The 72,089-nt window shown below is 44.8% G+C and overlaps 2 protein-coding genes across 2 annotated transcripts; both read left to right on the top strand.

Moving 5' to 3' along the window:
- The first annotated feature begins 17,274 nt into the window (after positions 1 to 17,274).
- LOC123448461 (ubiquitin carboxyl-terminal hydrolase 5) lies at positions 17,275 to 37,865 on the top strand. Its single transcript, XM_045125363.1, has 13 exons — positions 17,275 to 17,528; positions 18,301 to 18,543; positions 19,323 to 19,467; positions 22,744 to 22,803; positions 22,888 to 22,983; positions 23,156 to 23,581; positions 26,380 to 26,520; positions 26,593 to 26,763; positions 34,912 to 35,169; positions 35,255 to 35,403; positions 35,592 to 36,077; positions 36,392 to 36,662; positions 37,375 to 37,865. The coding sequence occupies exons 1-13, from the start codon at positions 17,398 to 17,400 to the stop codon at positions 37,555 to 37,557; spliced, it is 2,760 nt and encodes a 919-aa protein (XP_044981298.1). The 5' UTR covers positions 17,275 to 17,397; the 3' UTR covers positions 37,558 to 37,865.
- A 27,254-nt stretch (positions 37,866 to 65,119) lies between these two features.
- LOC123446352 lies at positions 65,120 to 66,172 on the top strand. Its single transcript, XM_045122997.1, has 2 exons — positions 65,120 to 65,647; positions 65,772 to 66,172. The coding sequence occupies exons 1-2, from the start codon at positions 65,377 to 65,379 to the stop codon at positions 65,873 to 65,875; spliced, it is 375 nt and encodes a 124-aa protein (XP_044978932.1). The 5' UTR covers positions 65,120 to 65,376; the 3' UTR covers positions 65,876 to 66,172.
- The last annotated feature ends 5,917 nt before the right edge of the window (positions 66,173 to 72,089 follow it).

Below are 72,089 nucleotides of genomic sequence, written 5' to 3'. Positions count from 1 at the left end.
AGGGCACCGCGTAATTCCGTTGAGATGACACAGTATAGACTAAGGTTTAGAGAAATCTAAGTTGTCGTTTCTTGAAAGTTTGGGGCTGCGACACTTATGTGAAAAAGTTTCAGTCTGATAAGCCCGAACCCAAAGCGGATAACTGCATCTTCATAGGATATCCAAAATAGTTGGGCGCATCCGCTATCTCAGATCCGGAAGCAAAGTGTTTGTTTCTAGAAACGAGTCCTTTCTCGAGGAAAGGTTTCTCTCGAAAGAATTGAGTGGGAGGGTGATAGAACTTGATGAGGTTATTGAACCATCACTTCAACTAGTGTGTAGTAGGGCGCAGGAAGTTGTTCCTGTGGCGCCTACACCAATTGAAGTGGAAGCTGATGATAGTGATCATTGAGCATCAGATCAAGTTACTATAGACCTGTAGGTCGACAAGGTCGCGTACTACTACAGAGTGGTACGGTAACCGTGTCTTGGAGGTCATGTTGTTGAACAACAATGAACCTACGAGTTATGGAGAAGCAATGGTGGGCCCTGATTCCAACAAATGGTTGGAGGCCATGAAATCTGAGAGAGAATCCATGTGTGAGAACGAAGTGTAGACTTTGGAAGAACTACTTGATGGTCGTAGGACTATTAAGTAAAGATGGATCTTTATAAGGAAGACAAACGATGATGGTGAAACGTCACCATTAAGAAAAGCTCGACTTGTCGCAAGGATGTTTTCCGACAAGTTCAAAGAGTTGAGTATGATGAGACTTTCTCACTCATAGCGATGCTAAAGGTCTGTTGGAATTATGTTAGCAGTTGCTACATTATTTATGAAATATTGCACATAGGATATCAAAACATTGTTTTCCTCGACGAAAAGGTTGTATGTGATACAACCGGAAAGTAGTCAATCCTAAGGATGCTAACAAGTGTGCAAGCTCTAGCGATCCTTCTATGGACTGGTGCAAGCATCTCGGAGTTGGAATATATGCTTTGATGAGTTGATCAAAGCTTTTGGGTTTATACAAGGTTTATGAGAAACTTGTATTTCCAAAGAAGTGAGTGGGAGCACTATAGATTTTCTGATAAGTATATGTGGTTGACATATTGTTGATCAGAAGTAATGTAGAATTTCTGTGAAGCATAAAAGGTTGTTTGAAAGGAGTTTTTCAAAGGAGTACCTGGATTGAGCTACTTGAATGTTGAGCATCAAGATCTATGGAGATAGATCGAAACGCTTAATAGAAGTTTCAACAAGATGCATGCCTTGACAAGTTTTGAAGGAGTTCAAAATAGATCAGCAAAGAAGGAGTTCTTGACTGTGTTGTAAGGTATGAATTTGAGTAAGACTCAAAACCCGACCACGGCAGAATAAAGAGAATAGACGAAGGTCGTCTTCTATGCCTTAGCCGTAGACTCTAAAGTATGTCATGCTGAGTACCGCACCTGATGTGTGCCTTGCAGCAAGTATGTTAAGAGGTACAGAGAGTGATCCAGGATTGAATCATTGATCAGCGGTCAAAGTTATCCTTAGTAACTAAATGGACTAAGGAATTTTTCTCGATTATGGAGGTGGTTAAAGAGTTCGTCGTAAAGGGTTACGTCGATGCAAGCTTTGACACTAATCCGAATAACTATGAGTAGTGAAACGGATTCGTACGGTAGAGTAGATATTTGGAATATTTCCGAATAGCACATAGTAGCAGCATCTATAAGATGACATAAAGATTTGTAAAGCTCACTCGGATCTGAAAGGGTTCAGACTGTCGACTAAAACCTCTCTCACAAGCAAGACGTGATCAAACCCCAGAACTGTAAGGGTGTTCGATTCGTTAGAATCACATAGTGATGTGGACTAGATTATTGACACTAGTGCAAGTGGGAGACTGTTGGAAATATGACCTAGAGGCAATAATAAATTAGTTATTATTATATTTCTTTGTTCAAGATAATCGTTTATTATCCGTGCTATAATTGTATTGATTGGAAATGCAATACTTGTGTGGATACAAAGACAAAACACTGTCCCTAGTAAGCCTCTAGTTGACTAGCTCGTTGATCAAAATTAGTCAAGGTTTCCTGACCATAGGCAAGTGTTGTCACTTGATAACGGGATCACATCATTAGGAGAATCATGTGATGGACTAGACCCAAACTAATGAATGTAGCATGTTGATCGTGTCATCTTGTTGCTACTGTTTTTCTGCGTGTCAAGTATTTATTCCTATGACCATGAGATCATATAACTCACTGGCACCGGAGGAATACCTTGTGTGTATCAAACGTCACAACGTAACTGGGTAACTATAAAGATGCTCTACAGGTATCTTCGAAGGTGTCCGTTGAGTTAGTATGGATCAAGACTGGGATTTGTCACTCCGTGTGACGGAGACGTATCTCGGGGCCCACTCGGTAATACAACATCACACACAAGCCTTGCAAGCAATGTGACTTAGTGTAAGTCACGGGATCTTGTATTACGGAATGAGTAAAGAGACTTAGCAGTAAACAAGATCGAAATAGGTATGCGGATACCGACGATCGAATCTGGGGCAAGTAACATACCGAAGGACAAAGGGAATGACACACGGGATTATGTGAATCCTTGGCACTGAGGTTCAACCAATAAGATCTTCGGAGAATATGTAGGATCCAATATGGGCATCTAGGTCCCGCTATTGGATATTGACCGAGGAGTCACTCGGGTCATGTCTACATAGTTCTCGAACCCGCAGGGTCTGCACACCTAAGGTTCGGCGATGTTTTATGTGTATTTGAGTTATATGGTTGGTTACCAAATGTTGTTCGGAGTCCCGTATAGGATCACTGACGTCACGAGGGTTTCCGAAATGGTCCGGAAACGAAGATTGATATATAGGTTTGTCTCATTTGGCTACCGGAAGGTTTTCGGGCATTACCGGCATCATACCGGGAATGACGAATGGGTTCTGGAGTTCTACCGGGAGGGGCCCACCCACCCGGGAAGAATCCCAAAGGCTTTGTGGGGGCACACCAGCCCTTAGTGGGCTGGTGGGCAAGCCCAAGAGGGCCCTTGCGCAGGAAGAAGGGAAAAAACCAACAAGAGAGAAAAGGAAAAAAGGAGAGGAGGTGGGACAAAAGAGGAGGACTCCTCCCCCCAAACCGAATTGGAGGGCGACTCCTCCTCCCCCCTTTGGCCGAACCCTTGAGGCTCCCTTGAGCCTCAAGGCAAGGTCCCTCCCCTCCTCATTTATATACTAAAGGTCTCGGGTGTTTTCGACACAAGTTTTGCCACGTGCATCCCGACACCTCTACTTCGTAGATTTCCCTCTAGATCGTATTTCTGCGGAGCTCGGGCGGAGCCCTGGTGGAATAGATCACCACCAACCTTCGGAGTGCCGTCACGCTGCCGGAGAAGTCATCTACCTCTCCATCTCTCTTGCTGGATTAAGAACGCCGAGATCATCGTCGCGTTGTACGTGTGCTGAACGCGGAGGTGTCGTCCGTTCGGCACTAGATCGGGAAGGATCATGATGAGATCGCGGGACGGATCGCGATGAAGTTCGCGGGACGGATCGTGATGAGATCGTGGGACGGAGTGTACGACTACGGTGATTTGAATCACGCAAGTTGTTCCATTATATTGTCCGTGTTTCTTAACGCTTACCGCTGTGCGATCTACAAGGGTGCGTAGATCGGAAATCTCCTCCCGTAGATGAACATCACCATGATAGGTATTGCGTGTGCGTAGGAAATTTTTTGTTTCCCATGCGACGTTCCCCAACACTCAACTCTGGTGCATTGTATCGACTCACCATGAAATGTCCACACCGTATAATTAGGCTGAAACCCCTCATGTGCACGTGTTTAATTAATAATTAGAGCCTCTGTCCTCTTTTTATAGTTGTTACACTATGGACAGGGGCACATGTTTGTTTCCTGGCCATTTGGAGGTGCAGCTTTCACAAAGTCCTTGGTTTTTAGAAACCATTCTTTCGTCATCTCTTTCTGACTAGGGTGACCGATGTACATCCATGCACAATCACTCATCTTGCCTAGCTACTAAATACACAAGAAATATATATATATACAATTCAGCATATATGTTCATGAGTTAATCAAGTTCACCAGTTTAATTACGTCCATGCAACCTACACGCTAATAGGTAAAGATAGGTCCTAATCCCACCCAAGTATGTGTAGATTGGGTTCGTTTTCCCATGCTCTGCTCTGGATCCAATGCAAAATTTCGGCAGCACCTCCCCACTATTCTCCTGATACACGTCTCGGCAATAAACAAAGAGGGTGTGTATTCGGAGAACAACACAGAGGCACTCACGAAATTATGCATCCGATCCGGAACAAAGCATATGGGAAAACTGATGAGGACATGACTACCTTGGATATTATCACAATCATTGCATATGTATATTTATTTGAGCTGATTTCTGGTAAAAGTCATGCAATAATTTATTTATGTTATTCGAAACAAAAATACTTCACATGTTTTTATTTGATGCCTAAATGCAGAATGGCCGAACACTTGTATAAACCACATGTGATGACAAGGGAAGAGGAAATGGTTGGATGTTATTCAAGAGGTCCTCTCATGTCAACGGAAATAATTAGTTGTTGTTCAAGAAGTTCTCTCATGTCACTTTTACCCCAAGAGAAGATAGAGTCCAAGTCTCCCACGTTATGGACTCAGATTCAGACTACACACACATGCCTGTACCAAAACGCCAAGAACTTTTAAATTCGGACTCCGAATTGGGTGATTATTTTTGGGCTGCAAAATATATTTTATGTGCTTTCTAGCCCAATTGGAATCACCTCAAATTCGTCTGGAGCATGGAGATATCGACCAAACAATGTGACATTGCACCAGAATCCGAGTCAAACAACAAGTCCAAAGGTGTTGCATCACCTCCACTTGGGCCCATAGGCCTTGTACCACCTAGGGTTAGTTTTAGGCTGCCTTGGGACGTCATCCCACCTCCTTGGCCGCCACCCCTTGCTCCTATATAAGTAGATCAACCTAGTAGATTTTTGCTTGGGATTTGTTTAGTTAAAAGTTAGCCATTGCAACTTCGTGTACTTCGTTTGTGTCCAACAACCAGACTAAGACCGCTTTCGGATCCCCACCCTTATCAATACTTCATCTATATTCACAATATTTAGATTGCAATATCATATTCTTGCTTGTTATTTGATTGCTTGCAGGAATAGACCTTCGTGGTGAGGTTGATCGTGTTCCGACGTGGTCAATAACCTCTTGGAGATTGGTTTAGCGATTGCTAAGGCGCAACGTCATGCACGTTTGTAGTCGGATCGTCAAAGTCATCGCCACCAAATCGATAGCCACCATCTAATCGAAAGATCGGGACCCTCACCTATATCAAGTGGTATCAGTTTTCAGGTTGTTGGGTGAGAATTTCCAGTTATCCCTAAATTAGATTTACTTTTGTTACCTATTACCCCAGAAAAACCCACAAAAAAGAGTTAGATCTAGTCATCCTTTGTCCAAGCTAGTCTGATCCTTTGCAAATTTCTTTTTAGTGCTTGCATAGTTGAATTATCGGTTGTATCATCGTGTCAAGTTGTTACTCTTAGCGTCTAGTCTTTTAGAATTTTGAGTTTTGTTCACAAGTTGTCACGCCGCTGCCGCACCATCTTCATCACTGCTACCATATACCACCACCACGCCGCCATCATCCCTTCCGTTGTCGCCCACCACCATCCATCAATATTCACCACGTGTTCCAATTGTTCATTGTCATTATCATACTTGAGGTCATTCACATGTGTGCTTGATCCAATTTGCATCTTATTTGGTTGTTCGAGCGAAGAGCAAAAAAAGAGGAAATAATGAGAGAAAATAGAGAGAGAAAAAGTAAAAAAGTGAGAGAGAAAAAGAGAGAAGAGAAAAAAAATACAAATCTCGGATTTATCTAGAGTCAACCCCGTATGTGAATTCGGATTGGAAACTCTTTTGTGCACTGTTCAATAAAACAGGTATATCTTCCTCATACGAAGTCTGTTTTGGCTCCACGAGTACTAAAATTTGAGCTATCGACGAGATGCATCTGAACAGTTCATCAAGATAGTTCATTATTGTCACCTCCAAATCGGCTTCTGAATAGAACTTTTTGCCCTCCCAAGGTCACGAACACAGTTTGTCAATTTTTTCCAGGTCCATTTTCGAATTGTTTGACTCCTCATATGAAATCAGAATTAAGTGTTTGTTTTTGCATTGTCAAGCTTTGTTAGCGGCAATCTTCAGGAAAAATATTAGAAATTTGACATCATATTTTAAGAGGGAAGTTGTAGAGATAGTTTTGGTTTATCTTGTTTGGGGGTCATTTAGATCACTATCTTTACTGCCATTGTGATCTTCCCTTATATCTTCCTATCCAGAGCTACTTCATATCATCCGTTGCTTCTATTTGTGCTTTGACGTGACTCTATTAGTGTTCTAGGCTCGAGTCTCTAGTACGGTCTAGCCTAGGGACAACACAATACTGTCGTTGAGCGTATATTCAATATTGCATCTCTGAATTGATTATTGCTAATATTTTGTTACCATATATTAAGCCTTCCTAACTCCACATATTTCTACACCGTGTATACATACGTTTACCTGGTAATCGCTTTACTCAATCTTCGGAGATATTGACACCATCGGTTGCCGGTCACCGCCTGCTGCATGGTAACAATTTGTAATACATTGATATTTGCTTTACCGTGAGCGTTTTACCACCACATCCTCGTGGTTCATAGGAACAATATTCTTGGATTTTTGTTTCTTATTTCTACTAGTCATGACAGGATCCAGAGTTGTCAGTTCATGGGCTTCTTCGATCGTGGGAGATGTGCCACCACAACAACTGTTACGAGAGGTGCAGAGAGATACAAATGCACATCATGAGGTTAACGTTTCTATACCACCATTTAATGGCCGTTTTAGACCTGTTTTATGTGTTGAATGGGAATTTGAAATAAATGATATATTTGCTTCCCATAATTTTGCTGAACATAAGAAAGCTAAGGTCGTGGTTGGTTCTTTCACCGATTATGCTTTAGTTTGGTGGAGCGAATATTGTCGGTTACACCCTGATTATATACCTACTACTTGGGATGATTTGAAACTTGCCATCATACACACATTCGTTCCTGCTTATTATACTCGTGGCATGATTAAAAGGCTACAACATTTAAAACAAGGTAGCGACACTGTAATGAAATATTATGATGATTTACAAACGACCTTGTTGCATTCCTCGTTAGAAGAAAGTGAGGAAGATTTTATGGATAGATTTTGGGGAGGATTAAACCGCGATATTCAGGAGCCACTAATTCATGAAAAATGTTATCCTATGGATTGTTTGTTTTGTCTTGCTTGCAAAGCTGAACAAGAAATAAAACAATGTGTTACCCACAAGGAGAACGAGCTCAAGGTGCACATTCCAAGAGTTGATGCGATTGTTCCTTCCACTACTAGGCTTACTATGACATCCACATAAATTGTTGTGACGACTACATCACCTTCACCATGTGGCACATCACCATGTGGCACATCACTAGGCCTACATCGCGTGAGTTGATCATAACAGGTAATGACAAAGGTACTGATCTTCCACCTTCACATGAGTATGATGAATGTCTTGTCAATTTGAATGCACCCTGTGATGAGCCACCTATTACTTTGATCACACAACCTATTTTAGAGAACTATGTTGATAATTTGACTTTGTCGTGTGATCAAAAACCACAATATCAACAATTTTGAGTGCACCCATTGAATTAACTATTGTTGATAAAGAACCATGTGAACAAGTGAATAAATCAAATTTGGATCAAATATGTTTGAAAATAATTGTGCCAATGTTTAATCATTTTGATATGACCTCCAATCTTGGTGATGATTCCATGTCAAATGACATGTTGCATGTTTGCTTATTTCAGCCTGTTGTAGCATGTAAATTTGAAGCAATGCAAGTTTCTTCACCAATGTTGGGATGGTTTATGATGAGCATTGTCAACCTTTTGATATAAATAAGAGCTTCAGTTATATGTGCAAACTGAGTTGTAATATTTTCATGCATTCTACTTCTTGTGATAATATTTTGGCATTATTTTTCATAACCTATGAAAGATACTCATGTATACATGTGTCACATGTGCAAAAACAAATAAAAGTAAAAATGGATGACATATACATATACAACATGTACACCTTGTCTCTTTTGTTAGCCACATTTCAGATTAAGCAGCGCGGATGACGGCTTTATTTTCAAAAAGGGGAGGATGATGAGGACATGACTACCTTGGATATTATCACAATCATTGCATATATGTATTTATTTGAGGTGATTTATGATAAAAGTCATGCAATAATTTATTTATGTTATCCGGAACAAAAATACTTCACCTGTTTTTATTTTATGCCTAAATGCAGAATGGCCGAACACTTGTATGAATCACATGTGATGACAAGGGAATAGGAAATGGTTGGATGCTATTGAAGAGGTCCTCTCATGTCAAAGGAAATAATTAGTTGCTATTCAAGAAGTTCTCTCACGTCACTTTTAGCCCAAGAGAATATAGAGTCCAAGTCTCTCACGTTATGGACTCAGATTCGGACTACACAAACATGCGTGTACCAAAACGCCAAGAACTTTTACACCCGGACTCAAAATTGGGTGATTCTTTTTGGGCTGCAAAATATATTTTATGTGCTTTCCAACCCAATTGGAATCACCTTCGAATTCGTCCGGAGCATGGAGATATCGACCAACCAATATTACGTTGCACCAGAATCCGAGTCAAACAACAAGTCCAAAGGTGTTGCATCACTTCCACTTGGACCCATAGGCCTTGTATGACCTAGGGTTAGTTTTAGGCTGCGTGGGACGTCCTCCAACCTCCTTGGCCGCCATCCCTTGCTCCTACATAAGTAGATCAACCTAGTAGTTTTTTTGCTTGGGATTTGTTTAGTTAAAAGTTAGCCATTGCAACTTCGTGTACTTCGTTTGTGTCCAATGACCAGACTAAGACCACCTTCAAATCCCCACCCTTATCAATACTTCATATATATTCATAATATTTAGATTGCAATATCATATTATTGCTTGTTCTTCGATTGCTTGCAGGAATAGACCTTCGTGCTCAGGTTTAACGTGCTCCGGTGTGGTCAATAACCTCTTCGAGATTGGTTTAGCGATTGCTAAGGCGCAACGTCGTGCACGTTTGCAGTCAGATCATCAAAGCCGTCTCCACCAAATCGATAGCCATCATCTCATCGAAAGATCGGTACCCTCACCTATATAAAAAACGAACCCAATCTACACATACTCGGGCTATCCATGGATAACACTGGACAATTCAGAAGAATCATGGTTATAAATATATGCAAATACATGCATATTTATAAATGTAACCCTTTCGAACAGGAGACACATACTGGTTACGCACACTGATAATTTAATGTACCTATATCTAGGAAGTTTCATCCGAAGACCGACCCAGAGCAAATTAAGGGGCGAGGAGGAGATGTCATTTGTACTCACCCACGAATGCAGGGGCGGAGCTCCTCGAACGCACATGGAGGTCTTCGAACAGTAGACCTCGCAGCGACGAGACAACGGCACATGTAAATACACCCAATCAACAATTTTTTTGTGTTCATTAATAAAATCGAAAAATATATGACCTAACACAAATATATGACCTATATAGATGTCATTTAGGGCTCCATCGACGTCGAGGAACCCCCTAACTCACTCGTCCCCGGCGCACTTAGGTATGGCGACACACGGTCGAAGGATCAACACGCCAACTCTTCCGGTTCCGGACACCTCTATTCTCTGCCTCTCCTCTCCTCTCTGAGCATTCTCCTGGTGAGGTCTGCGGACGGCGGCCTCTGGAAGGCCGAACATCACTTTTTCGGTCAACAAGAGGCCGGAGAGGTGTAGGGGGGTGGTGGCGTTGGGGGCGGCGTATTAACAGTTGCACGGAGTTTTGTGTCGGGGTGTCGTATCGGGGCGTCGCGTCGGGGTGTCGGGCGTCGTGCCGAGGTGTCGGGGTGTCGGGGCATTGTGCCGGGGTGTCGGGGTATCGTGCCAGGGTGTCGGGGTGTAATGCCCCAAGTGTAACATTGCCATATTTGGAACCTTCCATGTTTGGATCCATGATGTCATCTATATGGTGTTATCATTTCATGTGGCTTATTTCATGTCTTCCCCTTTGCATCATGCCATCCATAGCATTCATGCCATTCTTGTGTTGTTGTTGTGTTGATCCATATGTGTGGTGTGATGAGTGCATGTGGTGTGTGAAGTGGTGTGCAAAGCTTGGGTTTCAACTTTGTTTGTTCTTCCAAAAACTAGGTTTCAACAAACCCCTTCTTCTTTATTTTCTTGATCTCAAGATTTACTTGCTCTAAACCTGATTCTAAAATGTAGATCATTTAGAGCCTTTTCTTGTGGATGTGGAGATGTGTCTAGGGCATTTTAAAACTTTGCTTAAGTGGGGTTTTATTCACAAAACAAATTAGATTAATTCTGTTTTGTAAATATTTAATTGCTCCAAAAATCATCTTTGTATTTTATTTAAATAGGTCATAATTCCCTTATGACCAAGGGATTTTGTTTTTATTTTTGGGTTTGCAGAGTTGCCTAGATGATATTATTTGTCTCTGTTTTGTTTTAAAATAGTTAAACTCTGTGTGGTTAACTCTCTGTTATCTCGCGCCAAAGGTTGGGCCTCCTCCCTCCTGCATGCCCAGTGCCTCTCTCGTCGTAGCGCAACCCATCTCCCGCGTCCGTCTTCTTCCTCCTTTCCAGCGAGGCACATGTCCCACTCATCAGCATCTCTCTTCCTTCCCCTTTCCACCCGTTGCTCCTCCCCCCCTGCTCGTGCAGGCACATGGGTGACGTGGCGTGTCCCTCTCCTCCTCCTCCTCCTCCTATAAAGCCCCTTGGCGTGCGTGCCCTTGCCTAGGGTTCCTCCTCGCCGCCGCCACCTCTTCTTCTTCCCCTGTGAGCAGATCTGAGAGAGAGAGAGAGAGCAGGTAAGTCAGGGAGAGGTAGTGGAGGTTCAGGTTCATTTCGTGAGCGCAGCTCGTCGTCGGCCTCCCTCCTCGTCGTCGACAGCGTCTCCATTGAGACCAAGGTGTTCTCGGGCATGGAGCTCCTTCCTCCTTCCCGTTCCTGGCATTAGAAGAGAGGATCTTCATCTCTGGCGCACCCTCCGCGGCGGCTCCGTCAAGCCGGAGCAGGTTGCCGTGTTGCCCCGCCTCTTCTTCCTGCTTAATCGTCGTCGAGCGCTTCCCCGACATCCCCTAGGTGAGCGATGACCTCTCCTTCCCGATTCCCTGCGCGTAGAATCCCTCCTGGAGCCGTAGCATCGCTGTCGTCGCCTCCTGTGTTGTCGACGCCGTCGTGTCGTCGAGCCGTCATTGTGATGCTCCTCCCGGTGAGCTTGGGCCAGGAATGGGACCCTGGTGATCCCCTCTTCCTCCCAGCAAGAGCCCGCTGCCCAATTTGATCTTTAGCGTCGCCGGCAACCTTCCCCTGTTCCGGCCGCCGTCGATTGGTAGGAATAGCAGAGGGGGATACCTAAGAGGGTTACGCCCCCCTCTCTGTTAAGCAACGTTCGACTAGCAGAGTGGTAGTAGTGTGTTTTGGCACAGAGGCAGTCGTGCGTTCGATACCCCAAAGCGCCACCCTTTTTGTTTTTGTTTTTTCTGGTACAGTGGCTCGACATGGAGAGATAACCCTGTTTGCTTCCTCTGTTGTGTCGAGCGCGTGCACTGGCAGAGTGGTAGATGTGTGTGTGGGCTACCAGGGAGACCTGGGTTCGATCCCAGGGTCCTCCCCTTTGTATTTTTGTTCCCTTTTCCTTTTTATTTGTTTTCTTCTTCTTTCCTTTTCCTTACTTTTGCTGCAAGCTTGCTTACTGTGTGGATCCAAGACCATGTAGTTGTTCCTTGTGCCTTATATTGTGGATATGTGTGGTGTTTTCCTACCATTAGAATAGCGTGTGTATGCATATTTGGTGTGTGTGGTTGATCTAGCATGTGTAGGTGTTTGGTGTGTGTGTGTGTGTGTTTATACATATAGTTCTGTGTGTAAATGTGTGCTCATACCCATGTGTAGTTGTGGGTGTTGTGGTTATATGTGAGTGTTGTAGTGATATATGTGTGTGTGTGGTGTGCTAAGGCACAAGTGCATGAGGGCTACCCCTCATGTTCACCATTGGTGTTGTGAGTGTGAGCATGTGCAAGTGTAGGTGAGGGTAGTGCACATCACATGTGATAATGCACTATTGGAGCTCATATGATTCTAGGTAGATTTTCAAGCAAGCTTTGTGCCTAGATGGTACATGCAAGTACCTATATTTTATATATGTTTTTGGGGTAGAATAATCCTAGGAATCCATTGGTGGAATCAGATTTCACTTTGGAGCAACTTCATAAAGTGTCAATTTTCTGTCTCGATGCTATGTTTAGAGCTTGGTGCCATGTGGTGTGTTGGGCCTATGAGGATGAATCCTTGATGTGGCACTAGTGGGTGAACCCCTCTACAACATGGAGTCTTTGTTTTATACATAGGGTATGAACTTGTTGTGCCTTGTCAAAGTTGACACATGGCTGAAATTGTTAGCTTTGTGAAAATCTGTGATTTTCACTAAGTCTGAGAAACTGTTGTTATTTTCTTCCCTTGTTGATGTGGTTGCACAAGCTTATGTGTTGGGAATCAGCCCATGCAACAAACTAAGGTTTGTGAGCTTTAGGGTTTGTCTAGCTCTCTGTTAAATTTTATGCACTTTCACTTCTTGTAGATATCATTTTGGAGGCTGTCAAAATGCTTCAGAGCACAAGCAGCTGGTGAAAATCTGAGATTTTCACTAAGTCCCAGAAATCTGTTATTTTTGTCCAAGTTTGCGTCCATAGATCTTCTTATTTGTGATGCCTTTGCAGTAGCTTCTTGCTCAGGCTTGTGGAGCTTTTGAATGGCTTTTGCCACATATCTTGTTTGGCTCATTTGGGTGGCTGTAGGTACTTTGAATGTCGTAGACAAACTGTTATGATGTTGTTTAGGACAGATTGCACGTTTTAGTTGTTTTGAAGCTTGTGTGAGCATTGTTGATGGTGTGGGGTGTTTCTTTGCACCACTCCACCTATATTTGTTTGTTTGATCATGTGGCAACCTGGGAACACCAGAAGAGTGCCATTGGAGTGTGCTTGTGGTGGATTTGAACCGTAGGACTCCATATCTTGTGTTGTAATTTCCGGTTGATCCGTAGCTCCGTTCTCAACGTTCTTTATATGATTTGCATCGTTTTCTCATGATGCACCTGTTCATGCCATCTTCATGCTTGTCAAGATAGCTTAGTGTGAAGTTCTGTCCAGAAGTTTATATTCTTATCTCATGCATATGCAAGTGACTAGAATAGTGATGCATGCTTCATTCTCATCTCATGCATCATGTTGGTTGTTGCATCATGTTGAGTTGGTGTTCATTGGCTTTTATTGTTATCTTGGGTAGCATCAGGATCGGAGAGCGAGTACGTGGATTCTGGAGAGTACGTGCAGGACGAACAAGAGCAGTTCCAAGCTGAAGACATCACAGGAAGATGACCGTGACCTTGATACCGTATCTAGCTTTGTTATGCTTAGAATCACATTTCCTTCGATAAATGCTCGCTGCCTACCACTTGATATAATTGCCTCCTGATATTGCCATGAACCCAAACACCTTCCCCTCCTAGCTAATGTTGTTTGGCTAAGTAGGCTTGCTCAGCTTCTAATGATTAGCTTTGCTAGTTGCAGGTGCCAACTGTCTCATGTGATAGCATGAGTATTTTGATACCATTATGATTAAACTGCTATTTAATTAATGCACCTATATACTTGGTAAATGACGGAAGGCCTAGCCTTTTGCCGGGTGATTTGTTCCGTTATTGCCGCCTTAGTTTCGGTTACCGGTGTTTGATTCCATAACTGATCGCTCCTAACACGTTCGGGGTTGTTATGGGGACCCCTTGATAAATCGTGTTGTGTTAAGGCTTGTCCGGCAGGACCCAACATTGGTTTTAATTTGCTAATCACCTAATAATAATTTGCATAGGGAATAGCTACCCCGAGGATTTAATCAACAACCCGGGCCAGTGCTCCTCATGAGTGTTGGTCCAAACTGGTCTGCGTGCGGGGCCACCACAAGGAAACTTGAGATTTGTTTCTCGTAGCTAATTCCATCCGCCGTGTCTTGAGACTGAGATACACGGCTCTTATCGGGGTCGTCGACACGACGGGACGTCGTGCTAGATTTGTCTTGCCTTAGCGATATATCTTGCGTATAGGAATCCTAGTGAAACTTTGGGTCTCCTCAAAGTCGAGGTTTTCCTCTAAGGAATCCGACGAGATCACGAGATTCGTGATAGAGGATTACTTTGCGGCCCGTGACCGTTTGTGATGGACTACTTGGAGCACCCCTGCAGGGTTTAATCTTTCGGAAAGTCGTGTCCGCGGTTATGTGGCAACATGGATAATTTGTTAACATCCGGTTCTAGATAACTTGAGCTAACTCTATTAAAACTGCCAACTATGTGCGTAACCGTGACTGTCTCCTTCGAAGACCTCTCCTCGATCGGGAACACGATGGGGTTATGTTTGACGTAAGTAGGTGTTCGGGATCACTTAGTGATCACCTAGTCTTCGACCGTTCGCGTACACCACCATATCAATAACTCTGATCTTCGTAAGTTAGCCACCATATAAGCTTAGGATGCTGCAACCTATGCACTAAACCTTCCTCACCCAATAACTTGACTAGATTCGTACCAAGGTCATCCGATTGCTGAGTCCCCGTGGCTCACAGTTTACTACAACACCCCAACAGGTATAGGTACGTCTGACGCAGGAGATCCAGATGGCACGCAGCTGGCGTGGCACTAGGATGAGGAGAACGACCGTCTGTACGTGAACTATCCAGAGGATTGAGGCCGTGGTCGTGATCGTGGGCCAACATGCGGGATATCATAGTCTTTTCCTTATTTCATGTAGCCCGTAGCGGGACTATCTTGTCTGAATAATTGTGTGGATGTAACCCTGATATTATACTATGTGAGATGGCAAATGTATGCCCTATTTGTAAATCTTTGTTGATGTATTTGCTATGATTATCTCGCTTGCGAAATGCTTAGATGCGCCTCTTTCCCTTTTGGGGCATCGCCCCAAAATAGGAAAGGGACGCATCTTAGTCGTTACACGGGGCGTCGTGTCGGGGTGTCGGGATGTCACCTTCTTCTTCTTCTTCTTCTTCTTCTTCTTCTTCTTCCTTCTTTCCCTTTTTCCTCTTCCTCTTCTTCTTCTTCTTCCTTCTTTTCCTTTTTCCTCTTCTTTCTTCTTCTCCTCTCTCCTCTTTTTCTTCTTCTTCTTTTTTCTCCTCCTCTTCTTCTTATTCTTCTTCTTCTCCTTCTTATTCTTCTAATTATTTTCTTCTTTTCCTTTTTTCTTTTTCATTTTTCTCCTTCTTCTTTTCTTCTTCTTTTTTCTTCTAACATAACTAACTAACCTAATTGACCTAATAAAGTAACTTAATAAACTAATAATACTAACTTAATTAGCCTAATAAACTGATAAAACTAACCTAATTATAAACTAACTAAATTAACCGAAATGAAAAACAAGAAAAATGGAAAAAGGGGGCGGTCGGCGGTGGTACTCACCGGCGGGGGGCGGCATGGGCGGCGGTGGACGGGGGCGGCTGTGGCGGCCGGGGCACCGCGATGGCGGTGGTGGCTTGGCGACGGGTGGAAGGGGCGTCGGCGGTGTCGGGGGCTTCACGACGGCGGGGGGCAGGGTCGCCGGGGGCGTCCGACCGGGAAGGGGGGCAGGGGGGCAGTGGCAGCCGGGCAGTGGGGGCAGGGGCATAGGGGCGCGGGGGCGACGACGGTGGGTAGGGGCATAGGGTCGTCGGGGCGGCGAGGGGCAGAGGCGACGGGGGCAGCCAGGCGGCGGGGCAGCGGTGGGGCGGGGGCGACGCAATAGTGGGTGTGAGGGAAAGAGAGAATGAAATAGAGAGGGTGGGGTGACCGTTGACGACGTTAGGTATAGGGCTCCTTTTCCGTGTGCTGGCGGACAACAAAGAGCCCCAGGCAGACAACAAAGAGCCTGCATACGACCCGCCACCCCCCACAGGACATGTGGGGCCTAGTTGGGTCTTTGCCATCTGTCTTCGGGCTCTTTGCCGTCAGCTGGCTGACGATAAATCCTTGTGGGACCCAGGTGGGTTCTTTGTTGTGTGCCTTCGGGCTCTTTGCCGCCAGCTGGCTGACGGCAAAACCCTGGCAGATGGCAAAGAGTGTCTTTGTCGTGAGCGTGCTCTTTGTCGTCCGGTCTTGCACAGCTGATGGTAAAGAGCTGGCGGGCAGCAAATTGCTGAATTCCAGTAGTGATCGGCGTCTCCCCGAAGCTCGCGAGCGCAACCACCACCCCTCGGCGCCGACGACGAGCGAAAAACGAAACATGGGGTGGGATTAGGAGGGGAGGGAGAGCGGCGACTACGTCGACAGTTTGGACGAACGAGAAACGGCTCGAGAATGGGTTTGGGGGCGAGAGCGACACGCAGGGTGGGATTGGGAGGGGAGAGCGACGACTGCGTCGACAGTTTCGAAAACCAGGTAGTGCTTATGGTGTTAGAGTTGGCGATACGTCGCGAGGCAATCAAATGGCTCTCATGGTGAGTGCTAACAACGAGCGATTTTTTGTCCAAAAAGACCACCTACTCAATAAAATTGCTAAAAAACCACTTCTGATAAAAATTAACATAAAAGACCCCCGGATCGTGGCGGCAAGTGCGCCAGCCAACACGTGGCACTTGCCGCCATGACTGGAGGTGGCCGCACGACACTTTTCATGCGAGGAAAGGTTTGCTATGGGTGAATAGTAGTCTAAAAAAATACCAGAAAAATTCAGAAGAAACTAATTTTTTTTGCGACAAAGATGATCGAGTGTTCTAGGTGGGTGTAAAATTTCAGTTTTTTCTGTCCTTTTGCTATTTTCTGATTTTTTTTTCTTAAAAATCTATTTATTTTGGGTGAACAGACGTCGTCGCATCCGTGTGAACAGTGCCGTCGCCTCCAGACGCAGCGGCAGATGCCACGTGACGGTTGGCACCTCTTGCGCCACGATTCAGGAAATCTTTTATGTAAATTTTATTTAAAAAAGGTCTTTTCTAGCAATTTGATTGTGCAAATGGTCTTTTGGATAAAATCTCACAACGAGCATCCAAGCCCTTTTTAGCATTTGGGTAAAACAAAAGCGTCCCCGGAAGCCAAACCTTTCGTTTACCCCGTGGCGCCCTCGAAGCTAAAGGAAAAGCCGAACCCAACCCTAACCCTAGCCCAGAGCTCCTCGCCGGCGTCGGCGATGGAGACTATTGAGTCGGAGCCGGCACCGGAGCTTCCCGCGGAGGAGGAGATGGCGCTCATCCGAGATATCACCGCCGCGGCGGAGGCCCACGCCAAGGAGGGTGACATTTTCTTCCTCATCACAAACAGGTCCCCTGCCCGCCTCCTTCTCGTGCTTCTGTCTCGGGTTCAGCCGTCTGTCTCGCGCTTTGTTTTGAGGGACGCAGTGCGCAAGGCTGGATGCTGTTTCTTTTAGATTCTCTTGCTGCTATTGTTTGGGTGGACGGAAGGTCCTTACGGAGAACGATTTGAGGTATATTGGATGAGGACAGGAGCTGAATTTGGTGATTCTTGCCGGCGCTAGTTGCTTCTCCTAAGTTGCTGCTGGGTTTATCCGTCTAGGGTGCATAGCTGTGCAGATTCGAGGGAGGCGCTCCTTGCTATTAGTGCTACTACTGGCAGTTTTTTTTGTTTGGTTCTAGTGTCCATAGTGTGCAAAATTGCTAGTTTGAACATTTTATGACCTGGCAATCCGTTGTGAGTTAGTTCATTTTATTACCCTTTCAATCTTAGCTAGCATCCAATTTTTTGCCTAGCTATCTTCTGACCTGTTGTCATGTTATTCGGACATTTGTTCAGTATAGTCTAGGCTGCTTGTAAGATGCCTATATAACATATGAGATTATACCCTTGTTGAATGACAGGTAGCTTCTGACAACTTTCATTCTGACATACAATTGCTTTAGCTGGTCCTTTGATTTGCGTGTTATGTACTTAGCTGTACAATGTAGATAGGTGTCATCGAAACTATGTTTCTGTAGGCATGATCTGAAATACAGATTTACATAGCATTCAGATCTTATGTTTAACTGATCCCGACCTGCTGCGTCATTTTTGTATTCTTCATTTGGATCTTAAATAGGTGGTGGCAGAGTTGGATTGATTATGTTATTCAGGATTCGGCTGGTGTACCAAGTAATGGTTCTCATCATCATGAATTCGGTTCAAATACTCCTAGAAGGCCAGGAGCTATTGACAATACAAATTTGTTGGATGACATGGCATCTGAAGTCTCCGACATGCAGATTGAGCTACATGATACCTTGGCTGAAGGCCGTGATTATATATTGCTCCCTCAGCAAGTCTGGGAAAAGCTGCATAGTTGGTATGTCACGTTCGCTAGAATGTGGAATCTGATTCCGAAAATCTAATGCGACTGTGCATTTAACTACGTGATATTGTTTTTTTTATGGTTGCTACAAAGCAATGTGTCGCTGTCTGACAATATGGATCTATTGTCACTCTTGTGCCACCTTATTTGATTCTATGGACTAATTGTTCATTGGGCTGTTTACAGTGACAGTCCATCGGGTTCAAGTCCTGGAAACAACCTCTTACAGAAATGTAGGGAAAGGCTGCGTACAATAGACCCAAAGTGGTCGGACCCTTCCCCGGACCCTGCGCAAGCGGGAGCTACATGCACCGGGCTGCCCCCTACTGTAAACTAAATTCATTCACTTTATTTGTCATGCTAAGTGAAGCATCACATTTTTTGTTTCATTATGTTAGAAAGTTATGTTCAACTATTTGTTACATAACCAAATATATTTCTCTCTAAAATGATTGTATGAAGATATTGTTGAATGAATGGTTTTTGGTCACGATATCCCTGTCACGCAAATTCTTGAGAACTGAAGGCATTGTTATCTGTAGAACGATGGTTTTGGCAGCGACATATTTCATAGCCTGCGGTGGATAACTATCCGGATGTTGTTGGTTACTGGATAACAAATATGCTTAACATAATACACAAAAAGAAGTTGAAATCTTCTCTGGCAAGCGGAGCCTCCATTTTTCGTTTGCTTGTTTGACATAGTAAACTTTGAAATCTTGTTCACATCAACTTAGCTTAACTTTTTCATTATTATCAAAACCCATTAACAGGTATGGCGGAGGGCCAACACTACCAAGAAAGGCAATCAATACTGGTTTGTCTCAAACTGATCTAGCCATAGAAGTTTATCCTTTACGTCTGCAGTTACTTCTGATGCCGAAAGGAGAGCAAGCTGTAGTAAGGATAAGCAAGAAGGTATGCCCTTGTATCTTTGTCCAGTGCAAAGTATATCAATAATTTCATTTCCATTTATTCATAGTAATGAATTATGTAAATTCACATTTGACTCGATGAGTGAGAAGGGTAAGGAAGCTAGCCGAGCCTAGGAGGATTCACTTAGGTAGCTGGAACGTAGGGTCTCTGACAGGTAAGCTTCGGGAGGTAGTTGATACAACGGTAAGGAGAGGCGTTGATATCCTTTGCGTCCAAGAGACCAAATGGAGGGGACAAAAGGCGAAGAAGGTGGAGGGTACCGGCTTAAAGCTGTGATACACGAGGACGGTTGCAAACAGAAATGGAGTAGGCATCTTGATCAGCAAGAGCCTCAAGTATGGAGTGGTAGACGTCAAGAGACATGGGGACCAGATTATCCTGGTCAAGCTAGTAGTTGGGGACTTAGTTCTCAATGTTATCAGTGCGTATGCCCCGCAAGTAGGCCACAATGAGAACACCAAGACGGAGTTATGGGAAGGCTTGGAGGACATGGTTAGGAGTGTACCGATTGGCGAGAGGCTCTTCATAGGAGGAGACCTCAATGGCCACGTGGGTACATCTAACACAAGTTTTGAATGGGTGCATGGGGGATTTGGCTATGGCATCAGGAATCAAGAAGGAGAAGACGTCTTAAGCTTTGCGCTAGCCTACAACATGATCATAGCTAACACCCTCTTTAGGGCTTGTTCGGTTAATCCCTTCCACGAGGGGATTGGAGAGGATTGGGGTGGAATTTGACTTGTAGGGGATTTAATCCCTCCCAAGCCCCTCCAAACCCCTTCGATTATGAAGTAACCGAACATGGCCTTAAGAAGAGAGAATCACACAGTAGTGGGCAACACTCGAGCCAGATTAATTTCATCCTCTCGAGAAGAGAAGACATGCGTGCATGCCTAGACTGTAAGGTGATACCTGGAGAGACTGTTGTCCCTCAGCATAAGCTTGTGGTTGCTGACTTCAGCTTTCGGATTCGTGTCCAGCGGGACAAGCATGCCAAAGTCGCTAGAACAAAGTGGTGGAAGCTCAAGGGGGAGGTAGCTCAGGCGTTTGGCCCTTGGGAGGAAGGAGGTGATGCGGACAACATGTGGATGAAGATGGTGACCTGCATTCGTAAGGTGGCCTCAGAGGAGTTTGGAATGTCCAGGGAAAGTAGAAGAGAAGCTAAAGATACCTGGTGGTGGAACGATGATGTCCAGAAGGCAATTAAGAGGAAGAAAGATTGTTTCAGACTCCTATATCTGGATAAGAGTGTAGACAACATAGATAAGTACAAGATGGCAAAGACAAAGCGAGCTGTGAGTGAAGGAAGGGGTCGGGCGTATGAGGACCTCTACCAACGGTTAGGCACGAAGGAAGGCGAAAGGGACATCTATAAGATGGCCAAGATTCGAGAGAGGAAGACAGGGATGTTGACCAAATCAAGTGCATCAAGGACAGAGCAGAGCAACTCCTGGTGAAGAATGAGGAGATTAAGCATAGATGGCAGGAGTACTTTGACAAGCTGTTCAATGGGGAGAGTGAGAGCTCTACCATTGAATTGGATGACTCCTTTGATGATACTAGCAGGTGTTTTGTGCGGTGAATCCAGGAGTCGGAGGTCAAGGAGGCTTTAAAGAGGATGAGAGGAGCCAAGGCGATGGGCCCTGATTGTATCCCCATTGAGGTGTGGAGAGGCCTCGGGGACATAGCGATAGTATGGCTAACCAAACTTTTCAACCTCATTTTTCGGGCAAACAAGATGCCAGAAGAATGGAGACGGAGTATATTAGTACCAAAGAACAAAGGGGGATGTTCAGATTTGTACTAATTACCGTGAAATTAAACTAATGAGCCATACAGTGAAGCTTTGGGAGAGATTCATTGAGCACCGCTTAAGAAGAATGACAAGCGTGGCCAAAAATCAGTTTGGTTTCATGCCTGGGAGGTCGACCATGGAAGCCATTTTCTTGGTACGACAACTTATGGAGAGATATAGGGAGCAAAAGAAGGACCTGCATATGGTGTTCATTGACTTGGAGAAGACCTATGATAAGATACCGCAGAATGTTATGTGGTGGGCCTTGGAGAAACACAAAGTCCCAACAAAGTACATTATCCTCATCAAGGACATGTACGATAATGTTGTGACAAGTGTTCGAACAAGTGATAGCGACATTGACGACTTCCCAATTAAGATAAGACCGCATCAGCGGTCAGCATTGAGCCCTTATCTTTTTGCCTTGGTGACGGATGAGGTCACAAGGGATATAGAAGGAGATATCCCATGGTGTATGCTCTTTGCGGACGATGTGGTGCTAGTCGATGATAGTTGGACGGGGTCAACAGGAAGTTGGAGTTATGGAGCCAAACCTTGGAATTGGAAGGTTTTAGACTTAGTAGGACTAAGACCGAGTACATGAGGTGCACTTTTAGTACTACTAAGCACAGGAGGAGGGGGATGTTAGCCTTGTTGGGCAGGTGGTACCTTAGAAGGACACCTTTCGTTATTTGGGGTCAATGTTGCAGAAGGATGGGGATATCGATGAAGATGTGAACCATCGAATTAAAGCCGGATGGATGAAGTGGCACCAAGCTTCTGGTATTTTCTGTGACAAGAGGGTGCTACAAAAGCTAAAAGGCAAGTTCTATAGGACGGCGGTTCGACCAGCAATGTTGTATGGCGATGAGTGTTGGCCGACTAAAAGGCGACATGTGCAACAGCTAGGTGTGGCGGAGATGCGCATGTTGAGATGGATGTGTGGCCACACAAGGAAGGACCAAATCCGGAATGATGATATACGAGATAGAGTTGGGGTAGCGCCAGTTGAAGAGAAGCTTGTCTAACATCATCTGAGATGGTTTGGGCATATTCAGCGCAGGCCTCCAGAAGCCCCAGTGCATAGCGGATGGCTAAAGCATGCTGATAATGTCAAGAGAGGTCGGGGGAGACCGAACTTGATATGTAAAGAGAGATCTAAAGGATTGGAGCATCACCAAAGAACTAGCCATGGACAGGGGTGCGTGGAAGCTTGCTATCCATGTGCCAGAACCATGAGTTGGCTGCGAGATCTTATGGGTTTCGCCTCTAGACTACCCCAACTTGTTTGGGACTGAAGGCTTTGTTGTTGTTGTAATGAATTATGTAAATCATGAGATGATAGATCCTTTATACAGAAACATTTCTGTAGAATTCATGTAATGACACTACTCGTTTTAAAACTAGACTATATGAACCCTTGTGAATTAATGTAAAAACCTATAATTTGTAAACTAATGCAGGTTACAGTTGATGAACTCCGTAAGAAGGCGTGTGAGGTTTTTGATTTGGTACCAGATGAGGTAGCTGTTGTATTCGAATGCCTATTCCTATGGATTTTACTGCATGGATAGGTTTTGCTTACTCATTATGGTTGTTATTGGTAGGTGTGCATTTGGGACTACTATGGTCGAACAAAGCATGCTTTGATGGATAGCTTGGAGAAAACTCTTGATGATGCCAATATTCAAATGGATCAAGATGTGAGAACTGGACTTTACATCATTGTTGGTAGTCGTGAGCTGTTTTCAAAATATTTTTTGACTTCTACTTGTCACCTTCTGCTGGGTGGTAATGGCACTAATTTGTAATGCAATTATGTCTGTCCGTTTCCAGAGTAAATGATCCTATGAATTGTTTATATTATTATGGCAGATTCTTGTTGAAGTCACCACTGATGCAAATGGTAGTTTGGATGGTGCGTGCATGAGTTCGATCCAAGAAGATTATTTTGGAAGCGCATCAACTTCTTTGATGACAGACGCTTCAAAATCAGGATTCTCAAATGAGAATTTAGCATCACTCTGTTATGGTTCCAGAAGCCACAGCTCAAGTCTCATGCAAAGCCACAGCTCAAGTCAGTACCCGCGTTCTTCTAGTGGTGACTTGGATAATGTTCCTGGTACTGTTGGTGTGACCACCAGGGGATCTCCGTCAGGTCTTACTGGGCTACTTAACTTGGGAAACACATGTTTCATGAACAGTGCTGTACAATGTCTTGTGCACACACCAGAGTTCGCTAGATATTTTCGTGAAGATTACCACTGCGAAATTAATTGGCACAATCCTCTGGGTATGGTGGTAAGTACTCTTTCTAGCGCAACCTTGCCTTATCTGGTGAAGCAATGGGGCATACTGTTCTGCATTCAGTATAACTTGTGAGCATGATTGTATTTGTAAGAAGTACTTCTTAGTGTTGATGTAATATCCATAAAAATGTTAGATACTGAATGTGCTAAAGAAGTGAATCACGTCCTATTTAGATTTTTTAGATTCACTGAAGTTTACCTTGAATCTCTATGGGCATCGCGTACCTTCACCACTGTAGTTTTACTGCTATCGTTTATTGTGGTCCTGTACCTTCATCTTTATTGTTGTTCAAATTCATAATTTTTTCACTAAAACAAAACTCCGCCTATGCTGTCTCAACATAGCCGGTCCCAAGCCCGGGTAAAGGAGGAGGGTTGTGATAGGCTTGGCGAGCCAACGTCAAAACCCAACCACTCTTATGGAGATGAAACCCATATTTCTTTATTTTATAAGATGGTGACTTACATTCGTAAGGTGGCCTCAGAGATGTTTGGAGTGTCCAGGGGAAGTAGAAGAGAAGCTAAAGATACCTGGTGGTGGAACGATGATGTCCAGAAGGCAATTAAGGAGAAGAAAAATTGTTTCAGATGCCTATATCTGGATAGGAGTGCACACAACATAGAGAAGTACAAGATGGAAAGAAGCATGCAAAGCGAGCTGTGAGTGAAGCAAGGGGTCGGGCGTATGAGGACCTCTACCAACCGTTAGACACGACACGAAGGAAAGCGAAAGGGACATCTATAAGATGGCCAAGATCCGAGAGAGGAAGACAAGGGATGTTAACCAAATCAAGTGCATCAAGGACGGAGCAGATCAACTCCTGGTGAAGAGTGAGGAGATTAAGCATAGATGGCGGGAGTACTTTGACAAGCTGTTCAATGAGGAGAGTGAGAGCTCTACAATTGAATTGGACGACTCCTTTGATGATACTAGCCATTGAGGTGTGGAGAGGCTTCGGGGACATAGCGATAGTATGGCTAACCGAATTTTTCAACCTCATTTTTTGGGCAAACAAGATTCCAGAAGAATGGAGACGGAGTATATTAGTACCAAAGAACAAGGGGGATGTTCAAAGTTGTACTAATTACCGTGAAATTAAACTAATGAGCCATACAGTGAAGCTTTGGGAGAGATTCATTGAGCACCGCTTAAGAAGAATGACAAGCGTGGCCAAAAATCAGTTTGGTTTCATGCCTGGGAGGTCGACCATGGAAGCCATTTTCTTGGTACGACAACTTATGGAGAGATATAGGGAGCAAAAGAAGGACCTGCATATGGTGTTCATTGACTTGGAGAAGACCTATGATAAGATACCGCAGAATGTTATGTGGTGGGCCTTGGAGAAACACAAAGTCCCAACAAAGTACATTACCCTCATCAAGGACATGTACGATAATGTTGTGACAAGTGTTCGAACAAGTGATGGCGACATTGACGACTTCCCAATTAAGATAAGACCGCATCAGCGGTCAGCATTGAGCCCTTATCTTTTTGACTTGGTGATGGATGAGCTCACAAGGGATATACAAGGAGATATCCCATGGTGTATGCTCTTTGCAGATGACGTGGTGCTAGTCGATGATAGTCGGACGGGGTCAACAAGAAGTTGGAGTTATGGAGACAAACCTTGGAATTGAAAGGTTTTAGACTTAGTAGGACTAAACCTGAGTACATGAGGTGTGCTTTCAGTACTACTAGGCACGAGGAGGAGGAAGATGTTTGCCTTGATGGGCAGTTGGTGCCTCATAAGGACACCTTTCGATATTTGGGGTCAATGTTGCAGAAGGATGGGGATATTGATGAAGATGTGAACCATCGAATTAAAGCCGGATGGATGAATCGGCGCCAAGCTTGTGGCATTCTTTGTGACAAGAGAGTGCCACAAAAGCTAAAAGACAAGTTCTATAGGATGGCGGTTCGACCCGCAATGTCGTATGGTGCTGAGTGTTGGCCGACTAAAAGGCGCCAATTAGGTGTGGCGGGGATGGACATGTTGAGATGGATGTGTGGCCACACAAGGAAGGACCTAATCTGGAATGATGATATATGGGGTAGAGTTGGGGTAGCGCCGATTGAAGAGAAGCTTGTCCAACATCGTCTGAGATGGTTTGGGCATATTCAACGCAGGCTCCAGAAGCCCCAGTGCATAGCAGACGGTTAAAGTGTGTTGATAATGTCAAAAGAGCTCGGGGTAGACCAAACTTGACATGGAAAGAGTCCGTAAAGAGAGATCTGAAGGATCGGAGCATCACCAAAGAACTAGCCATGGACAGGGGTGCGTGGAAGCGTGCTATCCATGTGCCAGAACCATGAGTTGGTCGCGAGATCTTATGGGTTTCATCTCTAGCCTACCCCAACTTGTTTGGGACTAAAGGCTTTGTTGTTGTTGTTCACTAAAACAAATTTGTCAGTTCATCTTAAATATGGATGAAATTTGTGTGTTTCTGTATACCATCATCGCATCTGGCAGAGTGCACCCTTTCTGTTGTTACAGCAGCCTTGTCTTGTTTTCTTGCATATATAGTTGTGTTTAAATCAGAAGTGTTATAGTTTCTTTGCTGGAGAGACAAAATCTCATGCTTATTTCCATTGAGATCTCACATCTTTACACATTACAGTTGGTATAAATAGGTTTGTGGAATTGCTGAAGTTTTAGTGCATCAATATTGTTTGTTAATACAGAAATAAATTTGCTTTTTGTAATATGATTATATATTTTTTATGACCTCATGATCATTTGCATCTATGCGTCCTATTAATTTTACTGAGATCTGATGGTAGTCTTGTAGGGTGAACTTGCATTAGCTTTTGGAGAGCTACTGAGAAAACTTTGGGCTCCTAGCCGTACCCCAGTGTCTCCACGACCATTCAAAACAAAGCTGTCTCGGTTTGCACCTCAGTTCAGTGGGTACAACCAACACGATTCACAGGTTTGATTCTTTCGTTAGACAGATCCTTATTTGTCTGCAGTTTTTCTTAAATCTGTATCTTGATACTTCCAGGAGCTGTTGGCATTCCTCCTGGATGGACTGCATGAAGACTTGAACCGTGTGAAACATAGACCTTACTTAAAATCCAAAGATGCTGAGGGACGATCAGATGAAGAGGTTGCTGATGAGTATTGGGCAAATCACATTGCTAGAAATGATTCTATCATTGTTGATGTATGCCAGGTTAGTCTCAAATGGTCAAACCTGTATGAATTGCTTTGCTCGATGCTGTAAAGAGGTGGTTCATGGCCTTCTGATCATGTTTTAGTTTCTTGCAGTAGTTATGTATTCCCTCCGTTCCTAAATATGTCTTTTTAGAGATTTCGATATGGACTACATACGGATGTATATGAACGTATTTTAGAGTGTAGATTTGCTCATTTTGCTCCGTATGTAGTCAATATTGGGATCTGTGAAAAGACTTATATTTACGAACGAAGAGAGTATTTTTGTACCTTTGTTACTTTAAAATTTTGATTAAATTTGGATGACCCTTGGTAGAGGCTAGGGTTCTACCAGGTCTCGGACGTAGGTTGTAGGGGTGGAAGTGCGGGCTGCGAGGTTGGGGACGCCGAAGCCGGCGGTTGGGCGCCGTCGCGGCGTGAGAGAGAGAGAGGCGGCTAGGGTTTGGGGCTCCCGTCTCCCTCAGGAGACGATAACAGAATACTGTTTATTGCCTGCTTAATATCGAAGGGGTACATGTGTTTATATAGGAGGACAACCTCCACTAAACCCTAGGTAACTTGGACTCTAATATAACTTGGACTCTAAGATAGCTAAGATAACTTGGGCTAAACCCGTAACTAACTGTGCCCATTGGGCCTCCTCCGTTGGTACGTTGTACCGGTCATAACATCTCTCCCCGCCTTCTCAAACAGCTCGTCCTCGAGCTGAACATCTGGAAACTGCTGGCGGAAATCGTCGAGCTTCTCCCAAGTCGCTTCCTCCTCTGACAGGCCGGTCCACTGTACCAAGACATGCCAGACGCCGCGACGCTGCTGCGCCTGCAGCACCTTCGCCACCTGTGCGGAAGCTGGAAGGAGGCGGCCATCCGAAGTAGGAGGAAGGGCCGGCGTCGTTGCAGGAGGGTCCCCGCGGTAGGCCTTCAGTAAGCCGGCATGGAAGACGTCGTGGAGGCGAGAACCAGCTGGCAGCTCCAAGCGGTATGCGAGTGTGCCGACACGCTCCAGCACACGAAAGGGACCGGCGTAGCGAGGTCCCAATTTGCGCTTGGAGCGCTGGTCGAGAGACTGCGTGGTCCTGTGGAGGAGGCGTAGCCACACCCAATCGCCCACCGCGAACTCCGCCTCGCGATGATGAGCATCGTAGTACTTCCGAGCCAGCTGCTGTGCTTGGAGAAGACGTTGGCGCGCCTCAACCAGAATGTCGTCGCGGGTGCGGAGTAAGTCGCCCGCCGTCTCGGACCAAGCCGTCCCAGGCTCGTAAGGGAGCATCGCCGGAGGTGGGCGCCCGTAGACCACCTCGAAAGGCGTGGTGCGCACGCCAACCAGTCCACCCAAGCTCGTGGACGATAACCAGTTACACAGCGCAGGTACATGGCGATCACCTTGTTGACCACCTCGGATTGGCCGTCTGTCTGAGGGTGGAACGCCGTGCTCATGCGGAGCTTCATGCTCGCCAGTCGAAAGAGATCCCGCCAGACATGTCTCGTGAACACGGAATCACGATCGCTGACGATGGACGAAGGAAAACTGTGGAGGCGGACGATGCCGTCGAAGAAGGCCCGTGCCACGGAGGCGGCTGTATATGGATGACCCAGGGCGATGAAGTGCACGTACTTGGAGAAGCGGTCAACCACCGTGAGGATGACGGACTTGCCGCCCACCTTGGGAAGGCCCTCGATGAAGTCCATGGAAATATCCGCCCACACCTGGGAGGGTACGTCCAGCGGCTGCAGTAGACCCGCAGGTCGTAGTGTCTCCGTCTTGTTCTGCTGGCACGTCACGCACGACAGCACCCAGTTGCGGATGCACATGATAGTGCTAGCCATGGCGACGTCGTCCGCGACTTCCTCAGTGTCGCGGCGGGACAAGGCGTCAGCGACCGTGTTGAGACGGCCGGGGCGGTACTCGACGGTGAAGTTGAAGCCGAAGAGCTTGCTGATCCACTGGTGCTGCGGAACGGTGGAGAGGCGCTGGTCCAGCAAGAACTTGAGGCTGTAGTGGTCTGTGCGCACACGGAATGACCGGCCCCAAAGATAAGGCCGCCAGTGGCGCACCGCCTGAACCAGCCCAATAAGCTCGCGCTCGTAGGCCGCGAGCTTGTGATGGCGAGTGGCGAAGGTGAGCGGTCCCTCGCCCTGGTGGAGGACGGCGCCGAAGCCGATGCCAGAGGCGTCGCAGTCCACCACGAACGGCATATCAAAGTCCGACATCTGGAGGATGGGTCCCGTCGTGAGCGCCCGCTGGAGAGCTTCCAATGCCGTAGTCGCCTCCTCGTCCCAGGAGAAGGCGTTGCGTCGAAGGAGACGCGTCAGTGGCGCGGCGATGAGGCCGAAGTCCTGGATGTACTTCCGGTAGTAGCCGGCGAGGCCCAAGAAGCCGGGTGACCGCGGGGTCGGCCACGCGGCGACGGTGGCGACCTTGTCCTCGTCCATCGCTACTCCGTCCGCCGAGATGACGTGCCCCAGGTACGCGACGGAGGTCGTGCCGAACGAGCACTTCGAGCGCTTGAGGTGAAGACGGTGCGCTCGAAGCTCGTTGAAGATGATGGCCACGTGCTGTAGGTGGTCCGCCCAAGATGCACTGTAGATAAGAATGTCATCAAAGAAAACAAGCACAAAGCGGCGCAAGTATGGGCCGAGCACGTCGTTCATCAGGGCCTGGAAGGTCGCCGACGCGTTGGAGAGGCCGAACGACATCACCAGGAACTCGAAGTGGCCATGGTGAGTGCGGAACGCCGTCTTCTCGATGTCGTCAGGGTGCATGCGCACCTGATGGTAGCCCGAGCGAAGGTCGAGCTTGGTGAAGAAGCGCGCTCCGTGTAGTTCGTCCAAGAGCTCATCCACGACATGGATGGGGAACTTGTCCTTGGACGTCAGGGGTTGAGGGCGCGGTAGTCGATGCAGAAGCGCCATGTGCCGTCGGGCTTGCGCACAAGGAGCACCGGGGCGGAGAACGGCGATGTCGAAATCCGGATGATGCCCTGCACGAGCATGATCGCCACCTGACGCTCGAGCTCGTCTTTCTGCAGCTGAGGGTACAAGTACGGGCGCACGGCGACAGGTGCCGTGTCCGGCAGCAGGTGGATGCGGTGGTCACAGGGCCGCGCGGACGGGAACTTGCCGCGCCACCCCCTGGCAAGCAAGGCGGTCCCCGTTGGCTACTGTGACGCTGAACTTCTCCGAGCCCGCCGTTTGGAGTGCGAGGCGGCGCATGGCGTCCCTGGACAGGAAGTTGTGCGTCGAACCCGTGTCCACGAGCGCGGTGAGACGCTCCCCGTTGATCGTCACCGGAAGCAGCATCGTCTTTGCCGTCTTGATGCCAGCCATGGCATGAAGGGAGACGACGAAGGCGGTCGCATCGACCGGCCCGTAGGTCTTGACGCCGGCCTCGGAGAGTGTGGTGGCGTCGAGCTCCGCGGTGAGGGCCTCCACCTCCGCGTCGTCGACGGTCTCCAAGTAGAACAGGCGGGTGCATGTATGACCCGGCGCATACGGCTCGTCGCAGTTGAAGCACAGGCCCTTGCAGCGCCGCTCGAGCTGCTCGGCCGACGTCAAGCGCCGGAAGGTGCGTGTCGGCGCGGGGGCAGCCGTAGTAGTGGCCGACAGGGCGGGGCGTGTGACGCGTGTCGGGGTGGCGGCCACCGGGGCGGGGCAGGTCGGGGGACGCGTGCCGCGGCCTGGGAACGCCTGCTGCAGGGCGTTGGCGCGCTGCTCGTATGCGCGTGCGTAATACATGGCCGTTTGCAGGTCCTGGGGGTCGCGCATCTCGACGTCGATGCGGATGTGGTCGGGAAGGCCGTCGACGAAGAGCTCGGCGCGTTGGCGAGCCGTGACGTCAGGCGCATGGCAGGCCAACGTCTGGAAGCGGTCGGCGAAGTCCAGCACCGAGGTGGTGAAGGGAAGGCGACCGAGCTCGGCCAGGCGGCTCCCACGTATGGGGGGGCCGAACCGGAGGAGACACAGGTCGCGAAAGCGCTCCCACGGAGGCATCCCGCCCTTGTCCTGCTCGAGGGCGTAGTACCATGTCTGGGCGGCGCCACGGAGGTGGTAGGAGGCGATCCACGTGCGGTCGGACGCCATGGTCCGTTGCCCCCTGAAAAACTGGTCGCACTGATTGAGCCAGTTCAGGGGGTCGACGGTGCCGTCGTAGGTGGCGAACTCCAGCTTGGTGAAGCGGGTCGGCTGCTGCACGTGTGGCGAGGCCGCGTAGGCGCCCTCGTGACGACCCAGCGCGGCGGAAGGAGAGTGCTGCGGCACCACGGAGCTCCCGGCGTACGGGTCAGTGTACCCGCCGAACCCCCGAAGGTGGGGGCGGGTGGCTGCAACACCGTCGTCTGTAGCGGCGCCGTCGTGTAGGTCGGCGTGTCGATCCACGTTGGTAGCGGGGACGGCGACGGCGGCCACCGGAGGTGATCGGCAAGCCCTGGGGCGCGACGGTGGCCGGGGGCGGTGGCGCGAAGGGCGCCGCTGACGGAGGCGGTGGTGGCGGGGTTGCGTACGGAGCCTGGAGGAAAGTCCGGAGGTTCGAGACCGCCAGGGTGAGGTCGCGGATCGCCGAGGACATCTCCGCCGGGGAGAGGACGGGGGCGGCTTCGGCCGCCAGGCCTGAGGTGGCCGGCGGCGGCCGAACCTGAGGTGGCCGGCGGCGGCAACTGGTGCGGCGGCGGGGAAGGGGTGGTGGTGGGAAGGTCAAACAATCTCATCGAACCCAAGCTACCTGATACCAAATTGGTAGAGGCTAGGGTTCTACCAGGTCTCGGACGTAGGTTGTAGGGGTGGAAGTGCGGGCTACGAGGTTGGGGACGCCGGCGCCGGCGGTTGGGCGCCGTCGCGGCGTGAGAGAGAGAGAGAGGCGGCTAGGGTTTGGGGCTCCCGTCTCCTGAGGGAGACTAAACCCTAGATAACTTGGACTCTAATATAACTTGGACTCTAAAATAGCTAAGATAACTTGGGCTAAGCCCGTAACTAACCCTGCCCATTGGGTCTCCTCCGTTGGTACGTTGTACCGGTCATAACAACCCCATGATAGAGTGAAAACAGACATGAAAAAAGAAATTGATGTTAGTGCATGTTCAATAGGGCTTGCAGCTTTTGTGTTTCTGATATGCAGCAAGGTAGCATAAAGACACCCATGTTTAATGTTTCGTGAGATGGGAGTTCTGCAATAGATGTGACAGTCCCTTATTGGCTGTTTTGTATTTTGAGTTTGATTTTATGTTGTTGACGGTCAAATGCCTTCCATTGCTAGCCAATGCAGTATGTTGCTACAATGAAATACAAGTATCATGGAAAAATTAGGTGCTCCTAGGCGCACGCTTAGGCGCAAGGCGGAGGTAAAACAGGCCCTAGGCGGTGAATTAGGTGGCTGACGAGGTACTCCAATGCCGACGAGCAGTGGCGGAGCCAGGATTGAAGTAAAGCTCCGGGCCCCAAAAATAAAATCGTTGGGAGGAAAAAACTTAACGTCCATAAGGCTATAGCTCCTCAAAATATACCCCATTCAAAATATGGCTCAATTGCACGAAATTTTTAGAATTTATACTCATGCTGATCAATGCAACAAAATAAAACTACAAACAGTATGTGATATGAAAGAGTACCAAATCAATGGTTTGTTTCATCAATGCCTCCCATAACCTCATCAACGGTGGAAGAAGAGCCCACACCTTCAAGACATCAAAAGCAAAATTTCATACAAGGCATAAACATCAATTGAAACAATTATCATGATACAAATTTAAAAACTTCATTTGATTGGGCTCCACCCCGGGTGTCTTAGTTCAGAGCAGGTTATACACTGATATGAAGACCATTGTAGAATATGGTACAGATTGAAAGCCAAACCCCGAAAAGCATTAAAGAAAAATACCAAGGTGCGACAGTCAAGGAACCAACAGGGGATGGCGCGCCTGGGGGGCAAACGACGCAGATGTGGGCGGTGGCCGGGAGCAGGGGGAGTGGGTGGCGGAGACAGTCAGTGGCGTCGGTGGACGACGCCACGGTGGCCAGAAGAGGCGGTCGGTGGACGACGCCACGACGCACAAGTGGGCTGTGGCCATGGCGGCCAGAAGAGGCGGCGACGTGAGCGCTGTAGATTGATTCTATATAGGCTTACGGCGGCCCGACTCGAGCGTCTCATGTGCGTCTGTAAGTGTGAGTTAGGCTTTGGGTGATCAAGTGGCTCGCGCAGTGCGTGGCTCTTCAGTTCTTTTAGGGTGTGTTTGGTTGCTGTCATGAGGTGGAATGTCATGGGTCTGTCCCTTCATATAGCCCATTCCCATGTTTGGTTAGTCAAACGGATCAGAACCCACCAGTCCCAGAAAACGGAATATTCCCTCTATATGCGGAGCCGAGGGATACCTCCAATTCGGGCGGACGACAGGGAACGAGCGCCTCGCACGCATCCAGCCTATCCTCTCGCGACTCCCTCTCTCAGCACCGTCAACCCTCCCGCATCCCTTTCTCCCGATCTCGATCTGCCCCATCACTCCCTCTCCGGCGCCTCCATCCCTCTCTTCTCCGTCGTCTCCCCTTTGTCGTGGCGCACATCAGGATCTTGGCGGGGGTGGAGACTAGCAGCGGGGCGGCGGCTGGCAGGGGCGGCCATTTGCAGCAGGGCGGCGGCTGGCAGGGGCGGCCACTTTCAGCAGGGCGGCGACTAGCAAGGGCGGCCACTTGCAGCGGGGCGGCAACTAGCAGCTCGGCGGCGACGTAGTAGTGGCGGCCAATTGCAGCAGCGAGGCGACTTGCAGCAGGGTGGCAGGAGAGCAAGGAACGACCAGCGCAGCTCCTGCGTCTCGTTCTGCTACTAGAAGTGAAGGGAGTGTACGTTTCTTATGCTAATTTTCACGGTGAATTTATGGTCAGATTTTATTTCCTGTTTGTGCAATGTTCTTCCCTATCTCTTTTCTTATGTTGTTTGTCCAGATCCATGGCTACAAGCCAACAGTAGGCATTTTTTGATAGTATGTAACACGGGTTGCTGGATGATTTCGCATGTGAATTCATGTATGACTGATTGCTTTTGGATTTGATGGATGAACTTGCAACCTTCTTCTGAAATTTGTGTTTGGTTGATGTCATATATGTGTGATTCTTGTCACTATATGTATTGTTATGTTGTTTGTCTTTGAAATACAAATGAAATGATGCTAAAATTTTGAGTTTTATGTGGTTTTATTTTTCATTCCATCTCTCCAACCAAACACAGGAACGGAACCAACCCGTTCCGCATTTTTGTTTGTACCAAACACAGAAATGGAACGGACCCGTTCCTATGGAATGGAACCATTCCATTACGTTCCACTTGGTTGCTGAACCAAACACACTCTTAGGGCTTCGTGTGCTTCAGGCAAGCCAGCGCATCAGGCTTTGGCTTTGGGCCTATATAGAAACACCTATGTATATAATAGCCTGGTGAAATTTGCACGCCCTGGGCCTGGGCCCTGGGTGCCCGGGGCCCAGGTCCGCCCCTGCCGATGAGGCGACGACCATGGTGAAGGAGAGGTAGCTGTGGTGAAAGAGGGACTGAGGAGGGGAAGGAGATTTAGTTGCGGAGGAGGAGTTTCAGCCGCCATTAACGCGCGTGCCTGCAAGGGACTATGCAGTGGAGGAGGAGCTGCAGCTCCACCATTGGTGTGTGTCTGGAAGGGATCAGGCAAGGGAAAGAGACAGCAGAGACTAGACGGACGGTTCAGATAGAGCATAAATGGTTCGTATTGGGTTGGCAAGCTAGGGTTCCATAATGGGCCTTGTTGGGCTAGTGTTGCACAGAGGTTAGAGCCTGTATTCTTCTCTGAAAAAGGCACCCTGTCTGTACAAAATGCCTAAGCGCGCCTGCGCCTCTTAAGCAGTCATTGCACTAGGCGAGGCAGAACGCTCGTCCGCTTAAAGAAGCCTTGTGAAATAGTACAAGGTTGATACAGACAAGGCACCCAACCGCCCCTTGCTGCCTTGTCTGTACAAAATGCCTAAGCGCGCCTGCGCCTCTTAAGCAGTCATTGCACTAGGCGAGGCAGAACGCTCGTCCGCTTAAAGGAAGCCTTGTGAAATAGTACAAGGTTGATACGTCTGGCATGAAATTATGGTCTATTGATCTCTGATTTCTGGGCAGGTATTTTTGCTAAATGTTACCTTTTCATTTCCAGGGGCAATACAAGTCAACTTTGGTCTGTCCAATATGTGGAAAGGTTTCAGTGACATTTGACCCATTCATGTATCTTTCCTTACCCCTACAATTCGCTTCAACACGGAGCATGACCGTTGTGGTTTTCACTTGTGATGGGAGTGCTCCACCAATACCATACACTGTAAGTGTACCCAAGCAAGGTAGGTGCAGGGATCTTATCCAAGCACTCAGCAACGCATGCTCGCTTAGAAATGAAGAGAGACTTCTAATTGCCGAGGTTTGTTACAAAATACCCTTTTTTGAACAAGCATATGCTGCTGTATTTCATTGTGTTGGTATTTTTTTTTGTATTGTATCTGCAGATACGTAATCATAGGATCCATCTTATTCTCGAGGATCCAGTGCTTCAGCTTTCTACAATTAAAGATGATGATCACCTGGCAGTTTATAGGCTTCCAAGATTGGAAAAAAGGGCAAGTTATATTCAATTCGTGCATCGCCGTGAAGACTTGTAAGCAAAGAGAAAAAAAAGACACAAGTTACATTTTTATTCTGCTAGAGTGGTAGCTTTAGTAATTTGCTTACTTTATATGACAGCAAACATAACATATGCCATTTCCATTAACTGTTAACATGCAATAGTGGGAAAGCACTTCTTGTGCATCAAGTTCTTCTTAAATATTAGCTTTGCTTCTGTAGGGACCTTGGAAACAATAGCAGCTCAACCTCTTGGAAGCCGTATGGTGTTCCTCTTCTTGCACAAATATCTCGCAATGAAACTGTCACCGGTTCTGACATCCATGAGATGGCCCATAAAATGCTTGTGACCATGTTCAGAAATCATGTGGCACAGCATTCGGCAGTTCAAAGTTCCCTTTCCACAAGAACACAAAGTTATCACACGGACATCAGCAAACTTCAGCTACAGTTGATTGATGATAGCAACACAGTGATTGAGCAAACCGATTATGCTATCAGGGTTCCACAGTCTTCACTTGCAACTGTTATTTTTGTCAACTGGTCCAAGTTAGATCTTAAAAAGTTGAACACTAACCATTTGGAGCACCTTCCAGAGGTGTTTAAGTATGCTCCTCCCGCCAAGAGAACCCGTGGTGAACCTCTCTCGCTCTATGCATGCTTGGATGCTTTCTTGAGAGAAGAACCACTTGTTCCTGAAGAAATGTGGTTAGTTTTCAATACTGCCCCCCTGAAGATACCTTTGATGCTTGCAAATATGTTGTTCATGCAAGTCTTGCTAACTCTAGCTTAGCTGATATTCAGTTTCAGTCGACTTAGGGGTTATAGTATGTAAGTAGTGGCCGTGTTATCTGCATTTGGATTTCAGTTGATATAATCTCACTCGTAGGCTTAGGATTTAGTACTTTTATGGATAACTTGCACCATTACAAGTAGAAACATCTTATAACAGGCACATGCTATAACTGTTCCTTTCGAGTGTCTAGAATTTTAATTTAACGGAGTTATGTTTATCGAATTAGGTACTGTCCGAGGTGCAAGGAGCAAAGGCAAGCTAGTAAAAAGCTTGATTTATGGAGACTACCAGAAGTGTTAGTTATTCATTTGAAGAGATTTTCATTTAGCAGGTCAACTAAGCATAAGCTGGAAACTTTTGTTAATTTCCCAATACATGACTTGGATTTGACGAACTATATTGCTAACAAGATATCTCAGCGTCAAACTTATGAGCTGTATGCTGTTAGCAATCATTATGGTAGCATGGCGAGTGGGCATTATACCGCTTACATAAAGGTTAATTTCTACTTCATTTTTTTTAACTATTCCAAAAAAGGTTAATTTCTCACATTCTACTCCCTCCGTTTTTATATACAAGTCTACTTCATATTTTTACGTCTGAACTTTGACCATTTTATTTAAAATGTGAGTTATATGCCACAAAAAGCATGCCACTGGATGCACATTTCAAAGAACTTTTCTTTGATATATTTTTGATGACATATAAGCCATATTTTGTTGGCCAAAATTATAAGTCAAAGTATGGCATGAAAATAAAGTGGCCTTGTATACAAAAACAGAGGGAGTAATATTGTTTCCGCAATTTGAGTTTATTTCTCTGAAAGACACCACTGGTAGCTTCTTAGGGCATCTAACTTGTTATTGCATGTCCATATGTATTTGAAAGTAGGGGCTGAAGTATCATACTAACACATTGTTTTAAATTGTTGGTATTCTATCTGTAACCGCAGTTATTCCTGCAATGCTTACTTAGTTGCTCTTTCAATCCCGCTATTGTATATTTAGCAGACTTTCCTAGCTATGCTGCCTAAGCACATATATTCATTTAATCTGCATTGTCAGAGATGATAAATCGGTTATAAAAACTTATAGTACCAGTGTATCACATTGTCTTCCATAGTTCCTAGTGCTAGTTATTGTGTTATAGAGCTATTTATCTGCCTGTGTGTTTACTGTAATCTAGAGCTACTTATTTTCTTTTGTGCAGCTCTTGGATGAGAACAGGTGGTACAATTTTGATGATAGTCATGTTTCTGCCATCAATGAGGAAGAAGTGAAGTCAGGTGCAGCTTACGTGCTGTTCTACAGAAGAGTTACAGAAGCAGATGGAGCAGCAAGCAATGGAACCCAGTCATGTGTGAAACGAAGCCGCAGATCTAGCCAAAGATAATCTGAGTTGTTGCATACCTTCGCAATTTTAGAAGAACCCCTTTGGTTCCTTTTTGTGTGTGGAATTGCAAGGTTTCGGTGTGAGACCATAGGATATTGCGGCTATACAACTTGGACGGAAAAGGTGTGAGGAATACTATTAGAAGTTGGCTGCATGAATACAGATGGGGAATGCATGCGGACACAGCGAATGGTTAACTAAGTGAATATTGCTGCGGATATATAGCTTGGACAGGACGTAGGTTTGCTTGCCATGTTCATCTTTCTAGTTCTGCTTAGAAGAGAAATAAGAACGGGGCCATTGGGGAACACCGCTTTGTTCTGCTCCGATTCCAATGTGGACCACATATGAAGCAAAACAAAATAAGCGAATCTACGTTTAAAATGTCTATATACATCTTTGTGTAGGAAAATCTGTAAAAAGAAACGGAGGGCGTAGTTGATTTGAAGTTTGATCATGAATGCTTTGCCACAGGACAGTTTTACCTAACCCTAAAAAAAAGAGGACATTTTTACCTAGAAATAAGTGTATATACCCACCTTGACTTGGGCTACATAACCCCATCAACTCAAAAACAGGTTACTTAATCCCCCAAACTTTGTAATACCAGACAAAACATCCCCTAGCATCCTGATTAGTGGTTTTGCTGATGTGACAACAAGAGGAAAGCCATCACTACATTGGCGGTTTGTTGAACACTTCTTATGTGCCAAGGGACGACGGCGAAGGTCGTGGTAGCCTCCCTTGCGCCAACTACTGAGTGGCAGCTGTGAGGACGAGGCTCATGGCGGCCTCCTATGCAGCAAGTGATGGCAAGTGATGGCGGCAAGGACAAGGCTCATGGCGGCTTCCTATCTACGTGGAAAGGGTGAGGCACGTGGTGGTCTCCTATGCGTCAAGCGGCGACGGCGACGACTAGGACTCCCCATTGGCACTCTCGGTGTTTGGCGCACTTAGACAAGGGCTTCCATACACAAACCTCGGCAGGAAGATGGTTCTGGAAAAAATAATCTGTTTATACTTACATGTGGGTCACTAGACGAGGTGACGGTATATAAGTCAACCAACGAAATCAGGTCATCATGCCACGTCAACAAAACCATCTTCAAAACTAGCTTGAATGTCTCGGGGATGTTTTTGTTAGAGTAAAACGAGATTAAATGAAAGTGAATGGACGATTAGTCCTGTTTCTATTGATTCTTAAGTATATATACATTTCGAAGAGGTGCGAAGAAGAGGTGTCTGTTCGGAGGCATCCCTTCAGAACAGGTGCCCGTTGGCAATAAAGAAAGAGAAAAGACACGACTGTTCGGGGTTGGACACATCCCTTTGCTAATAAACTAATATACTAATTAGTTTCTAACACTCCCCCTTGTACAACACCGCTCCTTGAATGTTTCATCATTGAAAGCTTCTTGCATATAGATCTTCCATCTTGAGAAATCTTTCAGATAATCTTGAGAGTCTCCCCCAAAAACTCTGTGGAAAAAAAATATGAGGAGAATATAGTAAATATGTTGGTAAAACTCCTTCAAACCCAGTAGGAAAAATAAGGAGAAAATGATGCAACTTATGATGATCATTGTCTCTTGATAACTCATATGAGAAAACCTTTGAAGAAGGAGAAAACTCATTGATAAGTTTAGAGAACAATTAATATGTCTTGAGTACTTCCTTTAAAAACCCCGGTAGGGAAAATAGAAAGTATGACATATGATCTTTGAGAAGATATTGCCTCACTAAAAACCATTATGAGAAACTTGAGAGAAAACTCATAAGGGAAAAGAGTGCAATCGTACATGCCATTGAAAACTCCTTCAAAACCCAGTGGAAAAAAATACAAGGAGAAAATGATATGGCATATAAAAACACTTGTGTTTATATTTTCTCGTTAAAAACCTTTTATGAGAAACCGTTAGGAAAAACTCATCAAGGAAAAAAGAGTACAATATATGCAATCTGATGATTATTAATAGGTTATAGTTTGGGAGATTACTCCCCCTGAACTTTGCAAATATGGAGGATGTCTCATACCAATTCCATTGACATGAACATGAGATTGTGTATAATTTGTTGGATTATAACAATATTTTGTTTGCAAATTATTTCCTCAATTTTCTATAATTCGCGAGGATAAGTAATTTCCGAGCAATGTGATTTATGATATTGCTCTTCATATAACCTATAAGTATTGAGTAACACAAGTGGAAATATCTTGATAAATCAAGTTATGTGATTCTGATGAATCTGAACCACATGATTTTGAGTGTGGTTAACCATTCTACTAAGTTATGCATATTTCGCAATGCCTTGAGATAAAGCAATTATGTTAGAATGATAACTGGAAATAACCATTAAAATCCATTTATATGACTTCCATGTGAAGGCTACTCCAGCAAATTCAGTCATTGATATGGCGTCATTGGGATCAAATAAAAAGCCAATATCATTACATCATATCATGGTCATATCTTCTATTTCCTGATGAAAATATCCAAGATTTACTGTAGTCTTCAGATATAAGATGATATTACTTATATCAACCATATACCTTTTGTTGGGGGTTGCACTCCGAATAAAGATAGCAAATATAGTGTCAGGCCTGACGTAGTTTGCAAGTATATGAGTGCTTTGACATTAGTGAGATATAGAACTTCAGGTCCTAGTATCACTTCATTATCACCTCAAGGTATGAATGGATTTGTACCTTATCAAAGGTAGTATGACCATAAATGTCCTTTTTTGTTATGATATATCCACACTGAACTTCTCGTATATGTTTTGGATATATGTAGACTGATACGTATTTGTTGGGGAACGTTGCATGGGAAACAAAAAATTTTCTACGCACATGAAGACCTATCATGGTGATGTCCATCTACGAGAGGATATTTGGATCTACGTACCCTTGTAGATCGCATAGCAGGAAGCGTTAAGAAACGCGGTTGATGTAGTGGAACGTCTTCACGTCCCTCGATCAGCCCCACGAACCGTCCCACGAGCCGTCCCACGAACCGTCCCGCGATCCGTCCCACGAACTGTCCTGCGATCCGTCCCACGAACCGTCTCGCGATCCGTTGCACGAACCGTCTTGCGATCCATCTCACGATCCGTTCCGATCTAGTGCCGAACGGACGCCGCCTCCGCATTCAGCACACGTACAACTCCACGATGATCTCGGCCTTCTTGATCTAGCAAGCAAGACGAAGAAGTAGATGAGTTTTCCGGTAGCGTGACGACGCTCCGGTGGTGGTGAGGATCTATTCCTGCAGGGCTCCGCCCGAGCTCCGCAGAAATACGATCTAGAGGAAGACCTATGGTGTCTAGATCTGAGTTGCACGTGGCAAAAGTTGTCTCAAATCATCCCAAAATCACCACTATATATAGAAGGGAGGGAGAGGAGGCTGCCTTGAGGACCAAGTCCCCAAGGGGGCGCCGTCCAAGAGGGGAGTAGGACTCCTACTCCAATCCTACTCAAAATAGGATTGGAAAGTGGAGTCCTTCTCTTCCTTCCCACCTTTTTTTTCTTCCTTTGGTTTTTTCTCTATGGCGCATAGGCCTTCTTGGGCTGTCCCACCAGCCCACTAAGGGCTGGTGCGCCACCCATAAGTCCTTTGGGTTTCCCCCGGGAGGGTTGCCCCCCTCCCGGTGAACTTCCGGAACCCATTCGTCACTCTCGGTACATTCCCGGTAATGCCCGGAAACTTTCCGGTAACCAAATGAAGTCATCCTATATATCAATCTTTGTCTCCGGACCATTCCGGAAACCATCGTGACGTCCGTGTTCTCATCCGGGACTCCGAACAACATTCGGTAACCACACATATAACTCAACTATACTAAAACATTGCCGAAACTTAAGTGTGCAGACCCTGCGGGTTCGAGGATTATGTAGACATGCCCCGAGGTACTCCTCGGTCAATATACAATAGCGGGACTTGGATGCCCATATTGGATTCTAAATATTCTCCGAAGATCTTATCGGTTGGACCTCAGTGTCAAGGATTCATATAATCCCGTATGTCATTCCCTTTGTCCTTCGGTATGTTACTTGCCCGAGATTCGATCGTCGGTATTCGCATACCTATTTCAATCTCGTTACTAGCAAGTCTCTTTACTCGTTCTGTAATACAAGATCCCGTGACTTACACTTAGTCACATTGCTTGCAAGGCTTGTGTGTGATGTTGTATTACCGAGTGGGCCCCGAGATACCTCTCCGTCACACGGAGTGACAAATCCCAGTCTTGATCCATACTAACTCAACGGACACCTTCGGAGATACCTATAGAGCACCTTTATAGTCACCCAGTTACGTTGCGACGTTTGATGCACACAAGGTATTCCTCCGATGCCAGTGAGTTATATGATCTCATGGTCATAGGAACAAATACTTGACACGCAGAAAACAATAGCAATAAAACGACACGATCAATATGCTACGTTCATAGTTTTGGTTCTTGTCCATCCCATGATTCTCCTAATGATGTGATCCCGTTATCAAGTGACAACACTTGCCCATGGCCAGGAAACCTTGACCATCTTTGATCAACGAACTAGTCAACTAGAGGCTCACTAGGGACAGTGTGTTGTCTTTGTATCCACACATGTATTTGAGTTTCCAATCAATACAATTCTAGCATGGATAATAAACGATTATTATGAACAAGGAAATATAATAATAACTAATTTATTATTGCCTCTAGGGCATATTTCCAACAGTCTCCCACTTGCACTAGAGTCAATAATCTAGTTCACATCACCATGTGATTTTAACGAATCCAACACCTGGGGTCTGATCACGTCTTGCTCGTGAGAGAGGTTTTAGTCAACAGTTCTGAATCTTTCAGATTCGTGCATGCTTTACAAATCTTTTATGTCATCTTTATAGATGCTGCTACTACGTGCTATTCGGAAATACTCCAAATATCTACTCTACTATACGAATCCGTTTCACTACTCATAGTTATTCGGATTAGTGTCAAAGCTTGCATTAACGTAACTCTTTACGACGAACTCTTTAACTACCTACATAATCGAGAAAAATTCCTTAGTCCACTAGTTACTAAGGATAACTTTGACCGTTGTTCAATGATTCAATCCTGGATCACTCTCTGTACCCCTTAACAGACTTGTGGCAAGGCACACATCAAGTGCGGTACACAGCTTGGCATACTTTAGAGTCTATGGCTAAGGCATAGGGAACGACCTTCGTCCTTTCTCTTTCTTCTGTTGTGGTCGGGCTTTCGAGTCTTACTCAAATTCAGACCTTACAACACAACCAAGAACTCCTTCTTTGCCGATCCATTTTGAACTCCTTCAAAACTTGTCAAGGCATGCATTTCATTTGAAAGTTCTATTAAGCGTATTGATCTATCTCTATAGATCTTGATGCTCAATGTTCAAATAGCTCTATCCAGGTCTTCCTTTGAAAAACTCCTTTGAAACAACCTTTTATGCTTCATAGAAATTCTACATTACTTCCGATCAACAATATGTCAACCACATATACTTATTAGAAATTCTATAGTGCTCCCACTCACTTCTTTGGAAATACAAGTTTCTCATAAACCTTGTACAAACCCAAAAGCTTTGATCATCACATCAAAGTGTATATTCCAACTCCGAGATGCTTGCACCAGTCCATTGAAGGATCGCTGGAGCTTGCATACTTGTTAGTATCCTTAGGATCGAAAAACCTTCTGGTTGTATCACATACAACCTTTCCTCAAGGAAACCGTCGAGAAAACAATGTTTTGACATCCTATGTGCAATATTCACAAATAATGCAACAACTGCTAACATAATTCCAACAGACTTCTAGCATCGCTACGAGTGAGAAAGTCTCATCATAGTCAACTCCTTTGAACTTGTCGGAAACATCTTTGCGACAAATCGAGCTTTTTTAATAGTGACTTTTCACCATCATCGTCTGTCTTTATTTTAAAGATCCATCTTACTTAATAGTCCTACGACCATCAAGTACTTCTTCCAAAGTCTACACTTTGTCTTCATACATGGATCCTCTCTTGGATTTCATGGCCTCCAGCCATTTGTAGGAATCCAGGCCCACCATCGCTTCTCCATATCTCGTAGGTTCATTGTTGTTCAACAACATGACCTCCAAAACAAGGTTACCGTACCACTCTGTAGTAGTACGCGACCTTGTCGACCTACGAGGTTTGTAGTAACTTGATTCGAAGATCAATGATCACCATCATCAGTTTCCACTTCAATTGGTGTATGCGCCACAGGAACAACTTCATGCGCCCTGCTACACACTGGTTGAAGTGATGGTTCACTAACCTCATCAAGTTCCACCACCCTCCCACTAAATTCTTTCGAGAGAAATCTTTCCTCGAGAAAGGACCCGTTTCTAGAAACAAACACTTCGCTTCTGGATCTGAGATAGGAGATGTACCCAACTGTTTTGGATATCCTATGAAGATGCATTTATCTGCTTTGGGTTCGAGCTTATCAGACTGAAACTTTTTCACATAAGCATCGTAGCCCCAAACTTTTAAGAAACAACAGCTTAGGTTTCTCCAAACCATAGTCTATATTGTGTCATCTCAACAGAAATACGCGGTGCCCTATTTAAAGTGAATGCGGTTGTCTCTAATGCATAACCCATAAACAATAGTGGTAATTCGATAAGAGACATCATAGTATGCACCATATCAAATAGGGCGTGGCTATGACGTTCAGACACATCATCACACTATGGTGTTCCAGATGGCATGAACTGCGAAACAATTTTCACATTGTCTTAACTGCGTACCAAAAACTCGTAACTCAGATATTCATCTCTATGATCATATCATAAACAATTTATCCTCTTGTCACAACGATCTTCACTCTGAAATAGCTTTGAACTTTTCAATATTTCAGACCTGTGATTCATCAAGTAAATACTCCTGTATCTACTCAAATCATCAGTGAAGTAAGAACATAACGATATCCACTACGTGCCTCAACACTTATTGGACTGCACACATCAAAAATGTATTACTCCCAACAAGTTTACTCTCTTGTTTCATGTGGCATGATTTGCATGTCTCAAGTGATTCAAAATCAAGTGAATCCAAACGATCCTTCTGCATGGAGTTTCTTCATGCGTCTATACCAATAGGTATGGTTTGCATGTCTCAAACGTTTCAAAAATGTGTGAGTACAAAGATCCATCAGCATGGAGCTTCTTCATGCATTTTACACCAACACGACTTAAGTGGCAGTGGCACAACTAAGTGGTACTATCATTATTACTTTGTATCTTTTGGCACCAATATTATGAACATGTGTAACACTACGATCGAGATTCAATAAACCATTGAGGGTAATTATTCAAGAAAATAGAATAACTATCATTCTCTTTAAATGAATAATCGTATTGCAGCAAACACGATCCAATCATGTTCATGCTCAACGCAAACACCAAATAACAATTATTTAGGTTTTACCACCAATCCCGATGATAGAGGGAGCGTGCGATGTTTGATCACATCAACCTTGGAAACACTTCCAACACGTATCGTCACCTCGCTTTTAGCTAGTCTTCGTTTATACCGTAGCTTTCATTTCGAGTTACTAATCACTTAGCAACTGAACTGGTATCCAGTACCCTCGTTCTACTGGGAGTACTAGTAAAGTACACATCAATATACTTTTGTCGACTTTGCCAGCCTTCTTATCTACCAAGTATCTAGGGTAGCTCCGTCTTAGTGACCGTTCCCCTCATAGCAGAAGCACTTAGTCTCGGGTTTGGGTTCAATCTTGGGTTTCTTCACTAGAGCAGCAACTGGTTTGCCGTTTCATGAAGTATCCCTTCTAGCCCTTGCCCTTCTTGAAACTAGTGGTTTTACTAACCATCAACAATTGATGCTCCTTGTTGATTTCTACCTTCGCAGTGTCAAACATTGCGAATCACTCAAGGATCATCATATCTATCCTTGATATGTTATAGTTCATCACGAAGCTCTAGCAGCTTAGTGGCAGTGACTTTGGAGAACCATCACTATCTCATCTAAAAGATTAACTCCCACTTGAGTCCAGCGATTGTTGTACTCAGACAACCTGAGAACATGCTCAACGATTTGATCTTTTCTCCTTTACTTTGTAGGCAAAGAATCCTGTCGGAGGTCTTATACCTCTCAACAAGGGCACAAGCATGAAATCTCAATTTCATCTCTTAGAACATCTCTTATGTTCCGCGACATTTTCAAAACGTCTTTGGCGCCTTGCTTCTAAGCCATTAAGCATTGCGCACTGAACTATCACGTAGTCATCAAAAACGTGTATGTCAGATGTTCACAACATCCACGGGCGACGCTCGAGGTGCAGCACACCGAGTGGTGCATTAAGGACATAAGCCTTCTGCGCAGCAATGAGGACAATCCTCAGTTTTACGGACTCAGTCCGCAAGGTTGCTACTATCAACTTTCAACTAAATTTATTCTAGGAACATATATTAACAGTAGAGCTATAGCGCAAGCTACATCATAATTCGCAAAGACCTTTTGACTATGTTCATGATAATAAGTTCAATTAATCATATTACTTAAGAACTCCCACTCAAAAAGTACATGTCTCTTAGTCATTTGAGTGGTACATGATCCAAATTCACTAACTCAAGTCCGATCATCACGTGAGTTGATAATAGCTTCAGTGATAAGCATCTCTATGCTAATCATATCAACTATACGATTCATGCTCGACCTTTCGGTCTCTTGTGTTCCGAGGCCATGTCTGCACATGCTAGGCTCGTCAAGTTTAACCCGAGTGTTCTGCGTGTGCAACTGTTTTCACCCGTTGTATGTGAACGTTGAGTCTATCACACCCGATCATCACGTGGTGTCTCGAAACGATGAATTATAGCAACGGTGCACAGTCGGGGAGAACACAATTTCGTCTTGAAATTGTAGTGAGAGATCACCTAATAATGCTACCATCCTTCTAAGCAAAACAAGGTGCATAAAAGGATTAACATCACATGCAATTCATAAGTGACATGATATGGCCATGATCTTCTGCTTCTTGATCTCCGTCACTCAAACACGAGCATGATCTTCTTGTCACCGGCGCCACACCATGATCTCCATCATCATGATCTCCATCAACGTGTCGCCATCGAGGTTGTCGTGCTACTTATGCTATTACTACTAAAGCTACGACCTAGCAATATAGTAAACACATCTGCAAACACAAACGTTAGTTTAAAGACAACCCTATGGCTCCTACCGATTGCCGTAGTATCAACGTGCAAGTCGATATTAACTATTACAACATGATCATCTCATACATCCAATATATCACATCACATCAATGGCCATATCATATCACAAGCATACCCTGCAAAAACAAGTTAGACGTCCGCTAATTTGTTGTTGCATGTTTTACGTGGCTGCTATGGGTATGTAGTATGATCGCATCTTATTTACGCAAAAACCACAACGTAGATGTGCAAGTTGCTATTTAACCTCTCCAAGGACGTCCATTCAACTAAAGTTGAAGAAACCGACATCCGCCAGCCATCTTTATGCAACGAGGTTGCATGCCAATCGATGAAAGCAATCTTTTGTAAGCGTACGAATAATGTCTGTCCGGCGTGATTCTGTGACAGCCCAAATGCAATCTCCCCTCCCCTTTTGTATCTTCCTTGTATGGCAACCTTGGCATGTCAGTGTGATGTGGGGTGAGCCTAACTTTGTGTCATCATTTCATGTGCATCATGCCTTCTTGCATTGCATTCTTTCCTTTTTGTTGTGGTTGTGTTGATGTGGGTGTCCTTGTTGTGATGTGCAAGTGTTGTGTTGATGTGCTTGTTTATTTAGGTGTGGGGGCAACAAGTGCATGTCAAAACCCACATGTTGCTCCATAGGAAAAAAACCCTTCTCTCTCTCTATGTTATTTGTGGCAGGTTTAAAAGGCTTTGTTTCTCCCCTTTAAAAATGTTCATCTTTCCCTAAAAAAATCCTTTTCATATTATGGAGGCAACCCCTCTGGTTTCTACTTTATTTTCCTTTTGGTTTTATTTAAAGATCAGAGCCCATTTAAATTAGATGAATATAATTTTGGTCTTCTAAAAATGTTTCACTTATTTTTTATAAACAGTGGCAACATTTTAAAAGCCCAATTATATTTTTGTTTTCACCAAAACTATTTTTCTTTTAGCCCATGTGATTTGATTTTCGCTGTAATGTTTTAATTGGGGTAGGCCTTCATGCAGTGAGAGAGGAAGCACCAGGCCTAGGTGAGTACAATCGGCCCAGGCCTAGCTGGCAGCACCTTCTTCCTCCTCGATCACGTCAGCACTGTACGAACCCTCTGGCCACCATAGATCGTTTCTTCCCTCGATCAAACGGCCCCGAGCGGGTGGCTCGATATACTTAGCAGCCCCGGACTCTCTGAAACCCTAACCCTCCCTGTTTCCCCTCCTCCTCTCCCTCCTAGCGCCGTCGAGGGGAGTTCCCGAGCTCCACCGCACCATGGCCGGCTCGGGCAAGTGCCCGATGCGTGGTATCCTGACGCCATCTTCTTCCCCCTCCTGGACCAGGAGCTCGCGGGCGCCCATGGGGTTCCATTCCCGCATGCAGCAAGTGCCAAGGACGACGGCCTCGACCTCCTTGGCGGATGGTGCTTCTTCCTCTCCAGCGAGTTCTCTGCAGCAGGTGGTCGTTGCATCGACGTGTCTCTCCTCCCGCGAGCCCCTCTCTGTGCACCCTGGGTCAGCGCTACTCTGCCTCCCCTCCGTTTCCCTCTCTGCAGCAGGTCGTCGTTGTTGCGCGTGGGCGCCGCCCTGCCGGAGTTGCACCGGCAGGATGCGCTATTTGCCGCAACTCTGCTTGCATGCGTCCTTATAGGCTTAGGTTCAGCGCGTGCGGTGTAGTGCCGCGAGGGGCGTAGCGCGTAGCGTGGATGTGCGTCGTTTGTGCGTGTGCAGGTGCATGGCTGTCGCGAGCGTCGTCGTCGCCGGCGTCTCCCTGCTCCAGCGACGCCCCATGTTTTCGTTTAGTTTAGTTTTGTTTACTTCTTAGGCAAGAAATCCCACGATAGCGCAGTGGCGTCGAGCTTGTTTTCCTTCGCAGCGTCTTGGGTTCGAGTCCCCATGTCGCCCCTTTTTGCTGTTTTGCATTTTCTGCTGTGGATCAGTAGTTAGGCATTGTATGTGTGCATCTCTTCCCATACTAGATCAGCTACATGTGGCTAGCCCACTGGTGGTGGCCGTGCACTCCACCAGGGAGATGGTGGGTTCGACTCCCAGCTCTCTCATATTTTTCCTTTAATGTGCTGTGGTTTGTGTGTGCCCCTGACAGGTGGTCCCACGGCTCACCTGTCATGCACTAGTGGCCCTCGTGACTATGACCAGTAGGCCCCTGTCAGTTTACATTTTTTTGTGGTGATATAATTGAGGCTTGTGTGATATCTCCTTGTTTGGAATAATTCCAGAAATGGAGTGGCCTGATCTGGTATATCCCAAATTGGGCAGGCTCACGAACAATTCCTGTTCTTAACTATGCTGTAGTTTGATCCTGTGTTATTTTTCTTTTTCTGTTTGTGGTGTTTTTCTGCATGTAATATGGGCAATATGATATATGGTTTTGGGGTAGAAAAACCCAAGGAATTCAATGGTTGCACTGGATTCCAGTTTTGAACAGTTCTGTAGAAGTGTCACTTTGGTGGCACTTGTTTACCTTTGTAGGTTGGTGTAAGTGTGTAGTTGGGATTGAGCCTCCATGCATCATTTTAGTTAGTGCTTCCTGTTGTGCATGTCGTGTGGTGAATACCATGTGTTGTGCATGTCGTCTCAGGAAAGATGACCATTTCCCCAGATACCATTACTATCATTGCCATGCTAGTATTACCGTTCTATCGATTATGTCTCGTTGCCTACCACATGTGAAATATCAGCCTCTCAACAATGCCATGAAAACCCTCAACCTGTTCAACCTAGCAAACCACTGATTGGCTATGTTACCGCTTACTTAACCTTGTGTTGCCGTTGCTAGTTGCAAGTGCAATTGCTTCCATGTGATTACATGGGTTCCTTGTTATATCACCATATTAATGCTACTTAATTTAATGCACCTATATACTTGGTAAAAGGTGGAAGGCTTGGCCTTTCAAGCCTGGTGTTTTGTTCCACCTTTGCCCCCTTAGTTTCGGCTATCGGTGTTATGTTCCATAATTGAGCGCTCCTAACACGATCGGGGTTGTTATGGGGACCCCCTTGATAATTCGTTTTAGATTAAAGCTGGTCTGGCAAGGCCCAACATTTGTACTATTTCCCAACATAATAATTCTGATAATACTGAAATGCATAGGGAGTTAGCGCTACCCGAGGAGTAGTTCTACATAATACAGGGGGCCAGTGCTGATGGTGCTGGTCCAAAACAGAGCATCGTGCGGGGCCAACCCGGGGCAACTCGGGTGATGTCTATTAGGCCACCGTACGCTTCGCCTATCCGTCGTGTCCTGAGAACGAGATACGCGGCTCCTATCTGGATCGTCGACACGTCGGGTGGCCTTGCTGGATTAGTTTTACCTTTGACAAGATATCTTGTGCATCGGGATTCCGGTGATGCTTTGGGTAATCTCAGAGTTGAGTTTTTCCACTAAGGAGTCCGACGAGATTGCGAGCTTCGTGATCGAGGATTTCTATGCGGCTTGTGGCAATTTGTGTTGGACTAGTTGGAGCACCCCTGCAGGGTTAAATCTTTTGGAAAGCCGTGCCCGCGATTATGTGGCAACGTGGAAACTTTGTTTAACGCTGGTTCTAGATAGCTTGAAGTTAACTTAAATTAAAATATGCCAACTGTGTGCGTAACCGTGACTGTCTCTTTCGTGAGTTCCTTCTCCGATCGAGGACACGGTGGGGTTATGTCTGACGTAGATAGGTGTTCAGGATCATTCACTTGATCATCAGTAGTCACGTCCGCTATGCGTAGATCTTCCCCCTCTTATTTCTTGTACTCATAAGCTTAGCCACCAAATATATGCTTAGCTGCTGCTGCAACCTCACCACTTAACCATGCCTCACCCATTAAGCTTTGCTAGTCTTGATACCTTTGGAAATGAGATTGCTGAGTCCCCTATGGCTCACAGATTACTACAACACCAGTTGCAGGTACAGGTAAAGGTTACTTGATGCGAGCGCGTTGATTGTTCATTTGGAGTTGCTTCTTCTTCTTCTTCTTCTTCTTCATCGATCTAGGATGGGTTCCAGGCCGGCAACCTGGGATAGCAAGGATGGACGTCGTTCTTCTTTTCTCGTTTGTTTTCGTCCATAGACGGACCCTGCTCTTCTTCATGATGTTTATGTATTGTACTGCTGTGACTCTGATGTAGCTTGTGGCGAGTGTAAGCCAATTCTATATATATCTCTCTCTTCTTTTCAGTACATGTACGTGTAACGATATCCATTCTTGCGACACGACGAGATGCGCTTCTATCCCCGACGAGGCCCTCGTGCCAAATTGAGGATAGGGTCGCATCTTGGGCGTGACAAGTTGGTATCAGAGCAGTACCGACCTAGAAGCCCCCTTGATTGATTGAACTTGGCCGAGTCGAGTCTAGTGAAAACTACTTTGAGTCTAGTTATATATTGGAGAGTAGGATTCTTTTTTCTCCTCTTCTATGCTCTCGTGAGGAATCTTGACGTAATAATTTTATTCTACTCCTCTTCTCACTCAATTTTTTTTAGGATCACGCAGATATTTTTGGAATCTATATGATGCCGATGTGACGGAGTTCTGTCTTGGTGCCTCCTGTCTGACTTGATTTCCTTCGGGGAGTTGAGCTCCAGGGGATTCTCGAGCACATCGTTATCATTCAGATTTCTTAGTGCCTCAGGACGAAGGATGTTCGTAATTGCTTCAATACTAGTAGTGGCGAGATAACCCCGATGTCCCCAGTACTGGTGCAGATTGTTCGGGAGTACTGCCATACTTTGTATCGTTGTGTTCACGAGGGTCTGTAGTAGATGAAGGTCCGAGATTCTGGTTATGTGTTGACGGATGTGATACATTGGACGGGTTAGTATAGGAGTTGTGTGACATATTACTCCTTGTATCCGTGTACCAGATTGCATGACCAGAAATTTCAGGAATTCTTAGGTGGGAATTCAAGTAGTTACTTATAGGACAATCTTCCAACAAATGCATGATGTTAGGTTGGGGTTCGACATCTAGTGGATTCGTTTGTTGACGGTTGTCTTACAGCAGTTCTCGTTGTGTATTAAAGAGTCCTTGTAGCTTGCTATGACTCGGGGACGCTTCGTATGTCGGGTGCACTGCCTTGCACTTGATGGCTACTTTAAGGTTCGAGCCCGTGCGATCCTGTCCACGAAAATATCGGACGGAATCTCTCTCATGAATTTGTTCTGGCTTGTTTCATAAGCCTCACCCTTTGTTTAGTTGAATATGGTAATTCGAGTTGCTTCAATGTCAAGTGGTGATTTCAGATCTTTCATAAGTAGGGTTCTCATATTATATGAGAGTGCTAATCCTTTCTCCTTAATCAGTGGTCTTGTCAATTCTTGTCAACCGGAGTCGTCATGTTAATTCTTTTCAACCGGTGTGTCTCTCTCAAGGGAATTCAATCCTCTCCAATTTTGCAAGATCATTCTCTCTTTTATTCCGGAGTTCATCTCATCTGTCCCAAGTTGTCTTTGTTTTTCCCCACCCTCCCACCCTTTTCTTCAGTGATTAGTTTTTTATCCAAGAGTTTTCTTTCTTGTGCTTCCGCTATCTTTTCTTCCGTGTCCTATACGGTGTTTCATTGTGAAGATTCTCAGGAGCTTCGTGCTCATCTTTATTCAGTCTTGTTATCTTTTTCGGTGAATTCAATGCAGTTATCCGTGTTCATCATATCCTTGTCATCCTTTAAATTCTTTCCTGTGTTGGAGATTCTTATCAAGTCTTCTTGTTGTCAATCCTCTCCTTTTTATTCGGAGTGCTGAAGTTGTCTCAGAAGTTCTTGTTTTCAATTCTTATATTATTTCAAGGTGCTCAGCCTCATCTAGTTTTCATTTGTACCGGTGCAATCTCTCTGTCTATTCAATTGTCTGAACGGTGATTTCCTTGAGTGGGCCCATAACCCACAGGTTCTTTTCCAAGATCTTATTTAGCTCTTGTAATCTTTCCCGGAGATCTCTAATTATTTTCAACTATGACGTAAGTATGAATTTCATCAGTCATATTCCTTCTTCAAGATCGCTTCAAATTTATTTTCGTCTTCGGCTCAACCTTTCATTCTTCATTATTCCGGAGTGTCTCAGTTATTCTTGGTGGTGTTTTCCTCATCTTTTCAGCTTTGAAGACAGAAGGAGCGTTTCTCTCAAATCTTGGTCTATTCTCTTGGAGATTTGTAATTTCAGCTTTGTGCCATCATCTTAATTGTGGCCAATCATGAGTATCCCTTTCTTGCTATCCGGTGCATTTCTGAGTTGTTTTTATTTCTCGTTCCTCCGAAGGCCATCATTTCAGAAGAATCTTCGTTCTCAGCTTTTAGCTTTCATCCTCAATTCTTCTCAATTGTTGTCTCTTCGTTCGTCTCTCTATTATCCGGTGCCTTGTTCTACTTTTTCTCTCAGGTGGATTATGATCTCTTCATTCTCATGTATCTCCACTAATTCGTGGTGTTCCCATTCAACTGTGAATTCTTACTGGTGCTTCCTTCAAATTATGCTTCATGTGGTCATATCTATCTCTCTCTTTAAGTTTATTTCAAGAAGAATAAGTGGTATGCTAAATCCGTTGCTTGTCATCAATTAAACTTGATGAAGGATAAGCATAACGTAATTCTTATTCTTGTTCATAGTAATCTGAATTCTTCTTCCGGAGTGGCTCATGATATCAATTCTTTTCTCAAGCGCTTATCTTTCTTTTCCGGAGTGTCAAGTTCTTTTAAGTATCTCTTAGTGAGGCCTCATCTAAATCTTGGTAAGGTCATAATCTTATTCTTTCTACCTTCATATCTTTGCATCATTCATTTGTATACGGTGGTCCTTCATGGTGGTTCATCAAGGTTTCAATTCATTCTCTAGTGTTCTTCAAGATTCTTATTGGAGAACCTCAAGTTTTCTTCTCTTGCATTTCCAAGTGCATTTGTTCTTCCTTATCCTTTGAGGTGGTATTATAGCATTCTTATTAGTGTAGGAGCCTCGAAGAGTTTTCCTTTCAAGTATGAGATAATTAAACCCACCAATTCTATGATTATGAGATATTTCAACCCATGATTTCTTCATTGAGCTATCTTGGTTTGGATTTCACCTAAAGCCTTTCCTTTGGATTGTTGCTATCATGGTGCTTGTCAGTAATCCAAGTTCTCAATGTATCCTCTTAGTGTAAGAAATTGTTCATATCTTGTTTCTCCCAATCAATCCTTGTTTCTGTTAGTGGCTGGTTGTTACTTCATTAGTTTGAAAAGGTTTCCATAAGTCCACTACTATCTAGTTCTTTTCGTGTTGGTTTTCCAACAACTACGTCAATTCTTCTTGTCCGGAGGCTCTTCAATTCTATTGTGATAGTAGTTGTCATTCTCTTATTCATTTTTGATCCCAATGATCTAGTTTTATTCCCTTGTTCCGGAGGCATTGTGATGTTGCTCTTTTGGGTCAATCATGTTGTTCTATCAAGATCATGGTGTTCACTTGTTCTATTTAGTTGTTTGTTATGAAAATTGTCTAATTCTCCCATCTTATCCAATTTTTGTACCATTTTCCTACCGAAGTGCTGTCGGAATTTTCCGTGAATTCTTGCTTGTTTCTCATATCATTCCTCTTCACTTTGCAACCTTTAAGGATCGTTGGTTTCACCTGTTTGTCAAAGAAGCGACTAAGTTTTACAGCGTGCTTTTCTTCCTCTCCCCCTTTCATTCTTGGATCTCGGGGCAAGATCCTCTTGTAGTGTAGGAGAGTTGTGACAACCCAAATGCAATCTCCCCTCCCCTTTTGTATCTTCCTTGAATGACAACCTTGGCATGTTAGTGTGATGTGGGGTGAGCCTAACTTTGTGTCATCATTTCATGTGCATCATGCCTTCTTGCATTGCATTCTTTCCTTTTTGTTGTGGTTGTGTTGATGTGGGTGTCCTTGTTGTGATGTGCAAGTGTTGTGTTGATGTGCTTCGTGTTTGTTTAGGTGTGGGGGCAACAAGTGCATGTCAAAACCCACATGTTGCTCCATAGGGAAAACAACCATTCTCTCTCTCTCTCTCTATGTTATTTGTGGCAGGTTTAAAAGGCTTTGTTTCTCCCCTTTAAAAATGTTCATCTTTTCCTAAAAAAATCCTTTTCATATTGTGGAGGCAACCCCTCTGGTTTCTACTTTATTTTCCTTTTGGTTTTATTTAAAAATCAGAGCCCATTTAAATTAGATGAATATAATTTTGGTCTTCTAAAAATGTTTCACTTATTTTTTATAAACAGTGGCAACATTTTAAAAGCCCAATTATATTTTTGTTTCCACCAAAACTATTTTTTCTTTTAGCCCCTGTGATTTGATTTTCGCTGTAATGTTTGAATTGGGGTAGGCCTTCACGCAGTGAGAGAGGGAGCACCAGGCCCAGGTGAGTACAATCGGCCCAGGCCTGGCTGGCAACACCTTCTTCCTCCTCGATCACGTCAGCACTGTACGAACCCTCTGGCCACCATAGAACGTTTCTTCCCTCGATCATACGGCCCCGAGCGGGTGGTTCGATATACTTAGCAGCCCCAGACTCTTTGAAACCCTAACCCTCGCCGTTTTCCGCTCCTCCTCTCCCTTCTAGCACCGTCGGGGCGAGTTCCCGAGCTCCACAGCACCATGGCCGGCTCGGGCAAGTGCCCGATGCGTGGTAGCCCGATGCCCTCTTCTTCCCCCTCCTGGACCAGGAGCTCGCGGGCGCCCATGGGGTTCCATTCCCGCGGGCAGCAAGCGCCAAGGACGACGGCCTCGACCTCCTCGGTGGATGGTGCTTCTTCCTCTCCGGCGAGTTCTGTGCAGCAGGTCGTCGCCGCGCCGACGTGTCTCTCCTCCCGCGAGCCCCTCTCTCTGCACCCTGGGTGAGCACAGCTCTGCCTCCCCTCCATTTCCCTCCCTACAGCAGGTCGTCGTTGTTGCGCGTGGGCGCCGCCCTACCGGAGTTGCACCGGCAGGATGCGCCATTTGCCGCAGCTCTACGTGCATGCGTCCTTATGCTTAGGTTTAGCGCCTGCGGTGTAGTGCCGCGAGGGGCGTAGCGCGTAGCGTGGATGTGCGCCGTTTGTGCGCGTGCAGGTATGTGGCTCTGGCGAGCGTCGTTGTCACCGCGTCTCCCTGCTCCAGCGACGCCCCATGTCTTCGTTTAGTTTTGTTTTGCTTCCTTCTTAGGCAAGAAACTCCACGGTAGCGCAGCGGCGTCGAGCTTGTTTTCCTTCGCAGCGTCTCGGGTTCGAGTCCCCATGTCGCCCCTTTTTGCTGTTTTGCATTTTCTGCTGTGGATCAGTAGTTAGGCATTGTATGTGTGCATCTCTTCCCATACTAGATCAGCTACATGTGGCTAGTCCACTGGTGGTGGCCGTGCACTCCACCAGGGAGATGGTGGGTTCGACTCCCAGCTCTCTCATATTTTTCCTTTAATGTGCGGTGGTTTGTGTGTGCCACTGACAGGTGGTCCTAGGGCCCACCTGTCATGCACTAGTGGCCGTGGTGACTATGACCATTAGGCCCCTGTCAGATTACATTTTTTTGTGGTGATATAATTGAGGCTTGTGTGATATCTCCTTGTTTGGAATAATTCCAGAAATGGAGTGGCCTGATCTGGTATATCCCAAATTGGGCAGGCTCAGGAACAGTTCCTGTTCTTGACTATGCTGTAGTTTGATCCTGTGTTATTTTTCTTTTTTGTTTGTGGTGTTTTTCTGCATGTAACATGGGCAGTATGATCTATGGTTTTGGGGTAGCACAACCCAAGGAATCCAATGGTTGCACTGGATTCCAGTTTTGAACAGTTCTGTAGAAGTGTCACTTTGTGATGAGGTGGCACTTGTTTACCTTTGTAGGTTGGTGTAAGTGCATAGTTGGGATTGAGCCTCCATGCATCATTTTAGTTAGTGCTTCCTGTTGTGCATGTCGTGTGGTGAATACCGTGTGTTGATTTGCGTTTGCGGTTTGTTCGTCTTGTTAGAGTTCCGTAAGCGTGTCGAAAAGTGAGGACCCGTTCGACTACGTCGGTTCGTCTGCTTCACGGAGTCATTCTTCTTCCAAGCGGGATCTCAGGAAAGATGACCATTTCCCCAGATACCATTACTATCATTGCCATGCTAGTATTACCGTTCTATCGATTATGTCTCGTTGCCTACCACATGTGAAATATCAGCCTCTCAACAATGCCATGAAAACCTTCAACCTGTTCAACCTAGCAAACCACTGATTGGCTATGTTACCGCTTTCTTAACCTTGTGTTAGCGTTGCTAGTTGCAGGTGCAGTTGCTTCCATGTGATTACATGGGTTCCTTGTTATATCACCATATTAATGCTATTTAATTTAATGGACCTATATACTTGGTAAAAGGTGGAAGGCTTGGCCTTTCTAGCCTGGTGTTTTGTTCCACCTTTGCCCCCTTAGTTTCGGCTACCGGTGTTATGTTCCATAATTGAGCGCTCCTAACACGATCGGGGTTGTTATGGGGACCCCCTTGATAATTCGTTTTAGATTAAAGCTGGTCTGGCAAGGCCCAACATTGGTACTATTTGCCCAACATAATAATTCTGATAATACTGAAATGTATAGGGAGTTAGCGCTACCCGAGGAGTAATTCTACAAAATACAGGGGGGCCAGTGCTGATGGTGTTGGTCCAAAGCAGAGCACCGTGCGGGGCCAACCCGGGGCAACTCGGGTGATGTCTATCAAGCCACCGTACGCTTCGCTTATCCGTCGTGTCCCGAGAACGAGATACGCGGCTCCTATCGGGATTGTCGACACGTCGGGTGGCCTTGGTGGATTAGTTTTACCTTTGACGAGATATCTTGTGCATCGGGATTCCGGTGATGCTTTGGGTCATCTCAGAGTTGAGGTTTTCCACTAAGGAGTCCGACGAGATTGCGAGCTTCGTGATCGAGGATTTCTATGCGGCTTGTGGCAATTTGTGATGGACTAGTTGGAGCACCCCTGCAGGGTTAAATCTTTCGGAAAGCCGTGCCCGCGGTTATGTGGCAACGTGGAAACTTTGTTTAACACTGGTTCTAGATAACTTGAAGTTAACTTAAATTAAAATATGCCAACTGTGTGCGTAACCGTGACTGTCTCTTTCGTGAGTTCCTTCTCCGATCGAGGAGGTAGGTGTTCAGGATATGTATGACGTAGGTAGGTGTTCAGGATCATTCACTTGATCATTAGTAGTCACGTCCGCTATGCGTAGATCTTCCCCCTCTTATTTCTTGTACTCGTAAGCTTAGCCACCAAATACATGCTTAGCCGCTGCTGCAACCTCACCACTTAACCATGCCTCACCCATTAAGCTTTGCTAGTCTTGATACCTTTGGAAATGAGATTGCTGAGTCCCCTATGGCTCACAGATTACTACAACACGAGTTGCAGGTACTTGACGCGAGCGCGTTGATTGTTACTTGACGCGAGCGCGTTGATTGTTCATTTGGAGTTGCTTCTTCTTCTTCTTCTTCATCGATCTAGGATGGGTTCCACGCCGGCAGTCTGGGATAGCAAGGATGGACGTCGTTATTCTTTTCTCGTTTGTTTTCGTCCGTAGACGGACCCTGCTCTTCTTCATGATGTTTATGTATTATACTGCTGTGACTCTGATGTAGCTTGTGGTGAGTGTAAGCCAATTATATATATATATATCTCTTCTTTTCAGTACATGTACTTGTAACGATATCCATTCTTGCGACACGACGAGATGCGCTTCTATCCCCGACGAGGCCCTCGTGCCAAATTGAGGATAGGGTCGCATCTTGGGCGTGACAGCTTCAATCCAACAATACCGCCGAATCGAGAAAAGACTAAGGAGGGCAGCAAATCAAACATCACCGTCCACAAAACCCTTTGTGTTCTACTCGAGATAACATCTACGCATGAACCTAGATCATGATGCCACTGCTGGGGAACATTGCATGGGAAACAAATTTTTTTCCTACGCACACGAAGACCTATCATGGTGATGTCCATCTACGATAGGAGATTTGGATCTACGTACCCTTGTAGATCGCATAGCAGGAAGCGTTAAGAAACGCGGTTGATGTAATTGAACGTCTTCACGTCCCTCGATCAGCCCCACGAACCGTCCCACGATCCGTCCCACGAACCGTCCCGCGATCCGTCCCATGAACGGTCTCGCGATTCGTTGCACGAACCGTCTTGCGATCCGTCTCACGATCCGTTCCGATCTAGTGCCGAACGGACGACACCTCCGAGTTCAGCACACGTACAGCTCGACGATGATCTCGGCCTTCTTGATCCAGCAAGCAAGACGGAGAAGTAGATGAGTTCTCCGGCAGCGTGACAACGCTCCGGTGGTTGTGAGGATCTATTCTTGTAGGGCTCCGCCCGAGCTCTGCAGAAATACGATCTAGAGGAAGAACTATGGTGTCTAGATCTGAGTTGCACGTGCCCAAAGTTGTCTCAAATCAGCCCTAAATCACCACTATATATAGGAGAGAGGAGGATGAGGCTGCCTTGAGGACCAAGTCCCCAAGGGGGTGCCTTCCAAGAGGGGAGTAGGACTCCTACTCCAATCCTACTCAAAATAGGATTGGAAAGTGGAGTCCTTCTCTTCCTTCTCACCTTTTTTTTCTTTCTTTGGTTTTTTCTCTATGGAGCATAGGCCTTCTTGGACTGTCCCACCAGCCCACTAAGGGCTGGTGCGCCACCCATAAGTCCATTATGCTTCCCCCGGGAGGGTTGCCCCCCTTCCGGTGAACTTCCGGAACCCATTCGTCACTCCCGGTACATTCCCGGTGATGCCCGAAAACTTTCCGGTAACCAAATGAAGTCATCCTATATATCAATCTTTGTCTCCGGACCATTCCGGAAACCCTCGTGACGTCCGTTATCTCATTCGGGACTCCAAACAACATTCGTTAACCACACATATAACTCAACTATACTAAAACATTGCCGAACCTTAAGTGTGCAGACCCTGCGGGTTCGAGAACAATGTAGACATGGCCCGAGGTACTCCTCGGTCAGTATCCAATAGCGAGACCTGGATACCCATATTGGATCCTACATATTCTCCGAAGATCTTATCAGTTGAACCTCAGTGTCAAGGATTCATATAATCACGTATGTCATTCCCTTTGTCCTTCGGTATGTTACTTGCCCGAGATTCGATCGTCGGTATCCGCATACCTATTTCAATCTCGTTCCCAGCAAGTCTCTTTAATCGTTCTGTAATACAAGATCCCGTGGCTTACACTTAGTCACATTGCTTGCAAGGCTTGTGTGTGATGTTGTATTACCGAGTGGGCCCCGAGATACCTCTCCGTCACACGAGTGACAAATCCCAGTCTTGATCGATACTAACTCAACGGACACCTTCGGAGATACCTGTAGAGAACCTTTATAGTCACCCAGTTACATTGCGATGTTTGATGCACAAAAGGTATTCCTTCGGTGCCAGTGAGTTATATGATCTCATGGTCATAGGAACAAATACTTGACACGCAGAAAACAATAGCAATGAAATGACATGATCAATATGCTACGTCCATAGTTTTGGGTCTTGTCCATCACATGATTCTCCTAATGATGTGATCCCGTTATCAAGTGACAACACTTGCCCATGGCGAGGAAACCTTGACCATCTTTGATCACCGAACTAGTCAACTTGAGGCTCACTAGGGACAATGTGTTGTCTATGTATCCACACATGTATTTGAGTTTCCAATCAATACAATTCTAGCATGGATAATAAACAATTATTATGAACAAGGAAATATAATAATAACTAATTTATTATTGCCTCTAGGGCATATTTCCAACAGTATTCTTGATAGAATGCTTTGTAAACTTAAGCTAAATTTGGTTAAATCCAAATTTTCCGTCTTGAGATGATTTTGTGTATGTTTAGGTCTTGTAGAGACATTGATGATGAAATCATCGATATACACTAAGGTGATATAAGGATTTCAAATTTGGAATTCCTTTCTTAACACATAAACAATCATCATTCTTTTAGTAATCCTTCGGAAGAAGAAAATTATTTAGTCGATAATACCATATGATATCCGACTATTTCGAGCCACAGAGTGACTTCTGAAATTTTACACAAATATGTTGCGATTTATTTTGGATTCGGAAATGTAAGCCCTTCACGAACTTTAATATAGACTTCCGAAATGATTGACTCATATGAGTATGTAGTCACTGCATCCATTAACTCCATGGATAATATTATTTGTACTACCAATGGTATTTATTATTGAAACATAGTTCCACTCATACCAAGAAGGTATGTTACATCGTAATCGATGTCGGGTCTCTGCGTGAACCCTTTTGCTACAAGCCTCGCTTTTTCACCACCTCATTGACTTTGTCTATGAATGAGAAGTTTTAGTATTCTATAAGAAAGATACTTATGTGGAGTAGGTATTACTGTGGTAAATACCACTAGTTTGCAGAGCGAGTGCTATCTTCATTACTTGCTGCCTTTTATGTGAACCAATATGAGTACAAGAGGCACTCTACCATGGATTTTGGTTCAGGGCCCAAAAGGTTTTAGCAATTTTCAGAAGAAATATATGTCGACAAATGTAGTCTTTATTTTTAATGTTTCTCGTGGAATTGATGAAATTTGTGGAAATGTATTTATTCCTTTTAACTCCTTGTGATTTCGTACAACAATGGAGTCAAGGCGTTTCGATGTTCCGATATGAAAACATTTGTGCACATTTATGTCGGGATTTGGATGACGAGCATGCAGTGAGGTGTATTTCAACTTGATGTTGAATTACATTTACTGGTTGAGGATTTGATTTCCTCTATTTCCGCGGAAGCATATGCGAGATTATATCTCGTGTGGTCAGATTTCTCCCCCTCTTGTTCTCATTTCGGGAGAAGAGTGGTTTATCAGGTACCTTCACTCTTTCTGACACTTTACTGCAAGAATATAAAACTGAGTGACACCTTTGTCATGAGTAAATGTATGTGGCAGATTTGCAATGTGTTGCAAATATGTGATTCTAAACTTCTTGTTTAGATTTTTTTTGTGTACGTGGATATAAGGACTGAATGTGAATAACATTCTAATTTATTTCTTGGCATTCTTTGTGGTACTTATCTCCCCCTAATGCCAGAAATGTCCTTATTGCTGATGCAATCAGCATACGGGCTATGAATAATTTTGATTGACGAATAAATTGTTATTCCTCACATAGATCCCTAATTTTTTTGTGAGGGCCCATTGAAGTATGCTAGAGTGGTGATATCGGTATGTAACCGAATTAACGCAGATAGGAAATACTTTGTTGATTTACACGTAATTACTACAAGGGGAAAGTAGTATGTTATGCATTTGGTATGATTTAGATCATACTTCGGTGTGTAAGGTCGTAGTTGTCCAGCAAGAGGATGGTAAATTTACAATTATTTAAGATTGGTCATGTAATAAATTTCACTATCTTTGATAAGATATTGAATTACACCATTCTGGGTATGTACATAAGGTACCATTGCTAATGAAATGGGTTCAACAACATTGTCCATTTGAACGGGTATATCCGTTGTCTAGGATAATTTGCTCTTACTTTGATAAGTTGAGCGATTAATTTGATAAGGTCATTCATGGTTGTGTGTGACAAGGGACACACTTGAAATCATTTTGTAAATGTTTCCATGAGTGCCGTGAAGTATCTATATAAGACAACATAATGGTTGAGTAATCCACATATCTTCTGAATGTGTTCAAGGAAGAATGAGTGGCTCATTTAGAATTGTAAGGTGAGAGTGCCTTAAATTAATTTCCACTATCACACATGTGGTGCACATAAAAATCTGATGATTGGGAAATTTTGCAACTTGTTAAGTTGTGACCAACAGAATTGCCAATAATTTTCTGATCAACCCCAAACCAGGATTGTAAGGCTTAAAGCCAAATATTTTGTAAGATTTAGAAAATTATTTTGTATGCAACAAAATTGAGTATGATTTGATTCATACATTCAAAAATTTATCAAATATAATGTCCAAGAAATAGGATATCGGATATTGCACTACATGTAGTAGTACAAGTATAGGCAAAAAATATTTTGGGAATAATCAGGATATTACATGAGGTCTCCCATATTAGTGAAAAATGAATTACACAAACATATCATGTGCACAAAAGAATTGATCATTCTTTTATTGCACTATAATTTTTGTTCTCCTTCTGATGAATATTTGAGAACATCATTTACGAGAATATTTTCTGGTTATATGTTTGCAAATTTTCAAATATCCCAATGAACTTATTTGCCTTTTAATAAATTTGCAATGTGGTTTGACCATATGTTTGAGGGTTTGGTAATCATATGTACGATATTTATGTAACACACAATTGACAAATTTGAGAGTTGTCTTTGTGATCATTAGAAAATGATCTATTCCCTATTAAGAGGTAATTCTGTCTTTGGTTGTCTTTTAGCCACCACTTTAATTTGAAATCCACATGGCTATATTTCGTCGCCACTAACTTGGTATTCACTACCAACAAGATTTTCAAAAGATGGTATAGCACCTGTGGGGTGATTCTGATGATTTTAAGAAAGTCCATGTTCCTTCATCATGGAAAATGGTAGTACCATCATTAGAGGATGTAAAGTGTATTAGTGGATTTTCAATCGGATCTGCATATGAAGATTCTGATCATGAGATCTCAACTTGAAGTTGATTAAGGTGATAGAATTGTGAGCCGCGATAAGACTTGATGTCTTTGAAAAACGAATGGGAGATCATTCGCGATGTGCTCATCGCAGCATGTTTCTCTTAAGCGAATATTCAAGGTGAATCTATATTCATCCGTTGTGTACTTAGTTTGAGAACCAAGTGAAGTTGGTGACATATAAAATGCATATGTGCATCAATAGAATAGCCATGTGTTACATGAAATGATCATGCATTATTTAATTTACTACTTGGAGTAAAATAAAATATATGGATGAAATGATCTTGTTGAGCAAAATCCGCCAAGGTGATGCTTGGTGAACATGGGGTGCAAACCTTCAATATAGTGCATGCGATGAAATCATTGCTAATGTTTTGGGCTTCATTCATGAGACAAAGTGTGACTTTAGAGTCACGGCCAAAACATAGACTTTGCAATTTTAACATTGCTTTGTCACTATGAAAATAACAACCACAATGTGATGTGGATCTTGCAATAGTGCATGAGACACTCGCTATAAATTATGGCATCCATCTTGATGGATGGATGGCACTATAATTAGAAATAGTGACGTAGGCTCCATTGCCATACATTTTACGAATGTAGTAGAAGGTAATCACAGGTATATGCAAATATTTTCACAGTTTCCTATGCCATATTCAAGGAAAATGCCCAAGAACAATATTTACTATGAGAGTAAAATATTTTAGTGAACAACAACAATAAATGGTTCAGAGGAGAAAATTTTAGTACGACTGATGCCTTATAGCCATATGTGTAGACCTCAATTTATATAGGATACCACTTTGAAGATACTCACCAATATGGTGTAGATCTCGCAGTAATAGAAAACATAGTCTCACTTTTGTCAGTAGATGTTCATAACTATATTACCTTATGTTATGCTATATTTAAGAAAATCACTTTGAAGGTAATCATCTGTTAGACTGACATGATGTAGACCTTGCAGTAATAATGCAGTCTGCAAAATTTTACAGTAGATGCAAGTATTACCTTATGATATCTTGAGGTAGTCACGCCAAATATTAATATTTGGAAGAGCACTTTGAAGGTAATCATCTTGTGAATTTGACAAGATGTAGACCTCACAGTAATGATGGATAATCTGCAAATGGTGCAGTAGATGCCACCAATACCTTGTGATTCGCAAATAAAATTTGGGCTAGTCATATTAAGTATGGCACTTCATAATTCTTATTAGAACTTCATTAAGATTTGCAAGAAAATTTATTTCTATTGCAAAATCGTAGTTGTTGTCACAAATTGCATGTAATGCTAGGGAGTAGAGACAGACGGTGTCTTAAATTCCGAAGGAATATGATGTGGAATGTAAGCAAAACATTCTTTTCAACAGCGTTACCGGGGTAATATATGTATATTTGGAAAAGTTAATTTACATACTTACACAAATATATGAAGATATAAGGTCTTCAAATGACAATTTTTACCCATTTCAAAAGGGTGTATACTTGTGTTGTATGTTATTAGAATGAACTAAGGGTCTGATGTGCACATATTTACTACTGAAAATATGTATTGCACATGACGTGCATAACCTGAAGGTTATAACACAAATTTAAAGGATTTGATTGTGTACGTCAGATAACTTTACAGCCTATAAGGGCTATGGTGCAAATGTCAAAGTCCAGTACTTAATTCCCAGAAACTCTATGGACTAGTATTAGAAAAATGTGAATGGATAAGGTTTCCTTTCCAGATCAATCTCCCGTGTTGCTACACATTCCAGTGGGGAATTTTTCAATGCCATGATAGGCAGCACCGTGCGCTGATTACATGAGCGCTGTCGTTTGCCACGCATGAGGGCGTCGCCGCAACAGACACCACAGCCGCTCAAGGTTCGCGCCCGCTGGTGGTTAGATGGTTGCGTCCGTGGCTGTTGGGTCGACGTCGTTGTGTGGAGTAGGTGGCCGTGCCAGAAGGTGCTGTCGTCGTTCGGGTCATGGCCTCAAGGTGCATGCAGTGCTGTGCGCTAGAGCAACATCGACTACGGTCGTTGCTTGGATTTGAGTGCGGGGCACGGCTGCGCTGCAGGGAGATGGGTCGAGGGCCGCTCGAAGGAGCGACGTGTGGTGGCTGTGGCCTCCGCGCCCAAAGGACTGATGCTTCCGCGCGCTTCTTCGACGAGGTTGTTGCCGCTGCAGAGATGGCGAGAAAGCAAGAGGCAGTGGCCTGGCCGCTAGTTTCAGTTCAAGAAATTAGAAAAAGACATGGTACCTTTTCTTCCGTTTGTATGATTAGATGATTCATTTTTGATTGAGGCTTTCTCTGCCTTCCTTCGTTTCGGTTGATGCTTCAACCATCTGTGTGCTCACCATGTTTACATGTTATGTGCAGAAAAAGTAGTTAATCTCCAGATCACGGGAAGAATAAAAATTAAACGGAATTACTGTTTGGAGATTGATTTCCCGATGCGCGTTCTTGCGGTGCCTGTGCGCTGACGCCGTTTTAGGCGTTTCATGCCTGGCGTTTGCTGCCGCCGACAACGAGTAGAAGGGTGCCACTGCTGGTGACACGCTGTCGGCGGCGAGCTTGCCGCCTGCCCGTGCAGGCTACATGCCATGTGTCTAGCCGGGGCGGCATGAGTTCTTCGGCGGTGATTAGTTGCGATGCATGCATCCACAGTCATTCTTTCGCTGTGGCCTATTCCTCTAATTGCGAGCAGAGTGCGTGATAACGTGTTAGAGTGAAACGAGATTTAATGAAAGTGAATGGACGATTAGTCCTGTTTCTATTGATTCTCAAGTATATATACATCTGGAAGAGGTGTGAAAAAGAGGTGTCTGTTCGGAGGCATCCCTCCAGAACAGGTGCCTGTTGTCAATAGAGAGAGAGAAGAGACACGACTGTTCGGGGTTGGACACATCCCTTTGCTAATAAACTAGTATACTAATTAGTTTCTAATAATTTTATACGGTAGTTTTTGAGTTGAGGGGGTGATACAATCTAAACCTGAAAGTTCACGGGGTATGTATACTTCTTTCCTTTTACCTCTGTCATACTTGTTTGAGGTGGCCATCTATACAAACTTCTTGAAACATGAATTTTCCATGGCCAAGTAGGTGCATTAATCTTGAATTATTATTATTGTTAGAGAAACTTCAACTATGCGACCCAAGCACACACGCCTTTTGTCCATTTGGATCGGCTTGTCCGTCCTCTTTTGCAAATGGGCCAGCCGTGCGCCCAACAGGGTGACCCATTTTTTACCCGCGCGGTAGGTTTGCGGTCATTTTTTATCACTTTAGTAAATATCACATAAAAGAAAATTTATTTTTAGATTAATAAATGTTCAATACAAAACATTTCATAGTTCGAGAACTAAAAAATATCTTATAGTTTAATAATTAATAGTCTCAAATACATTTAAAAGAAAAAATTGTCGATACATCAACTGGTTGCCCATGTGAATTCATATATACTCAACCAAATAATTTTGTAGCTACATGTGAGTATCTCAATCACGCATATTATGATGAAACTCGTTGAACTCTGCAAACGTTGCCTCCTCCATGCTCAGGCACAACATTGTCACCCTAAAACTCAAACCCTTGATCATAGAGACGTTGTGGACGCTCATCCTCTACGATTATGTTATGCATGATCACACAAGGTGTCATCACCTCCCACAACTTTTTCGCGCTCCAAGTTCTAGCAGGATACCGAATGATGCCCCATCGAGATTGAAGAACGCTAGAGGCACACGCTCTACATCCTTTCCAACACTCTCTTGCTCTTGGGAAAATCTCTTTCTCTTTTATCCTAGAGGGTTGGAGATTGTTTTCACAAGAGTGGACAAATGTGGATAGATACCGTCACCTAGATAGTATTCGTCGGTGTACTGGTGGCCATTGATATCAACATTGGCCTCTTGGCAATTGCCTTATGCCATCCTAGCAAACACCTGAGAGCACTGGAGCACATTAATATCGTTGTGAGATCCGGCCATGACGAAGAAAGAGTGCCAAATCCAGATATCTCGGGAAGCCACGGCCTCAAGTATGAGAGTGCAAGCTCGGGCATGGCCCATATACTGCCCTTGCCAAGCAGAAGGGCACTTTTTCCACTTCTAGTGCATAAAATCTATGCTACCAAGCATCCCCAGGAACCCCCTACTAGGATTCATCGGCAACAACCATGCCGAATCAACAGCTGTTGGCTCTCTCAAGTACTCTGGCACAAACATAGCTATGACATCCCTACAGAATCTATAGATGGACTCAAGGAAGGTGGACTCACTCATTCGGAAATACCCATAAATGATATCGCCGAGGACTCCTTATGCAAGCATCCGAATGGAAGTAGTGCACTTCTGTTAAAAGGAGAAGCCAATCTATCCAAGGGCATACGTATTGCACTCGAAATAGTTATTGTACTCAACCACCCCCTCTCGAATACAGTTGAAAACATGTCTAGCCATCCGAAAACGGCGAAGGAGCAAGTGATGTTTGAAGAGCGGATTTGGGGTCTCGAAGTAGTCTTTCCAGAGTAGGAAATGATCACTCTCCCGATTGTGATTTAGTGCCGGCGTGTGCCCCGGCATGGAGCCCTTAAACTGTGGCCGCTCCATACTTACGTGGTCATGGACGACCAACACAACCACCAACATCTCCTCATCATCAGATGAAGAATCATCTGATTCCAAAAGAACGTTCTAGAAAAAAATACTCATCACCGGAGTCCATTTGTACCTTCGGCAAAGCGCCGAACACACCTTGTGGGCATTGTAGAATACTCTATGCGGATAGGAGCCTCAGGTCCCACCGAGAGAGAGTGGCAGAGCTGGGCGGCGACGACGGGAGACGAGGCTGTCGGGAGGGTGAGTCCGCGGGGCGTACAGCTGGCGACGACGACAGAAGTGGGCAACGTAGGGTGGGATGCGGTGGCGGGTGGGTGATTTGGAGGTGAAGGAGGAAGAGGAGAATGGCATATGTGCCACTGACTAGCAGGCCAGGGGGAAGAGAAGGGCGGGTGATGCGGGCGTCCACTTCTTGTTCGCAGCGACGCAAATGCTGCCCAAATTTGGACCTAAAATGGGTTGCGGACGGACGAAAAACGGTCACGTGTCCGTGTGGGTCAGCGCGTTGGGCCGACTTTTGTGTACGCGGCGATCCAAACGGGCACTGGCGGATGAAATGGGTCGCCCGGTTGGAGTTGCTCTTACAACAAGTTGTCATTTATGTTCTCTTTGTCTTGGTTTATTCGGCCCTTGTATTTTTTGTCAAACTTCCATCTCGAGTTTAGAAAATGAAATATAAAGTAGTATATGCCACAAAATTATATGGTAGGAAATATCTATTGAATAAAAATCCAACAATATACCTTTTTAACATATACCTCATATTTTTGTACTACATCTCTACCATGATATATGAATCGAGCTGCTAAAATACATATATTATGATACAGAGGGAGTAGTTAATGACTTAATATCAATGGTGAAAGGTTAAACCATAATGTAAAACCAGGTTAGGTACAAAATTGCGGTGGTACACTCGAGTTCTCATATCTAAAATCATGTGGTTACTTTATATTTGTTTTGTTACCCTTGCCCATGTGCATGCCATGCGATAATAATAAACACCTCTTTCTTCTTATCTTTTTGTGTCACTAAATGAGTGGTGGCATAAGGGATGTGTTCTATCCCCTGATAATTAGAAACATCTGCCTCTTCTTATCTTTGGTGTTAGTAAATGAGTGGTGGCATAAGGGGTGTGCCCTATTGCTACTGCAACAAAAGACATTCCAACGACGCTAGCAATAGGAGTGTTGCTTGATACTCCCCGGCAACGGCGCCAGAAATACTTCTGATGTTTGCTGTGTATCCCTTGCAACGGCGACAGGAAATAGTTGTGTCGACGGCACTAGGAATCCTTCAGCTACGGCTATTCCTTAAGGGACTTCCTAGGCAAGTATGCAAAGGATTTCCCCCGTGGCCTTGGAGCCTTGCGTTGGTGTTCCCTCGAAGCGGAAAGGGTGATGTAGCACAGAGACTGCAAGTATTTCCCTCAGTTTGAGAACCAAGGTATCAATCCGACGGAAGAGTATCTCAAGATCCTGCACAAACACAAAAGCTTGCACCCAACGCTATGAAGGGGTTGTCAATCCCTTATAGATTCTTTGCCAAGTGAGAACTGAAAGCAACAAAGTAACAAATCAAAGTAAAAGCGGAGGTGTAAATGATGGATGTGAATAGACCCGGGGGCCGTAGTGTTTACTAGTGGCTTCTCTCATAAAAGCAAGTAGACGGTGGGTGAACAAATTACAGTCGAGCAATTGATAGAACCGCGCAAAATCGTGACGATATCTATGCAATGATTATTTCTATAGGCATCACGTCCGAAACAAGTAGACCGATACTTTCTGCATCTACTACTATTACTCCACACGTCGACCGCTATCCAGCATGCATCTAGTGTATTAAGTCCATAAGAACAGAGTAATGCCTTAAGCAAGATGACATGATGTAGAGGGATAATCTCAAACCAATGATAAAAACCCCATTCTTTTTACCCTTGATGGCAACTACTTGATGTGTGCCTTGCTGCCCCTACTGTCACTGGGAAAGGTCACCACATGGTAGAACCCAAAACCAAGCACTTCTCCCATTGCAAGAATCATAGATCTAGTTGGCCAACAAAACCCAAGACTCGGAGAGACTTACAAGGATATCAAATCATGCATATAAGAAATCAACAAAGACTCAAATATATATCACACATAATCTCATCACAAATCCACAATTCATCGGATCTCGACAAACACACCGCCAAAGAAGATTACATCAGATAGATCTCCATGAAGATCATGGAGAACTTTGTATTGAAGATCCAAGAGAGAGAAGAAGCCGTCTAGCTACTAACTACGGACCCGTAGGTATGAAGTGAACTACTCACGAGTCATTGGAGAGGCGATGATGATGATGAAGAAGCCCTCCAACTCGAAAGTCCCGTCCGACAGGGTGCCGAGAAGGGTCTCCAGATGAGATCTCGCGGAAACGGAAGCTTGTGGCGGCGGAAAAGTATTTTCGAGGCTCCCCTGATTTTTTGCGGAATATTTGGGAATTTATAGGCCAAAGATCTAGGTCAGGGGGCGGCCAAGGAGGCCACAAGCCTGCCCACCGCCGCCTCCCCTGGTGGCGGAGTGGGGGCTTGTGGGCTCCCTGGAGCCCACCTGTGTTGGCCCAAAAGCCCCCTGGTCTTCTTCCGTTCGGGAAAAAATCATTTCGGGGTTTTTCTTCCGTTTGGACTCTGTTCCAAAATCAGATCTGAAAAGAGTCAAAAACATGGAAAAAACAGGAACTGGCACTTGGCACTGAATTAATAAGTTAGTCCCAAAAAAATATAAAAAGATACATAAAACTAACAAAGAAGACAAGATAACAGCGTGAAACCATCAAAAATTGTAGATACGTTTGAGACGTATCAAGCATCCCAAGCTTAACTCCTTCTCGTCCTCGAGTAGGGAAGTGATAAGAATGAATTTTTGATGCTTTCATGCTACCTAGCATAGGTGTCCTTTGTAATTCCTCTTATGTGACGTGAATGTTCAGATACATTAGATTCAAAACAATAGTTTTCTATTGACGTGGAAACAATAATAATTCGAGCAAACTAGCAAAGTAATCATGAACTTTCAAAATAACAAGGCCAATAGAAAGTTATCCCTACAAAAGCATATAGTCTCGCTATGCTCTATCATCATTGCACAACGAATTTAAATCATGCACAACCCCGGTATTGGCCAAGTAATTGTTTCACACCTTTACTTTCTCACACATTTTCAACTCTCACGCAATACATGAGCGTGAGCCATGGTTATAGCACTATAGATGGTGTGGAATGTAGTTGAGGTTGCAAGACAAAAAAGGAGAAGATAGTCACATTAACTAGGCATATCAATGAGCTTTGGAGATGCTCATCAATAGATATCAATGTGAATGAGTAGGGATTGCCATACAAATGATGCACTAGAGCTACGAGTATGTGAAAGCTCTTAAGAAAACTAGTGGGTGTGCATCCAACTTGCTTGCTCACGAAGACCTAAGGCAATTTTGAGGAAGCCTATCATTGGAATATACAAGCCAAGGTATATAACGAAAATTTCCCACTAGCTATAAGGTGGTGACAAAACGAGATACTCTCAATCATGAAGATCATGGTGCTTAATATGCACAAGTGTGGAAAAAGTGGTAGCATTGTCCCTTCTCTCTTTTTCTCTCAATTTTTTTATTTGGTGGGCTCTTTGGCCTCTTTTTTTTGGTGGGCTTCTTTGGACTCTTTTATTTCCTCACATGGGACAATGCTCCATTAATGATGATCATCACACTTTTAACTCAAAACTTAGAGTAACGAACACTCTATATGGAATGCCTTCGGTAGTGTACCGTGGCAATGATCTAGCATGGCATAGACATCAATGGAAACATCATGCTAGCTATCTTACGATCATGCAATGGCAATGTAGACGTGGTGGCACATGTCATGGTGGTAGTTGCATGGTAATATATCTCGGAATGACTTTGAAAAAGCCATAGTAGGTAGGTATGGTGGTTGTTTTGAGGGAGGCTAATGGTGGGTTTTGTGCACCGGGAAAGTTGCACGACACTATGAAGATAGTGATGGTGGAAGGTGAAAGTGCATCTAAACCATGGAC

Source organism: Hordeum vulgare, chromosome 4H (assembly GCF_904849725.1).
Source record: "Hordeum vulgare subsp. vulgare chromosome 4H, MorexV3_pseudomolecules_assembly, whole genome shotgun sequence".
NCBI lineage: Eukaryota > Viridiplantae > Streptophyta > Magnoliopsida > Poales > Poaceae > Hordeum > Hordeum vulgare.
Note: the sequence above shows the minus strand (reverse complement) of the source record. Positions and strands in the feature narration are given on the sequence as shown.

Coding starts and splice junctions, on each gene's coding strand:
- LOC123448461 (XM_045125363.1), top strand. CDS start 17,398: ATGGAGACTATTGAGTCGGAGCCGGCACCGGAGCTTCCCGCGGAGGAG. Junction 26,521..26,592: donor ACAACCAACACGATTCACAG/GTTTGATTCTTT, acceptor TGATACTTCCAG/GAGCTGTTGGCATTCCTCCT. Junction 35,170..35,254: donor AGAGACTTCTAATTGCCGAG/GTTTGTTACAAA, acceptor TTGTATCTGCAG/ATACGTAATCATAGGATCCA.
- LOC123446352 (XM_045122997.1), top strand. CDS start 65,377: ATGGCCTCAAGGTGCATGCAGTGCTGTGCGCTAGAGCAACATCGACTA. Junction 65,648..65,771: donor AGAAATTAGAAAAAGACATG/GTACCTTTTCTT, acceptor TGTTATGTGCAG/AAAAAGTAGTTAATCTCCAG.